Genomic DNA, 72,089 nt, shown 5'->3' with positions numbered 1-72,089 from the left:
GTGTTGGCCATAATGACAGGCAGGAGGGAGTTGCGCCTATTGCCAAAACGGTGCACCATTGACAGTCCAATGAAAGGCACATAGAATATGAAAACAGCACACACATGAGAGACGCAAGTGCCAAACGCTTTTGCCTGGGCTTCACGTGTCAAGCCCAACACAGTCTTAAGGATGAGCAAATATGAGAAAGAGATGAGAAGTGAGTCCAAACCAATGGCAGAGATGATGACGATGAGTCCGTAGATGACGTTCACACGGATGTCAGCACATGCCAGCTTCATGACATCTTGGTGAAGACAGTAGGAATGAGAAAGGATATTGGAATCACAGAAAGGCAACCTTTTGATGAAGACAGGTAAGGGTGCCATTAGTGCGGCACCCCTGACCACAGCAGCCATGCCAATTTTGGCAACCCGAGGCAATGTAAGTACAGTGGCATGGCGTAGAGGATGGCAGATGGCCACATAACGATCAAAAGCCATGGCCAGCAGCACTGTGGACTCCATGCCAGATAAGGAGTGGATGGCAAACATCTGTACCAGACAAGCATCAAACTGAATGGTAGTGGAATTGAACCAGAAAATGGCCATCATTTTTGGCATGGATGAGGTGGAAATGAGGATGTCTAGGCCAGAAAGCATGCAAAGAAAGATGTACATCGGCTCATGTAGGCTGTGCTCTGTCCTTACAATGTAGATAATTGTCAAGTTACCTAGCACAGCGATAAGGTAGAGGGAGCACAGTGGAAAAGCCAACCAAAACTGAGCTTCTTCTAAACCTGGGAGGCCTATTAAGATGAAATATGTGGCGCTAGATTCACTGCTATTGATGCTCACCATACTGAAGGAACTGAGATGTAGCCAACACCAGGCAGGTTGAAGCTGAAATACAAAGAGAAGTCATCGTCAGGTCCTCTAGAATCTCAATGTCATAGCACCCTTGATCCTAGTGTCCTCTTCCCTAATCCTATTACTCTGGACCTACCCTAGGTTTCATCTAACTGTAAATCAAGCGCCAGATGAAATTTCACTTAGTTCTACTTGTGAATCTTACCTGTATATTAAGTGAAATAATGGGATGACATTCTGATGATATTAATCATTTGGTCTCTCAAACTAAAAATAATTATGTCCTCTGTGGAGTCTTATACTCCTTACATTTAATATTGATCATATTAATCATCTAAGCCATTGTCAGATGCTAGAAAATGAAACTATGGGTGGAGGAACAGTCAAGGGAAACTTTGTAATATTACTGTAATTATGAGCATTTCATCAGTCCATTCTAGGATGATTATCATGCAAATGCATCAGTGGTAGTAGTAACATAAGTTGACCTTGAAACCTAACTTTATCACTAATCTAATGCTCTAACTTTGACCTTAATCCAAACTCTAACGTTACTCAGGACAGAGAAGCAATTTCAAAAATAATTTAATAGCTCCTACTTTATTGTTATAAAAACCTATTCCAATGAACACATGACAGTAATTTTATCCTGAACTCTAAGTCTGAATTTGCATTTTTGTCCAGATATCTAATCAAGAGCTCACACTTGCCCTACATGAGTTATGGAAAGAGAGAGGGGGAAGGGAGAGAGAGAAAGCGTAACAGCATCAGTGGATCTATTCCTGTCCCACCTAGATTCCATTTACAACACCAAGAACCTAAGCACTTGCTAAACAATGTAGCCCTACAGTCAGCACACCAGTGCTGTGACACAGCATCAGAATTTAAGGATGCTATGTTGGTCTCCATCTGAGTATACAGCCTTAGTCTCCCTCAGCTGTCCCATACTGCACTGCTCATCATGGGAGCACTCTTTCAGTGAAGACATCTCCCTACAGCCACACTTTTGCTTGCAGTTATTTTATTTCAATCAACTTTATTTACCTGACTTCTGAAAATATTAAATGAAAATTCAAAAAATAAGCAGTTCACATGCTTTTTAATTTGTATGTCATTCTGGGTAAGTTCATAAAATGTTGTGGCCTCTGTCCCTGAACTACTTGGCATGTAAATTATCCTTATACTTAGTCTAGCCACACTGATAGCCCCCTGTAGCCACACAATAGCCTCTTTAGTTAGCAGATCTACTGTCAAAGTATTGCAGTTCAAGGAATCCTTATTTTATTCAATAATCCCCTCCAATGCACAATAATTTTTCAATTAATTTCAATCTATGGTTGGTTGAATATATAGGCATAGAATCTACAAATACTGAGAGCTGATTCAATGTATATGTGGACGTATGAATTCATAAACATACATAAAAACATATATTTGGCCCATGAGAACTGGAATGGGGGCTTTTATAGGTTACCTGAAAGAAGCTGAGTGTAAGGCAGAGCTCATTGCTAGGTTCTAAACATATTTACATCCCTCATTAGTCTCAGGATGTGGCAATAGCTTTGCTCCACCACTGACCTTTCATCTGAGGTGGCCTTGAGCAGACAAAGAGAACAATGTGTGGAAGAACATATATTTTACAAGATAATAGAGTTTAATTCAATCTGACAAAAGGAAAGAGTTAAATCAGAGAATCATATTTAATCTACAACTTCAGGCAAAGTCATCAATACTTCTCACTCTCCTGAGTTTTATTTGTGGTGGAGCCCCTCCCTGCCTCTTAAATGCCCCCCCTTCTGTCTCATGAGCCTCATCTCTCACCAATCACCTGTTTCTCTTATCCTGTCTCCATCCTCAGCCTCCGCTACTTGAATCTTAAAGATACCCTTAAGTGACAATGCCATGCAAAATTTTATCTTTGGTGCATTTTGTCTATACTTTCTTTCCAGACTATCTCAACCTTTTTAATAGTAAATCTATTTTTCTACCTATAAACTCTTGACCACCAAATATCCTTACTGATGTCAGAGTTCTCTTTTGAAGCCCATATGTATACTTCTGAAAGAGACTACATGGTTGTCTGTCAAGAATATGAATTATTTTGTCCAAAGACTAAAAATCTCACAGAATCATTATCAAAGCACTGGGCTTTAGAATCAGCGCTGTATTCAGATCCCAGTTGTGAACAGTGTTAACCAGGACCTCATTTACTATTTCTAGGCTTCAGTCTCCTCAACTCTGAAATGAAATTAATACCTCTCCTGCCAATGAGACCACCATAAGGACCAAATGAGATGATGAATACGAAGTGTTTAAACAATACCTCACATGCACTGAGCACAAAATTATAATGTTTCTTTTTCCCCTGATGTTGGTCATCAGTCACAGGCTACGTACCATGATGCTGACCATCATGCTCCAGTGTAAGCTTCCTTATCTACACAACACCAAAACTGACCAGATGAAATGAGGCCATTGCCTGGTGTAAAATACCCAGGTAAGGGCTGGAGGTGTGGCGCGGCTGGTAAAGTGTTTACCTAGCATGCAGGAAACCATCAATTTGATCCCACCTGTAGTCTTCATGCCCTTGTTTATCTTATCTCTCTTATGTTACTCTCTTATGTAATGGGTATAATTAGCTGTTTCCTGTTCTGCATCCCCTAATAACTTTGCTTGTGTCCCTTTTCATGTACTTACTCTCCTGATGATAAGAACCACTTAACCTCCAAATCATAAATTCCTTAATCCCAAGGACCCCACTCCATTTATTAATTAGCATCAAATTATTCTCATTCATAAGCAAATGAGTTTTACTAATAGAAGAATCCCTCGGTGAGCACTTGAGGCAGATAACACAGGCAAAGGCTAGATAGGACTACCACAACCACAGAGCTGAACCTCAGAGACAGAAGTGACAAGAAAAAGTTAGTCCAGGGTAGTCCTAAAGGGAAGAACGGAAATCTCAAGGAACCAGCAGGCACCCAAAGGGTGTATGAGAAAATACAAAAAAATAAAAATAAAATAAATAATGAAACTGAGGCACAAAGCAGCTGCAATAAATGCAAAGAGGATGAGGAACACCGTCTGTGCCCAAAGGCAGCCATCACCTTGGATTTCCTTACCTGGAAGCCTTAGCAGAAAGAGACTCTGCAGTGAATGGAAACATGTTTCTGTTGTGACCCCAAGTGAACCAGACCTGTGTGAGTGTGTGTGGTGTTTGCCTGTTGGAAACAGATTTGTGAGAGAACATGTGATGTTCGTCCACTAGAGGAGGAACTGCCTCTTGAGGGGACATGGTCTCTGCCAACTGTTGACATCCTAGTACAGACTCTGAGAGGAGATATTTTTTTAAGAGCCCAAAACACGAAGTTTGGCTTTTTGGTCTTAACATCCTTTCCTATTGTTGGCTGTTCATTGCTCTACTTCAAGATGCTACTAAAAAGAAACACTCCAGAGAATGCTTCGAGTTTCCAGCTGCTGCTCTGGATTCTAGCTGCTGCAGTTGCAGTCACCTTTGCTCAGTTGCTGGTTTGCTATTTAATGGGTCTGCTGAAATCTTGACTACAATCACTCCAAGGCACTGAGCCTAAAAAGGTCTACTTCTCTTGTTCCCATTAACCCCTTTTCCCTCCTATCTAGGGTAGGTGGGTTGGAGGGGAAAAATAAGCATTAAAGAACCCCAAGTAAAGTAGGTTTGAAAAAGTTCAAAGCCTGCAAGACTGCAGTCCTCCAGAGAGCCAGGTATCCATGCCACTCAGTAGTTCACATAGCAGACTCGGGAGAGATGGCAGATTCCCGAGATTAAAATATGCGACATTAGGAAGCAAATTGGGGAAAAGTCACCGGTCAAAGTGTGAAACTTTATGGTCTCTGTGAGCCAACTGATGCTGTCAACAGAATCCTAGGGGTAGAAACATGAACCATGGCCTCAACCCCGCAGTAGTAAATTATTAAACTATCTCAGATAACAACAACTTCATCATGCTACTGTGAATTTGTGTGAAATCAGTTCTGTAAAAGGGCATTATAAAACATTCAAAGAGCATATAACATTTTAAAATGACTGAATATATATATATATATATAAATTTCTCTTTTCCAGTTCACCTTAATCTTCACTCAGCATCTTTACACACTCATTCTGTACACACACCCATACATAATTTCCTCACCGTGGCAAGAATGTACACTGGTGTAGAGGTGCCAGAAATCAAAGCAGGAAAGAGACGGCTGGCCTGGAAAAGGGCCCAGACAGCCCACATGTCACCCTTCAGACTGCACAGCCCTGACAAGAGCCATTCCCCTACAGCTCGCCAAAAGACGTCAGAGAGAAGGAGCAACTTCTTCCAGGAGCCCTTGTGAGCTGAGCACCAGTTCACAGAACCACTTGCCCTCACCCACGAGATGGTTGGGAGTGTCTGAGAAAGTTGGAACAAAATCGTTCTGTTTTTAAAATGAAACAAAACCAAGGAAAAATAAACAAAGAAACGTGTTTTTTCTCTTTCTTATTTACTTTTTTTTTTTAGAAAGCCCACACACTATCCTAATCCCAAAGGAGTAACTCTGTTGTTTATTTTTCCCTAAAATGTTAAATTAGCCCAGTGAGTCCTGAGGATGTTTCTCTGGGAACTCTCCAGGCATTTAGCCTTTTCTAAGGAATCAGAGCACCCAGACTGTACTTACGTAGAGCCTACATCCACTTTGGAGTCTCAGTCTCTCCCCTAGACTTTAAATCATGCCCTCTAACACTGGCTTAGCCCTTCTCACCGGCCCATCTCACCTTGTCAACAGATCTGCTGTCATTCTTCTAGATCCATGGAAAAGTTGACAGAAAGGAAAGCAGGCCTATGTGGTGCCCTCTCTTCTAATCCAAGAGCAATGAAGCAATCTCCCAGCCCTGACTTGTTGTTTTGTGATCTGAGTAGAGCTTATTGAATACCTACAAAATGCCAGACACTATGTTGCCCCCAGCATATATGTAGTATCTCTCCGCTGAGAACAACTCTGCGGGATAGATGGAGTTCTCTGCATCCTTTCTTCATGAACTGGCACTCCAAGAGGTTAAATGACATTTCTGGATCTTAACAATCAATGAGTACAGAAGAAACAGCCTAGTCTTCCTCCTACTTTCTTATCTTAGGCTGCCTTTGATTGCACCACATCTTCTAGAAACTGACAAAATCTGCCTAGAGGCAAGATGAGGGTCTGGTGAGTGGGACACTTGCCCAGGTATAATCTTAGAAGAGAGAGTAAGAGAATAGAATAACAAAGAGGGCCCTCCTAGATGGGGGTGTGGGTCACTCTTGCCTTCCAGGGTTGGTTCCCCCGGCTGTGGCATGGCCACGCCCCATGGTAAAGCAGAAGAGAATGGTTCTTTTCTCCACCAGCTACATCCTAGTCTGATCAGAGCTTTTGCCAAGGTATCAGGCAGGAAGTAATACCTTCTGACAGGTAGCAACGCAAAGACTAAAGCTATGGGTGACCAGTCTGTATGCTTCCAATATGCCAAGCCAGTCCTATCCTTCTCGCAGACCCTTTAATAATGGTGTTTTTGTAGGAAAAGTTTCTGTGTTACATCTAAGAAATGCAAAGTGAAGGACCTGAGTCCGGGAGCTTCTTTAGGGATCAGGACACCTACACAGCTCTGCATACTTAGGGAAGTGTGAAAGGGGGAGTAGGCAAGGGAAATGAGGATGGAGAAGTGAGGTATTTGTCCTTACCTTGGATTAAAAACAGTGTCTCACACCCAGGGCAAGCATGTGAGAGCCGCTGATGCTACCTCCAGCCTCTGTTGGACTATGTAGAAGAGAAAGTTCTCAGAGTGGAGCCCAGACATAGCTGGGAGCCTCTGGCTTCTACTTCCAAGGCCAGAGGGGAAAGGCAGGCCTCGTGGACAGTGCTAGGGCTACAGTCTACAGCCAGGAGGCGCGTGACACTTGGCTCTTGAGGAGGCTGACCCTTTTCTTAGCACTTTATATGAGTACTATCCCCAGAACCACATCTACCCAAATCATCGACACCCACTGTGCCGTAAAACCTGCGTGGATTTGGTGAAGCAGGTGAGCCTTGAAGAATGTGGATCATTCTAGCCGCAAATGGCCAAGATAGTACTCTAAAGATGGAATTTTCAAAAAGTAGAGTGAAATTTCGATTATATCCCTCTCACTCAAGATAGTCTGGTCCCCTAAAGTCACCCTAGAAAGAGTACCTAGGGCTCAGGTTCATCCCCTCCCCACCCTACAACGCACACACACACACACACACACACACACACACACACACACACACACACACACACACGTTCTGTGTAGGGCCAGGTTAGTGCTCTATAAATTGGCAACCCTGGAAGAGATTATTGGTAGGCTGTGATGCTGTCTGGTTTGTGACTGCTGCCTGCAAGTGTGTAGCACCATAAATGCCTGGTCGGGGACGTTGTTCAATGCACTCATTTTTATCCAGCAGTTACTGCCTGGCTGGCACTTGCCTGCCCAGCTCTGCAGTAAGCACCAGACATGCTGAGGTGCAGGGTAAACAAGGCACAGCTCAAGACCTCCCCAGGTGCCTAAAGACTGCTACAAGCATGCAAGCATCCTGTCCTATTGTAATGACTTTGAGGGCAAGCCTGTAAGCTGCAGCCTCTCTGAAGCAAAGGTACAGTGGCTCCCTCATGTCTTGAAGCTCAGAGGTTTCCCTGACATGCTGTTATCAAGGTAAGCTTTGCAGGATCCCTTGCAAGTTAGGCAGAATTAGGTGAAGTGAGGAGATAGCAACATCCAGTTAGACAGTTAGGATATGAACCAGTGGGTAAACAGACAATAGCACGGCTTTCTTGCAGCCTATACATTGGGTTGGCAATGACAGAAAGTAAAGGCATAGGTAAGAAAATTGCAACTAAAGATAAGTCAGAGTGATAGGACAGAGATCTGGTGCAGACAGGTATCAGAGGAGATGGCAGTTTAGGAGATGACATGCAAGCTAGCAGCCTGTGATAACAACAGGCCAGCCATTCTCAGACCTAGGGAAAGAGCATTTAAGGAAGGGGAGAGGACAGGACGAAACAATCTAAAGGAAAGAATGAGTATGTGTTCACGAGCAGAAAGCTTAAAGTACCAAAGCTCAGAGCAAGGGAGACTGAGAGAAATTCAGACAGAGCTAAGGGCCAGGTCATGGGTACCTGAGAGCTTTGTCATAACTGCGAGTAACTCAGAGAAACTTAGACAACAGATTTGTGTGTGTGTGTGTGTGTGTGTGTGTCTGTGTGTGTGTGTGTGTCTGTGTCTGTGTGTCTGTATCTGTGTGTCTGTGTGTTAAGTGCATTCTGGGAAAGGCAAAGACCTAAAGTGAAAGAGAATAGTCCTTATTTACAAAGTTACAAAGGCTTTGGTGCATCTAAAAGAGTACAGAGTAAGGGAGTTAGCAATATAGGCATTCAGCCACGTTTTAAATGAGCTAAAGACTGGACCTACGATTGAATCAAGATCTGAGTCAAAGTCAGAACTGGAGCCTTGGCACGGGGACAAATCTGACTCTTGGTAGAGTGTCCACTGGGCCTTGATGCCACCCAGAGCCTCCCACAGCAAAACCGAGGCTGTAGTCTGACCTCCCATCACAAACTGGACTTCAACCACAGTAGTGACCCATACACTGTCCATACACTGAAACACAGTTCAATCTCAATTGACCCAGTCCAATTCCAGCCCAATCTGTCTGTCCATTCACATCCCCTCAGATCCCCTGCCAGCCTCTCCATAGTCCCCAGTAAACCAGCTACGGGGCTGGGGACAAGATACCTTAAAACTGCTTTGAGGCAACATTTAACATCCTCACTCCTTTCACCATATTTCCAAGCTTGCCTGTCATTTGGGAGAGAGGCTTCCTCCACACCCCCAATCTCATCCAGTACATCTGGTTCTTTACAGGCAGGTTTTTCATCCTCTCGAGAGGTGTCATAAAAGGTCCTCAGCTACAAGTAACCCTAACCCAATGCATGCCTCCTCTTGTACTCACCTCGCCTGTAAGAGCCCAAGTCCTCTTTCCCCCAGGACTCTTTCTGAAGGAGGTTTGGCAGGCTGTAAAAAAATAGAAGCCCAGCCCCTTCAATCTCTGCCTCCTTCTATGGTCTGCTCAAGGCTTTTTATTCTCTGTCTTTCTTCCTGCCTCTCTCTTTCTGCTCCTCCTTTTTGGGAGTGCAGGCTGTGTCCGGGGGGTCCATCTGCTGATATGCCCTACCAGCCTACTGCGGTTCTGGTTCCATTCTACGTTTCCACATCTTAAAAGGATGAGCCTAGGCTGTGGAGGAGGAGGGGGAGCATTGGGTAGATGCTCTCTAGAGTCCTTTGAAAATGGACTTTTTGTCAGCTGAGATATTCAGACCAATCCCAAATGTGAGGTTAGAGTAAGAAAAGGTCAGAAGACACCCGTTTCTCTGTCTCTGGTGTATCAGTTTCTTCACCAAGCTGTCAAACAGCCAGAGGAAAGACCAAGGAAATCTTCAGAGCCCCCGCGATGGATAGTCTGTCTCCATCCTGAAACACTCTCTATCCCCCACCTTTCCTTCTGTGGATGCTGATTAGGTCCTCACTGAGCCTGGGACCCAGTGGTCCCATCCTCTAAAGCCCTGAGGGCCTCATTCTCTCTCAGCTTCTGGCTCTTATGGCTACTTGACATTAAACATAGCTCCCCAGGGATAACGCCTCTGCCTTCTACTCCATGACATATTGAAATTCAGACAAAAAAAAATGTGATTTGCTTTCTTTAACCTTCTCTATGCTACTAACCAGCCGCAGAAGATTTGGTTTCTCTCTCTAAATGATTTGGATCATCTGGTTTCTCTTAAGGGTAAAAATAGTAAGAGAGCATTTACAAAGTTAGAAAATAATTCCCATGTGAAATCAAGTGACTTATGAAATAAGTTAAAGCTGCATTTGTATTTAAACAAGTGTGATTTTTTAGTGAGGTTTTTTAAAAACTTTGTTTCACTACTCTATTACAATTAGATGTGTTATGTCAAAACACAAGACGCAAAATTGCCCAAACTATGAAAAATAGACAATGCCAAGCCTGGATTATAACTCACATCCAAACTACTAAATATAAGAACTTCGGACACCTACAGAACTTTCAGCTGACATTCTGCCACTACCCTAGACCCATTGCTACTGCCTAGAGCCATTTGCCCATAGGCACAGGTGACACAAAGACTTTGTCAACCAAAAATAAATTCCATCTAAGATGAGGTATCATGAAGCAATAACCATGTGAAACTATGAGAACATGAGCAATGCACATAAAACAATGGTTTGTGGGACACTGAACATGAGACAAAGAAAGGCAGAACAGCATGAGTCAAGATAAACAGCCGAGATGATATCCATAGGCTTCCAGCTCCTTGTCTTGTTTCCATGCCGCAGCATAGGAAAGGGAATCTAGGCAGGGTCTAGAGGCTTCCCTCAGTTGGGGAGTTAGACTGAGGGTTCAGGATGACCAAGTCAGTCAAACTGCAAAGGCAAAGTATTGGAGATGACAGATCTGCATAAAGACACTTGAAGGTCAAGAGTCTTCTTCAAGAATTTGATATAGGACTAATTATGTGAACAACCTAACTAAAACTGAAGGGAAAGTCATTTAAAATATTTAGAAGTAACACTGTGCAGTGATCGCACAGGACAAAGACTGGTGGCTTCTTGTCAATCAGATTGGAAGGCTTCATAGTTCACCTCTTTACTGCAGACACAGAAGACCACACCTGAATATTAGCAAGCTCTGACTGACAAACCTTCAGAGCATATCCAAAATAGGTGATCAAACTAGTTCCAAGTTACTGAGATGCCTTCTGGGAACAAAGTATAAGAATATCTCTGGTGAGGGAGGAGCCATCATGGAAGAGGAGGTAGAAAGACTGTGAGAGCCAGAGGATGAGGAGGAGTGCTGTGAACAGCTGTCTTCTGGCTGTTATAGTCAAGAACATGCAGCAGCTATGGCTATTTACAAAAGCTTTGCACAAATAAAAAGTAAAACATGAAAGTAGGAAGAGTACAATTTGGGAGGAAAGGAACCCATAGGAGTGGGAGGGAGATAAGAGAGGATAAGGGAGAATGATGGGGATGAACACCATGACAACAGATTGTACTCACATATGAAACTAACAAAAGGGAAAGCTAATCAAACAGAGAAAGATGTAGGGTGACTACAGTAATCACAAGAAATCAATGGTGGCTTTCCTCATATTAAGCGACAAACATTTCATAGCAAAACAAATTCCCATTAACATGGAAAAGTGATTAAAATTACAGAGAGAAATAAGGCCAGAATTGTAGTCAAATATTTCACGTTCCACTCAAGAATTGATTAAAAAGCTTCCGCAGTGGCAGTTGTAGTGGCAGCTACAATGGCAGAATGACACAGCACACAACACAGCAAGAAAAAGTGAGCTACTAATCCAAAACACAATATTGAGGGCTTCTCAGACTGAATAATTGGGAAGGTTCAGAAGAAGCCGCCCCCCACCCTGCCCCATTGTGGCTGCATATCCCCCAGGTTTGGGAGTCACAAACCGAAGCATGAGTATTGGAGGGAATGCAAACCCCTGGGGAACAAAAGTTCAGAGGCTCAACACTACCCATAACTCAAAAGGCTGCCAATCCAAATCACAGCCTTGGGGTCTTCGCAGACTGCACAATTGGGGAGGATAAGAAGAAGCCCCCACACCCACCCTACCCTCCCTGCGGCTGGACTTCCTCCAGAGTTGGGAATCAGAAGCTCCAAGCACTCTGTACTCTTCTGAGTACTGGAACATGGTAGGACCCTGCAGAACAAAGGATCAATGCAGTGGAAACAACACATTATTTTGGCCTCCAGCCCCTGTTCTACTCGGTGGCTGATTCCTCTGTGGAGAACAAATAGTCAGAGGAACCTTACTAAAATAAATCCTAGATCCTAGGTGGCAAAGCTTTGATGAATCTAGCTCCAGGAGGACAGTGTCTGCCTTCCAATAAATAAAGCATCTGTCTTCCAAAGGTGTTCACCCCCATAACTGCCAGCTTAGAAATTCTAAGCCCCCTAGGCAGATGCCTAAAGGAAGATGTAAGAAGACAAACAAGAAAAGCCAGGACAACATGGCTCCACCAGAAAGCCCAGACAACAACAGATATTCTCATGCAGCTGAATCTCAGGAAAATGACCTAAAAGCTATGCTTATAGAGTTATTTGAGAATTATAAAGAAGAAGTGAATAGACCCTTCCAAGAATTACAGGAAGATACAAACAAATAAATTGAGGCCATTGAGGAGAAACAGAAAACCACAATCAAACAGGAGAAGGAAATGAGTAGAGCTGTTCAATACATGAAATCAGAATTAGAAACAATTAATAAACACAAATCAAGAAAACTCTTGAAATGGAACAATTATAGAAGAAATCAGGAATTGAACATACAAGCATAACCAACAGAATTTAAAAGGTAGAGAAGAGACTCTCAAGGCCTGAAGATACAATAGAGGAAACTGATACATCTTTCAAAGAAACTATTAAAACAGAAAAATTTATGACCAAGAGCACCCAAGAAATTAAGAACACCATGAGAAGGTACAACCTCAGGATTAGAGGAGTAGATGAAAAAGAGGATGCAAAGTCCCAAGGACCAGAAAATGTTTTCAGGAAAATCATAAAAGAAAATTTCCCCAACCTAAAGAAAGAGATACCCATGAACATACAAGAGGCCTACAAAACACCAAGTAGGCTAGACTGGAAAAGAAATTCCTCCCACGACATAATAACCAAAACACTAAATCTGCAAAACAAAGAAAAGATATTAAAAGCAGCAAGGGAAAAGGGCCATGAAACATATAAAGGCAGACCTATCAGAATTACTGCTGATTTCTCAACAGAGACCATGAAAGCCAGAAGAGCTTGGACTGAGGTCATCCAGACACTAAAAGATCACAGATGCTAACCCAGACTACTATATCCAGCAAAACTTTCAATCATCATAGATGGAGAAAACAAGATATTCCATGACAAACCCAAATTTAAACAATATCCAAACACCAACCCAGTTCTACAGAATATACTAGAAGGAAAACTTCAACACAATGAGGTCAGCTATACCCAAGAAAACACACTATATAGATAATCTCCCAACAGCAAAACCAAAACAGGCACAGCCACACACAATCACTACCAACTCCACAATAAATGGATCAAACAATCATTGGTCACTAATATCTCTCCACATCAATGACCTCAACTCCCCAGTACAAAGACACAGACTAACAAAATGGATACAGAAGATCCAACATTGTGCAGCACACCTCAGCAACAAAGATAGACATTACCTGAGAGTAAGGGCTGGAAAAAGATTTTCCAAGGAAACAGACTCAGGAAGCAAGTGGGAGTAGCCATTCTAATATCTGATAAATAGACTTTCAACTAAAACTGATCAATAAAGATGGAGAAGGGCACTTCATACTCATCAAAGGAAAAAAATCCACCAAGAGGACATTACAATCTAAATATCTATGTACCAAGTACTAGGGCATCTGCATTCATAAAAGAAACACTTTCAAAATTTAAATCACGAGCCGGGTGTAGTGGTGCACACCTTTAATGCCAGCACTCAGAAGGCAGAGGCAGGCAGATTGCTGTGAGTTCGAGGCCAGCCTGGTCTACAAAGTGAGTCTAGGACAGCCAAGGCTACACAGAGAAACCCTGTCTCAAAAAAAACAAACTTAAATCACACATCAATCCTAACACAATAATAGTGGGAGACCTTAACACCCCATTCTCACTAGTGGGCAGATCGTCAAGGCAGAAACTAAATAGAGAAATAATCAAGCTAACAGAGGTCATGAATCAAATGGACCAAACAGACATCCATAGAACTTTTCATCTGAACACAATAGAACATACCTTCTTTTCCACACCACATGTACCCTTCTCCAAAACTGACCATATAATTGGTCACAAAGCAATGCTCAACAGATACAAAAATATTGAAATAATCCCCTTTATATTATCAGAATACCATAATCTAAAGCTGAACTTCCACAACAATAGAATTAACAAAAAACTTACAAACACATGGAAACTGAACAATGTTTTACTCAATGAAAACTGAGTCAGGGATGAAAGAAAGAAAGAAATTAGACTCCTTAGAATCAAGTGAAAATGAAGGCACATGGTCAAATATGGGGCACCAGAGTACGTGTGAAAGTCATACTCCACTCTCCACTCAACTGTGGAGAATGTCCTATCCATTGGCTAGATCTGGGTAGGGGTTTAAAGTTTACGGTCTGTATTGTCCTTGGCTGGTGCCATAGTTTGAGCGGGACCCCTGGGCCCAAATCTGCCTATTGTAATGTTCTTCTTGTAGGTTTCTAGGACCCTCTGGATCCTTCTACTTTGCTATTCTCCCATGCTTCTCTCATCTAGAGTCCCAATAGGATGTCCTCCCCTCTGTCCCGGTTTCCTGGTAAGTGAAGGCTTTCATGGGGCATGCCCCTTGGGCTAGTGTGCAGATATAAGTGAGTATATACCATTTGAGTCTTTCTGCTTCTGGGTTAACTCACTCATTATGTTCATTTCTAGCTCAATCCATTTGTCCACAAATTTCGGGAATTCCTTGTTTTTAATAGCTGAGTAGTATTCCATAGTGTATATGTACCACAGTTTCTTTATCCATTCTTCTATTGAGGGACACTTAAGCTGTTTCCATGTTCTGGCTATTATGAATAAGGCTGCTATGAACATGGTTGAGCAAAGTTTCTTGTCCCTGGAGGGGGAGACCTGGTGGCACTCAGAGGAAGGATAGCAGGCTACCAAGAAGAGACTTGATACCCTATGAGCATATAAAGGGGGAAGAAGTCCCCCTCAGGCACAGTCATAGGGGAGGGGAGTAAGGGGAAAATGAAAGCAAGGGAAGAATGGGAGGATACAAGGGATGGGATAACCACTGAGATGTAACAAGAATAAATTAATAAAAAAAGAAAAAAAACTAAAAATATACAAAAAAAGAAAGAAAATGAAGGCATAACATATCCAAACTTTTGGAACACAATGAAAGCAGTGCTAAGAGGAAAGTTCATAGCACTAGGTGCCTTCATAAAAAAAATTGGAGACATCGCATACAAGAAACTTAATGGAACACCTGAATACCCTAGCAAAAAATCAAGTATACACATCCAAGAGGAGTAGATGGCTGGAAATAATCAAACTCAGGGCTGAAATCAATAAATTAGATACAAAGAAAATACTTCAAAGAATCAATGAAACCAAGAGCTTGTTCTTTGAAAAAATCAAGAAGATAGACAAACTCTTAGCCAAACTAACTAAAAGGCAAAGAGTGCCCAAATGAACAAAATCAGAAATATAAAAGGAGTCATAACAATGGACACTGAGGAAATCCAAAGAATCATTAGGCCTTACTTCAAAAGCCTATATGCCACAAATTTGAAAATCTAAATGATATGGACAATTTCCTTGATGAATTCCATTTACCAAAATTGAATCAAAATCAAGATCAGGCAAACAAATTAAATGGTCCTATATTCCCTAAGGAAATAGAAGCAGTCATCAAAAGCCTCCCAACCAAAAAGAGCTCAAGACCAGATGGATTCAGTGCAGAATTCTATCAGACCTTCAAAGAAAAACTAATACCAATACTCCTCACACTATTCCACAAAATGGAAACAGAAGGATCACTACCAAACTCATTCTATGAAGCCACAGTCACCTTATTATTAAGCCACACAAAGACCCAACAAAGAAAGAGAATTTCAGACCAATTTCCCTTATGAAAATAAATGCAAAAATACTCAATAAAATACTGGCAAACAGAATCTAAGAACACATCAAAACTCTCATCCACCATGACCAAGTAGGCTTCATTCCAGGCATGCAGGGCTGGTTCAATATATGAAAATCCATCAATGTAATCAACCATATAAATAAACTGAAGGAAAAAAAAGCACATGATCATGTCTTTAGATGCTGAAAAAGCATTTGACAAAATCTAACACCCTTTCATGCTAAAAGTCTTAGAGAGATTGGGGACACAAGGCACATACCTAAACATAGTAAAAGCAATATACAACAAGCCTACAGCCAACACCAAACTAAATGGAGAGAAACTTATATCAATTCCACTGAAATCAGAGACATGATAAACCTGTCCACTCTTTCCATTTCTCTTCAATATAGTACTTAAAGTCCTAGCTAGAGCAATAAGACAGCTAAAGGAGATCAAGGGGATACAAATAGGAAAGGAAGAAGTTAAAGTTTCATTATTCAAAAATGATATGATAGTATACATCAATTACTCCAAAAAAAATCTAGCAAAGAACTCCTACAGCTGACATATACCTTCAGCAAAGTGGCTGGATACAAAATGAACTCTAAAAAGTCAGGAGCCCTCCTGTATACTAATAAAAAATGACCTGAGAAAGAAATTAGGGAAACCATACCCTTCACAATAGCCACAAATAATATAAGTATCTTGGTGTAACTATAACCAAGCAAGTGAAAGACTTACATGAAAAAACTTCAAGTCTCTGCATAAGGAAATTGAAGAAGATATCTGAAAATAGAAAGATCTCCTATGCTCATGCATTGAGAGAATCAACATAGTAAAAATGGCCATCTTACCAAAGACAATCTATAGACTCAATGCAATCTCTATCAAAATACCTACACAATATTTTTCAGAACTGGAAAGACCAATTCTCAAAACAAAAAACTCAGAATAGCTATGACAGTCTTGTACAATAAAAGATCTTCCAGAGGAATCTCCATGCCTGATCTCAAAAATGTACTATAGAGCAACAGTAGTAAAAATAGAATGATACTGGCACAGAAATAGGCCAGCTGGCCAAAGGAATCACTAGAAATAGGTCAGTTGACCAATAGAATCAAACTGAAGACCCAGCAATAAATCCATACACCTATTGATTTTTGACAAAGAAGCCAAAACCATACAATGGAAAAAAAGACAATATCTTCAACAAATGGTGCTGGTCTAACTGGATATCTACTTGAAAAAATGCAGATAGATCTATATTTATGACCATGTACAAAACTAAAGTCCAAGTGGATTAAAGACCTCAACATAAAACCAGATACACTAAATCTGTTAGAAGAAAAGTGGGGAAGAGCCTTGAACTCATTTGGACAGGAGACAACTTCCTGAACAGAATACCAACAGCTCAGGCTCTAAGATCAACAATTAATAAATGGGACTTCATGAAACTGAAAAGCTTCTGTAAGGCAAAGGACACTATCAACAGAACAAAGCAACACCCTACAGATTAGGAAAAGATCTTTACCAAGCATACACCCAACAAAGAGCTAATATCTAAAACATATAAAGAACTCAAAAATTTAAACACCTCCAAACCAAATCATTCAATTAAAAAATGGGGTGCAGAACTAAACAGAATTCTCAACAGAGGAATATAGAATGGTTGAGAAACACTGAAAAAAATATTCAACATCTCTAGTCATCTGGGAAATACAGATCAAAATGGCTCTGAGATTCCATCTTACACCTATCCAAATGGTTAAGATAAAAAATTCAGAGGTCCCCCTCAGTCACAGACATAGAGGAGGGGAGTAGGGGGGAAGCAGGAGGGAGGGAGGAATGGGAGGATACAAGGGATGGGCTAACAATTGAGATGTAATATGAATAAATTAATAAAATAAAATTTTTTAAAAATTCAAGTGATAACACATGCTGGCGAGGATGTGGAGAAAGGGGAACACTCCTCCACTGCTGGGAGTGCAAATTTGTACAACCACTTTGGAAATCAATCTAGTGCTTTCTCAGGAAATTGGGAATAATTAATTCTACCTCAAGACCCTGCCATACCACTCCTGGGCATATACCCGAAAGATGCTCCACCATACAACAAGGACATTTTCACAACTATGTTCGTGGCAAATTTATTTGTAATAGTCAGAATCTGGAAACAACCTAGATGTTCCTCAACCAAAAAAATGGTCAAAGAAACTGTGGTTCATTTACACAATAGAATAATATTCAGCTATTTAAGACAAGGAATGCTTGAAATTTGTAGGCAGATGGATGGAACTAGAAATGATCTTCCTAAGTGAGGTAACCAATCCAGACCCAGAAAGACACACATGATATAGCCTCACTTATAAGTGGATATTATCCCAACATATATGTCGTCTGAGAAACTCCATCCAGTGGCAGATTGAACAGGACAGAAACTTGGTCTAGAAGCTGGACTCTGGCCAGAATGCTGAGAGTTGTAGGAAAGAGTGGGGGGATAGAAGGTCTGGGAGGGAGCAGGAGCCCCACAGGGCATGGGGATCAGGGAACAGGGGGTCTACACAAACTGATGCACCAGCCAAGGACAGTACATGCAGAGAACCAAAACCTCTTTTTCAGATGTAGCCAATGAACTGCTGATTCTCTGAGTTGAGGTAAGGGGGCACTGCTGATGTACCTGTGACATACACTTGGGTGCTCACTCTTTGGTCACTGCCCCTTGGCAAGACAACCTAATGGGCACACAGTGGAAGGGGACGCAGACTATCCTGACGATATGTAATAAGCTATTGCCGGAAGTCTATTGGAGGGGGGGGAATAAGCAGAAGAGGGAGGGAGGGTGGCAATGGGAAGATAAGAGGGAGAGGATAACAATCACGAGGTAATATGAATAAATTATAATGAATAAAATATATGTTTAAAAAGTTGGGGCACAGGAGGTAGTTGCTGCAGAGAATGATGCACCAGCCAAGGACCATGAGGGGCAGGGACCTAGACACTCTGCTCAAGGGCAGTACATAGCACAGTCTCCTTGTCAGTCCCACAATACGGGGAGTACAGACTACTTCTGACATGGCCTCTGGTCCCCCAATGTGGATCACTTCTCCTTGCATGGGCAGCCTGGCCAGGCCACAGAGGACAAGAATACAGGTAGTACATATAAGACTTGATGAGCTGAGGTCAGATATTAGGGGAGGAGGGCACCCTTTCTGAGGCCTAGGAGAGGGAGGGAGTGGAGATGAGGGAGGGAGGGTGCGATGGAAGGGAGGAGGTGACAGAGGAAGGGACTACAATCAGGATGTAAAGAATTAAAACTGCAGAACAAGCAGTAACTTACATTCCTAATCCTACTACATGGGAATAGCTCTGAGACTGGCAGAGACATGAATGTCTATGCATAGACAATGCTTCTTGTTGGTTACAGATTCACTGTGACTTAGGATTAGATGCCATTCTTTGTATGGCATGAATGCAGATTTACAGATGTCTTCCTTCTGTTCATGCAAAGAGCAGAAAACTACCCTGAATTGTTATGTGTACCCTGCACACCTCATACATTTATAATCTTAGGATTGTATAATGTGTGTGAGAAATTATGTTTTCAGAACAAAAAGACCAGACTTTGAAGCTGGATCAGACCTGACAGGATTCATTCCTCTAAGATTGCTGGACACTGACATCCTGCATCCTTCTTGTTCCAGCCCCAAGTGCTTCAGTTGCTCTTCTCCATCAGAACAGGACAGCTCCCAAGACAGCTTTGAAGATAGTTTCCACTCCCAATTGGTCCAGCATTTCAGACTGTCATACATAGGACTTCTATTAAGCCTGGAATGTCTCAACAATTAGAAACAGGACCACAAATGCTATTCCTAGCTTGTTTAACCATTTTCCCCAATTTTTTTGGGCCCCTACAAAGGTATTATTCATCCCAAATCATCCTGAAGAAATCTTAAGAGAGTGATGCCCAATTTCTCTTAAGGGAATTGGGTAGGTTTTTGGTTGTTCTCTTGGGCTATAGATGTTTATTTTCATTGGGAGTTGCTTGTAAGTTACTAATGGTCTTATCCAGAGAGAAAAAGAGATTGGACACAGAGATGTCTCTCTTTTCCTTTATCTTTCTTTCTTAGGTTTGGAGATAGGGGCTGAAAAGGAAGAAGGAGGAATATAGAAATATATAGGGATAATAGGTCAAAAAGTAGATTATTGAGTCAACTTAAGGCCTTAATTGTGCTTACAAGACTATTTTTAATTCATTGGTATAGAAATTTCTATTTTGATACAAAATAAGTTTAATTTTGATACATTGGTATAGAATACAAATTTAAGATTATTCTTCACATGCTATATATAAGGTATTGTATCCATACCACTGAAGTAAAATACAGGGTTTACCTGCAATATCTTGGAAGTGCTATTGCAGGCTGTTTAGAATAAGTAAGTTAGACAAGTTAATTGTTAGTTGACTAAATCATGGTCATGTCAATTACTAGTCTATTTTTATCACAAGATTATACATCCTAGGTTTAACAGATAGGTATGATTCTATAGATAGATAAGGTAAAATAGTTAGATAAGGTCTTCAAAAACCTTAGAGTACTACAAAATATCACATTTAAAGATGTTTTTATTAGTTTAAAGATTCACTGACAATGAGTCAGGTTAACTCCTGGTAACACCCAGCCTACCTCAAAGAAGATGATGAACATCAAAGAACCTTCTTATGGAGATGGCTTCAAACCTGGCAAACAAACCACTGGGCAAAATGTTTTGGGCAAAAAATTTCTACCACTGACAGAATTCTGCCTTAAAAAGGGCAAGCTTGGATGCAGGTAGAGAACAAACTCCACCAAGACAGAGTAAGCAAGTCCTCAATAGTTCCTCACAAGTATGTCTGTCAGATATAGTGGGACAGAACACTGAAGATGGTGTTAGAGAGAGTTATGCGTGACTATTCAGCCAGAAAACCGTCTCCATCATTTTTGGTATTTTTTTGTTTTGTTTTGATTTGTTTTGTTTTGTTTTCAGTTTGGAAGCTGCTAGCCTACACTTCAGGTGATTAATTTTATTCCTTCTCCAAGTCTCTGATGGGGTTGAAGACCAAATAGTTTAGTTTCTTAATTAAGCTTAGTTATTTAGAGACTAAGATGTTTTTAGGTCTAGATAGGTATTTTAAGCTGATAGAAATGAGATATGATAGATATTTGATTTACATTCAGAATTTTAGACTCACCAAGATGTTTTCTCCCAGGTTGCCAAATACAAATAGCCAAAATACTATGAATGTGGCATTAATGTAATTCCTGATTGTTTCATGGTTCTTCTTGCTCTATGTAATTTATTTTATATATGTATAATGATACAAATATATACATGAGAAAATAGAAATATTAATAAAAAATAATTAATTAAAGAGTATTTAATAATAAAACACTAATTTGCCCCTAAGGTATTACAGGAGATTCATACTGTTCTTTTGGATTTACTCAAATGACTCATACTGGAAAAAAAAAACAAGTAAAAATGTCTTCATTCACAAACAGTATTATCATCCATGAAATTCTAGAAATAAAACTTGAGTATAGTGACTTTTAAGGTTCAAGATTAATACAGAGAAATCATAGTTCTCTGCACTAACAATATTTTCATTTTAATTGAATGTATAATACAATTTATGCTAACATTAAAACTTTAAAGTATTGAGAGAAAACTCTGGTAGAATACCTTAATCACTGAATGGAGTGTAGGACTTTTTCTGATAGATATCAATATTTTGAAAAAGAGGAAAACATCCTATTCATAAGCTGGAAGATGCAATCATAGTAATTCTCTTAATTGGACCAATACAGGTTCTTTATAGCCCAAACAAAATTTCAAAAGAGCTTTGTTCTATTTTTTAATTATGTTGCTATAAATTTTAAAATGAAAAAATTTGCATGGAAATATAAACAGATCAACTTTCAAAAGAAGAAACAAAGTTTGTGTTCAAAATATTTAAATTTCATAGACTTCTTACAGTGCTACTCTAATCAAAGCAATGTGACCTTGGTATAAAGACAGACAAATGGGCCGTGAGGCATACTCATTTAGAATTAGACACACACATGTGCAGAAAGCCAATTCTTTACAAAGGCAGCGCAGTTGTATATAATAACACAGTGTTATAGAGTAATAGGATTCTTATATGTAGTTATGCACAGATAACGCACCGTTGCTTAGATGTGCAGATTTCATAAATGGAATAAATTAACTTTGCTCTGTACTTCACACTACCCAGTCAAACAACTCAAAATGGATCAAAGAATGGCATGTAAAACCTAAAACTGTAAAGTTTGTTTTGTGTGACTTCTGGTTTGTAAGTGAGTTTTTAGATGCAACCATCAAATTATGGAACTCAATAAATCAAACCTCATCAAAATAAAAACTTTTAATTTTTAAAACTTATTAAAGCAATCAGAAGATAAATCACACAGTGGGAGAGGATGCAAAGTGCATATCTGACAGAAGATTTGTATGCAAAGCACGTTTCCACTCTTGAGTGCTGAGATGGTTCAGTAGATAAAGGAGTTCTCAGGGGATATGTTGCTTGTCTCCCAAACAAGAGATCATTTATGTAGGATGACTAGCCAATGGTTCTCCCAGCATGCAGCGACTGCTGCAGATCATTCCTCAATCCTACCATTTACTCCTCTTTTAGACTATGACTTAATCTACCAATCAGAACTAAAGTCCCAGAGTATAACCTTGGAAAGAGGGGTGTAGAATTAAGCCACAGCTGTGCCTCTGCTGTGTGACCTTAGAACAGCCATAAACTTGTCAGAGCCTTGATTCTCTTGTCTATGAAATGGGAAAAAATCAATACATAAAATATAATTCCGTTATATTATAGCTCATAGCTGACCATTAATAGTTGGAAAAACCAGTTTGGAGACTTCATAGGATAATGCAAGAGCAGGCACAGAATACAGTTTAGGGAAGGAAGTAAGGTGTGAGGTTGGGTAAGGCAACAGAGTAGTAGCCTCATCTCACCAAGCAGCTGAGCCATATAACCACAGAGCTCTTCATTGCCAGTTCTAGAAGTATGGAGGTAGACAAGGTCTGAGTCCTGACGTCCCAAGGGACAGGAAGGTGTCACAGGGGTATTTAAATTCTATGGTAGAGAATAAGTTGCTACCTAACTCCTTGAGATTTGTAACAGAGAAATAAGCATCCAGGTGGGTTGTAGGAGGTGGCATTCCATGATGGAGGAAGCGCAGAACCCAGGAGCCTAGTGGGAGGACCCTGCCTATCCAATCTCCCAGCAGAGCCACAGTGACTCTAGTCATCACCAGTCATACAATCAAGGAGATTCAGAGAATTCAGAGATATCCAAACACTCCTCAGAGGAAAACCAAGCAGTAACATTTCAGTCTTGACAACGGAGCAGCTTTCAGGCCTGGCATGAAACTTGGTTGTGAAACTGGCAACAGATGTGCTTAGAAAGCGATCTTCTAGGAAGAGGGTGACTTACATCATTGTCATTTCTATTATTAAACCATTATCATCTCAGCATTTATTGATTATTTTTCATTTTTCCTGCATTCATATTTAGTATCTCACTTTATCCCCCACAATCATCCAACAAGGCCTATGTTGCATTTCTATTTCATAGTGTTAATAATTTCCAAAATTGCTAAGTTTCAATAAGTTAAATAACTAGTCTCCAATTAAAAGCCATTAATATTAATCTGAATCCCATATGATTCCAACCCCACACTGCCTCCTTTTCTGATAATGAGAGACGTCACTTCTGAAGGAAGTTCTGGTAGGGTTGTTCATTTTTAAATTTCATTTCTAAGTCAGATAAACACAAGGAGATAAATTTCAATTTCTCTGAAGGTTCATTAAAAAAAATCTATTAAGAGATAAAGGTTTGCTTGTCTATTTTTAAAATAGCATAACAATATATCAAAATAGTACACGTAGACAAAATTCCAGGGGGCTGTTCACATAGATTATAACATGAATGGTGCTCCCCAAACTTGTATAATAACACAGGATACATATGATCACCTACTGCATGCTGATAACACTTAATCAACATTTTTAAAGGATGTAAAAATATCTGTTCCATTGCTGCCATCGTAGCTGGACATCATACACATGAGGAAATGAGGTTGTAAAATATTTCACGTTATGATAGTTCCGCAGTGTCTAAGTTGTAGTTTAGTAATATTTCCTCTGCCATAGTTTACATTCACTTCTATCTATACTTCCTCAATGTGAATTTTTTTTTTTTACCTAATGCCAAAATCTATAAACAGACTCAATGTGCCTTCAGTAAGATATACCATAGCCTAAGAAACATCAGAACTTTCAAGGACTCATATGTTCTTCTGCTCCCCCAATGAGATTCACAGATCTCCAGTCAAGGGCTTTTAAACATGCTTAGCAAACCATCAAGAAATGAGGGGAGAAGTGAGGAAACTATGACCTGCCACTGAGGAAGGAAGACTGGCACAGAGACTTGAGGAAGCCAATGCCCAAATGAGAGGCGGGAAGATAGGAAGAAGCTGTAAGATGAAAAAGTATGGACTGGCTCTTAAAAAAGAAGGGGGAAGCAGCATGACTGTGTTCCCAGAGTCATAACCAAAGCCTGAGCCAGGTCTCTCGGAGATTTGTGTCTCAATATTGGAAACTGTTCCTGCTTCTTGATTTCTTCGATCTTTTACCTCAACCCACAGCTTCACACTGAAACCACTTATCAATCCAGAAACACCAAGTCTATCTCAGTCTTGAGCCGCATAATCTACACTCAATAAAAAGGAGAAATGTGTCTAAGACATATGTGCCAAGAATATGCCCCAAAATTAATTATCACAGGAAAGCAAAGATTCATACAAATACACACAAACACACACACATGCTGCAATAATAACATTCATATAAAAATCCTATGCACTATAAACATAAACATAGCATAGGCATATGCTAAAAGACAAAGAGCACACATGGGAAAGGGCCAGCCACCCCAGTACTACACACCCACAGATGGGTGCATCGTGTTCTACAGATATGAGCAAAAGAAAAAAGGTACCTGGCATCCATAAATATACTTCCCATCACAAAGATGCACAAACCCTCAGTTTTACACAGATGTATATCAACAAACCAACTGACATACATCCCATGACAAAGTAAAGGTACAATCAATGACAGTATTCATAGCACATACACACATCAGGACATGACTAACATAGCTAGCACACAGTCATGTTTCTCTCTCCTTCTTCCACCCTCTCACCTTTTCTATATAAATATACCCACACATATCCAAAACCAAAATTGAAAACATTGTTATCAAAGTAACAGTCTCCCTGAAGCCACACAGATGAACAATGACATATTCCACATAAATGCATGCAAATGTATAAAGAAACTTCAATACTTCATATTAACTGCCTCCACTCCAGTTACGTCTCCTGCAAATGCCTTCATTAACCCTCAATTACAATTATGTAACTACTTTAATAACCAACACAGAGTCCCTGATGTGTACATATGGGAGAAAGCACCATCAAATTTATACATCAAAAGTAAAGAATCATGATATATGGCATTTATAGCTTTCCCATTTTGAAACTATGTATATTTTCTAGTTAGTAATAAGGAAGATGGCACAGCTATTACACCAGGCATCACAGGACAAGTGTTCTCCATAATGGTCTGTCCAGACTGGTCATAAGTTCTGTATTGACATATTCCCAGAAGCAGAAATGCAAAGTTTATCTCTTTTTATAATCAGAAGCAGATAGCCCAGTATGTTGTGATCTTTGATATTATTGAGGACACCAGGCTGAGTGGCCTTCTCACCTGCCATCTTGTGAGAACACACGGACAACCCTTAAACGAATCTCTTTGGTCTTCGCTCCATAGACAATGGGGTTCACTACAGGCGGTAGGAGGAGATAGATATTGGCCATAACTACATGCACTAAAGATGTGGGACCGCCCAGCCTGTGCACCACTGATAGCCCAATGAGCGGCACGTAGAAGACCAGGACAGCGCAGAGGTGGGAGATGCAGGTGTTGAAAGCCTTGAGTGCCGCCCCTTGAGTTGACAGCTCCAACACGGCCCTCAGGATGAGGATATAGGAGAAGCCAATGAAGAGGGAGTCCACTCCCATGACTGAGAGGATGATGAAGAGGCCGTAAACTACATTGACTTTGGTATCAGTACAGGAAAGCTTCATAATGTCTTGATGAAGACAGAAGGAGTGTGTGACAGTATGTGTCCGGCAATATGACAATCGCTTCAAAAGGAAGGGCAGCGGGAAGAAGAATACAAATCCCCTGGCCAGGGAAGCTAGGCCAATCTTGGCCACGGTAGGCCCTGTGAGCACAGAGGCATGGCGTAGTGGGTAGCAGATAGCCACAAAGCGGTCAAAAGCCATGGCCAGCAGGACAGCAGACTCCATGGCTGACAGAGCATGGATAAGGAACATCTGGGCCAAGCAAATGTTGAACTCGATCTCCTGAATGCCAGTTAGGAACAAGCTGGCCATTTTGGGCATGGTGACAGAGGAGAGGACCAGGTCAATCGTAGAAAGCATGGCCAGGAAGAGGTACATAGGCTCATGCAAGCGCCTCTCCACACGGATGATGAGGATGATGGCCAGGTTGCCCAGTGTGGCCACTGCATACATAAAACATAAGGGGAAAGCCAGCCAAAAGTGGATATTGGGTCCCAGGCCAGGGATGCCTACCAGGAGAAAATGGGCTGGATGGACCAAACTTCCATTTGGAGCAGTAATGAGAGGGAACAAGGGCTTTGGCTTCTGCATTCCAGATTCAGAGACTGAGAAAAGAGAAAAGGAGAAACAGCTCAGAGAAGAGAAAGAAAGAATGAGAAAAAAGACACTGAAGTAGTGATAGTTAATAAAAAAAAACTATTTAATTTACAAAATACCCAAATATTCTGAACCTCCCACCTCTTTCTGTTCTCATTGTTTCTATTTTTAATTTTACAAACTTTGGTATTTAAAAAAATCTTTTCAAATAAAAGCACCACAACCAAAATTAGCCAGATTCAAAGTTGTCCTTTTTATACACATCTCTCTGAACATCCCAAACTTCATCCTGACCCTCCAAGGTCCCAGCACTACATAAGAAAATTTTGATACCATTCTATTAATCTTGCTGAGTGAATGCCTACTCCCCAAACATTGAGAATAATCTTTCTTTTACAAGCTGATGTTGCTGATCTGGCCAGGACTCTTGGCTACATCCCACCCAGTTTTCACAGACCTTCCATTTTGATGATATCATTTCTGATACAATCAGGGCTGGGGGAAGGGTTAGTCTAGAACCAGAGGTTTGGTATCTGATTGTCTCTTGCCTATCATAATCTGATTTATGGCAGGAAATGGGAACTCATCCTAGAACCTGTTTTAAAGACAGATTTTTTTGTGTGTAGTCTGTGTAGCATTTCTTAAATTACCCTAATAATATTATCTGATATGAAGTTGGGAATGAGGCACAGAAAGAGAGTCAGTGATTGCAGCTGCTGCCACAATCAGGTGGCCATGGAAACAGCTCTCCTACCTTTTCTCCCTGGTAAGCTCACACCATTCCAGGCTGAACTCTCCCCTCTGTGTACCCACCACTCTGCTACATATGTCTGGCCTGAGGCCCAAGGATAGAACCTCCCAGTTGAATGATACATCTATCTTGATAGCCATTGGCCTCATATTGCCCCAAATAAAACTCCTCCAAAATCTATGTCCCTACCCCAATCCACCTTCCACACCACTGCCTCTGAAGAGCATGGCTTGAAGTGTCAGGCTTCTGATTATAGAGTTATAGGTGATCTCCTCCCCGTCCCCTCACTCCCAAAGTCAGACAGCCGCCTCCCCTACTACCCCCCCCTTCACGTCTGTTAACAAAGCATTTCGTGATGAAGCTCAAAGTTTACTTTCTAGCCCAGCTTCCAACTTCTTTGTTTCCTTCTCATAACCAGGTACTATCTGTACCACTAACACACACACACATACACACACACACACACACACACACACACACACACACACACACTGTACATTTCACATTTTTCCTGGTAAATTAAGTTCCCTTGCCTTGCTTCTTAAGAGTAGGAGGCTGGAACTGCAGAGTCCTCTCTAAGAGGTAGAAAATAATTACCACTGGCCTCCCAGAGGCTTGAGGAAATTCCTTTCTGAGCCAGTCCCTGAACACTGTCTCCGGTCCAGGCTACTGTAATTTAAAAGGGCTGCTTAATGACAGACTTCTCAGAGCAGCCGGGCTGTCCAAATGCACCCTCCATGCCCTAAACAATCTCTGTGGACTTTCCAAAGCCAAGACAAACCTCCCTTTGCTGCCTCTCTCAGGTCTGAGCCAGGGCATGTCCATCATCAGTTATGCTACCTAAATATAGATTGTCTGGCGGTCTTTGGGAGTGCTAACAGAGATGAGTGATCTGGGACCCAAGGTCCACTCAAATCCCCAAGGATTCAAATCCCCAATTCTTCTGAGATTTTATAGGAGAGTGGTGTGGGGCAGTTCTTGCCGTGGAAGACAGAAAATAAATGCCTGGGATGGAAAAAGAGTAAATACTGGACCGGAGGGATAGCCAGCTCCAGAAAACACAAAGGAAGGAAGGATACTTGTACTGATGCTCAAGGAGCTTTCTGACTTTTTGATACTGCCCTCTTGTGGTCATATGGAGGAGTTGCAATGTAGAAGCTTTGAGACAGGTGTCTCAAGGACCAAATTGCTTCTGACCCCTTTCCAATGCATTACATACACTTCTGGCCAATTCCTTTTCTCTGTCATTCAAACCTCCACTCTAGACTGTGTGAGAGCTATGACTGACCATACAGGCTACGTCAGCATGGAGTTAAAAATAAACACAAAGACTCTTTTGTGTTACTCTAAACAACTGAAAGAGACAAATAAGCAAGAGGAAACCCTGCTGAAATAGTGTTGCAACTTTCAGAAGAAGATCGTAAATCGAAAAGGAAAAGTGTAAAGACTAAAAGTACAAGAGCACGGGTTATTCTGAGAGCTGTTATGATGGGCTGGTGGAACTTTGTAAGCAGCGGAGAGGAAACTGGAAAGTGGGTGTGGGTGGCTCTTAAAAGGCTTACTTGTTAACAGGAATGGACCGGACAACACTCAAGGAATTGGTAGCTCCTGGCTGTGTTTATTTAATATGTATTTCAGAGCAAGCAGAGATTAGACATAAATGTTAACAGAAAAGAGAGGCTGCTGTCCTTGATTTCCCATGTTGTTGGTGAGTTTCTTCAAAGCTTTTGGAAGACCATACTGTTTGAGGTTGTAGTCCACCACCATGTCCCAGCAGCTCTCCCAAGCTGGCAAAGAATGGAAGACTCTCTTTCACAGCAGAGGGATTCTTTCTCTCTGCCTGAATTCATCTGGAGAGTGTCTCTAAGTATGATGCCCCGGACCCCTGAGGGAAGCCACTGTAACTCATGGCCAAAATCCAGGTTCAACTTCCTTTCTCCTGATAAGAAACTGCCCAATAAGTACTTGGAATTCTTGAAATGTAAAGGATTCCTGGCACCTCAGGCCCCAGCCAGTAGTATGTACCTACCCTGGAAACACCTCGCCCACACCCTAAGAACTAAATATAACCTTTGTTCACAAGAAATAAAGTTGAGCAGTCTCGCCATGTCCTATTTCCAAGAGGTAGGGAAGAATTAGGTGGGTGTTTTTTGGTTTTTGTTTTGGTTTGGTTTTGAGGTGTTTTGTTGTTGCTGCTGCTGCTGTTGTTGTTGTTGTTGTTGTTGTTGTTGTTGTTATTTGATTAATGATGGATATTTGTCATTTTCTAGTGGTTGTTTGCATTTTTAATGGTCTTGGTCAGAGAGGAGACAAAATATAAGATGTTCAACTCAGGCGGGGTGGGGCCTCTTTTTCTTTTCACTATCCTTCTTTCTTTCTTATGTAGGGAGTGAAGGGTTAAAAAGAAAAAGTTGGATATAGAAATACCATAAAAGTAATAGGAAAAAGGGTAGATTTTTGAATCTACTCTTATAGATCTTTATGTATTTACACAAAATTAATATTATATCTGCTTAGGATAATTAAGAAATGCAAAGTAATAAACTTATGGTTTTGTTTGGTGCTAGTTTAGTTAATCACTGGTGTTTTCTAAGTTAATCAGACAATATATAGCTAGAAAACAAGCAATTCAGGTATACCAGAGATGGATAGTCTTCAAAAACCTCAGAGATCTACTGAATATGCTATTTAAAGATATTTTATTAATTTAAGACTTTTTGACCATGAGACATGTCAGCTCCTAGCAGAAACCCCATTACACTTCAAAGAACATCCATGTGGGGTTTGCTTCATATGTGACAAGCAAGCCACTGGGCAAGAAAATGTCCTTGTTTCAATAGCAAACACAGAATACGGGGAAAACTGGTTGCAGGAAAGTCAACTGCTGAGCTTTGCAAAGCCAAGGTAGGCAAGTTCTTCATATGCCTGCTTCATAGGAAAGTATGTCAGATGTTCTGGGCCAGTCAGCCAAAGAGATGTGTGCTCCAACATTGCGACAGTCAGCCAAAGAGATGCGTGCTCCACCATTGCAGAAGAATTTTGGGTGACTGTCCACGCAACCAACTATCTCTGTCATTTTTGTAGTTTGGAAGCTGCTTACTCTGAACTACATGTTTATTCAGATATTATTTATCCTTCTCATGTCTCTGATGGGTTTGAAGATGGGATAGTTATAGGTTACAATTAAACTTAGTTGTTTAGGATTTTTGAAGATATTTTATGTCTAAAAAGATGGATTTTTATTGGTATTGCAAGTCATGATAAAAATTAAGTTAGGTACAGAATTTTGAACACACCAAGATGAGATAGGTAGTGGAGTTCTTTCTTCAAGTTCACTAAATACATTGGACTGAACACTGTGAATGTAATTTTTACCCAATAGTATATAGCTTATTGATGTTAAAGAAAGTATTTTATTTAGACAAAAAAGGAGAAACGTGCAGGATATTTGGTCCCATTGTGAACCCAAGATTGTCAATTGTGAAAAACCTATTTCTTGTTTGGTGTGGCTCAGCCTTAACACACACCTCTAACCCAAGAACTTTCTGTTTACTGTCAGCAGGTGGCTATGGTGTAGCTTCGCCCTAGCACACACCTTTAATTCAAGAGATTTCTGTACACAGGATTAAATAAAATTAACCCTAACTCAGAGGTAAAACAAGAAACAAGCTGACAGTAAGGAGGGGCATTGAGGGAAGCGTATTTAAGACAGCGTGGAGAAGAAAAGTGGGCTCAGCTGACTCAAATGTCAGCTGAGTAAGAAGGTCAGCTGGGTGCTTTCTCTGCCTCTCTGTGCTAGCAGGTTTTCACCCCAGTATCTGGTTCTCTAGTTTTCATTGGTAAAAATAAATGATTGGGATTTATTGCTTTAAAACAACAAATAGTTTTGTCCTATTTTGTTAAGGATATATTTGAACATGTATACATATGACATATCTGTGTGTGTGTGAGACATTCATGGTTTTTTTCCTCTCTTATTCTTTTATCATGTAATAGAGCATTGAGTTGATACCAGGATTTAGGTCTTAAATCTGTATTAGCATACTTAAATTGTGAATATTCCACAAGGGACTTCACTATCTAGTCTTGGAAAATATGATTACGTTTGAAGTTGTATGGAAACAGTTCTATCATGATCGGTGAAATTATGACGTCATTGTCTTTTGTTTTAAGACAGGTTCTCATGGATATCTAGTTTGTTTTATTTAAGATAGAATCAACGGCTCTGTAGCTCAGGATGACCTTGAATTTCTGAATTTCTTACTGAGCATCCCAACTTCAAGGATTACATCTGTGTACCACCATCCCCAACTTATGTGGGACTAAGACCCAAACCCAGGGCTTCATAATACTGGGCAAGCGCCCTACCAACTAAGCTGCATTCCAACACCTTTTATTGAAATCTAAGTGTTATAATATGGGATTTGGAATGACATTTAAAATGTACTTCTGGTTGTGAGAATGCTTCCAGAGAAGATTAGCTAAACGCCTGCCCTCAAATTGGGTAGCATCTTCTAACAGGTGGCCTATAAATAAAGAGGTTAAGGGGAAATGCAGCGTGTGTCTGCCCACCTTCCCTTCCTCCTGAGTGCACCTACCGTTCCCTTTGCCACGCTCCGCCAACATTAGACAACAGGTTCTTCAGCCTTCCAACTTCATCTTAATACAAAGAACCAGAGACTCTTGGGGGAGCAGGAGGAGTCCCTGTCTCCTGTGCCTTCAATGCTGAGACACCCATCTTCATGGACTGAGTAGGCACTGAATTCTTTGTCTCTAGAGCAGTGGTTCTCAACTTTCCTAATGTTAAAACGCTTTAATACAGTTTCTCACATTGAGGCGACACCCAACATCAAATTATCTTCATTATTACTTCATAACTGTAATTTTGCTACTCTTATGAATTATAATGTATATAACTTTGGAGAAAGAGGATTCCCAAAGGGGTCACGACCCACAGATTGAGAACCACTACTCTAAAGGCTGTTGACGATTGTTCTTTAATACCCAGTGTCTATCATGCAAGTCTCTATCTATCTATCTATCTATCTACCTATCTATCTATCTATCGCTATGTGTGTGTGTGTGTGTGTGTGTGTATACTTTTTTTTCATTCTGTTCTTCTAGAGAACCCTACCTAAAACATTCTGTAACTGTACGTTTTACAGAAAAACCTTTATACAGTCTGGTTCTTTTCGGATCCATAAACAGACGCGCACTGGAGAAAAACCCTATAAATGTAAATAATATAGGAAACTCTTTGCTCCTTTTGTTTGTTTGTTTGTTTGTTTTGGTTTTGGAGACAGGGTTTCTCCGTGTAGCCCTAGTTGTCCTGGACTCACTTTGTAGACCAGGCTGGCCTCAAGCTCACAGAGATCCGCCTGCCTCTCCTCCTGAGTGCTGGGATCACAGGCGTGCGCCACCACGCCCAGCTGCTCATTTTTATTCTGTACAAGTTCACCAGCCAATGAGGTGACTTGATCTTGTCTTCAGAAGCTCCGGGTCCAACCCTGCCCCTTGTAACACAAGCTTCTTCCCAGCATCCCTATGGTATCCTGTTCTCAGGGCCTTTGAGCGTCATAATTGCAAACACATTCAAAGGATGTCTCTGATAGGTTATCACGGAATGAGCTCATGCAAGACAAAGTTATACATATATATGGTTTATTGGGAGCAGCGAGGGAGGAGGAGGGAGAGAGAGAAAGAAAGAGGCCCGCAGAGAGAGAGGAGGGGTCAGAGAGAGAGAGGAGTCTCCGGGAAAGAGGAAGCCCCGACTCTGGCCCAGGCCATCAGGGAAGAGGATAGGGTATGCCAGCTAAGATCTCAGATCCTACTTCTCTTCATACTTTGCCGAGGTCTCATTTATTTTCAGGGGATTTTTGGGCCTCACACCGAACTTCAAACATGGCCTGCGCTTTGACATTGGCGTGGGATTCAAAGAGGATGGGTCCTAATAATAACCACATAACCGGAACTTGGATTCATTGGGGAGTCTCTGGTTACTTCCTACATAGTCAATTTGCTCACTCAGTAAAAGTCCAAGTTTAAAAAAAAAAAAAAAAAAAAAGACCCGAAAAGTACAGAGAGAAACCCAGGTCACTGATTCACTAGCCTGTTTCTGTGTTTCTGTGTTTTTCTGTCTTCGTGATTGGATGAGGGTATGGTTTTGTTTAAATGTCTGAAACCTGGGGGCATGACCGGCTGCTCGTCTTCCAGGGAGCCGCGGATTCCATTGCGTTAATGTGCTACCATACACTCAGCTTGGTCACAGATCCAAACCTAGCTGAGCTCCCAGGATGCCGAATTCAAGAGGAAAAGTGGCCAAGTGAGCAGCCAATCAGGCCTCTCTTAGTGCAAAAATTGGACCGACTAGGCCTGTGATTCGTCGCTTCCAGTGCTATAGGCGGGTGCTGTGGGCGGGTCATGGGGCTGTGCGGAAGCCTCAGGGCGCCGCCTTTGCTTAGGCTCCGGCGTTCCGGCTTCCGCTGCAGTCCGCGGCTTCCGGCGGGCGAGCACCTGCTGTGTCCTACGCTGCGGTGGCTGGAGCTTTGCGGGTTAAGCTGAGCAAAGCGAAGGGAGGCGACACCTGGCCTCTTTGGAAGACACTGGTCCTGCACTCCTTACCCAGCCCCCATCCCACTGCCCTGGGGACCTGCCCAGCGATCTAAGGTCAGGAAGGCTCCGACCACCGCTCCCAAGACATAGATTCCCCTAGTCCGTGCCCTCTGCCTCTCAGCCCCAACTTGAGATATTTTTCCAGCCTCTGCCCCCTACCGTTCTTGGCACTAGGCACTAAGGAATCCCAGGGTGGGTGCAACCTTTTGACAGTCTAAGACAACATGCCATCTACACAGTTCATGCTGGAGAACCGTGCAATCCAGAAAAAAAAAAATCGCAAAAAAAGAAAGACGTTTACAGTTTTGTGTTTGGACTGTATTCTTAGCTGTCCTCGGCTGCAGGTTGAACATGACTGAGCAGTTAATAATTTTAAGCCCTGACCAAGTAATTTATGTGTGATAAAAGAGCGTTAAAGCAGATCTGGTTGGAGAACTATATTTATATCCAGATCTTTGAGACCTTTACCACGTTTACATCTTTTGGGGGCCAGGTAGAGAACTAACATGCTTCCACCACATTGTGTGACTTGTCATTTCTGTCTCACCTTCTTTGCCTCACTTTCCTAGTGACAGTATCTTCTAATTTTTCAACTGCTCTTTTTGGATCTTCTCTTGCTCTTTGTAGTTTTAAATAGTGCTCTTGGAATCAAAGAATATATATATATCAGTCTTAGATGATGATATTAATGCCTCTATTATTAGCTGTACCTCAACATTTTCATTTAATTCTTATGCATTTAACAAATATTGAGACACTGTATATTGTTGGCTTCAAGAACACAATGAACAAAACTGAAAATATCTCTATGTGTATCTAATTTATCATGGCATTAGGGATGTTGTGAGAATAACAAAATATGCATAGTACATTTCTAGTGTTAGATTTAAGAAGGCAAGCAGACTAGAAGCGATGATGTCAGCAGTGGGACCATGGACACAGTTTCAGATAGACCAGCATGACCCCAAATAGGGCAAAACGAGTAGACATGGGGTCCGTGTCTGGCACGTAGCACTCGAGCGTATTTGGCTGGCACAAGGCGCAGTAAGGGAGGACTGGGGATTTGAATCAGCAGTAGAGCATCTGCCTAGCATCCTTGAGACTCTCGTTAAGTCCCCAACATTTCAGAAAAGTGGAGTGGGGTGGGGGAGGGGGAGCAGTGAAAGAAGAATGCTTACTTACTACAAGATCCCTCCTGTAGAGCTTATATAGGGCTTGCAGTGAGCCACAGTCAAACTCTGAGTTCAGAATTAGTATTGCACAACTGGGTCTTAGGACTCTGGATCTCATCGTTTGGTGGAGACAGAGAGCAGGGAGACTGGTGAGAAGGAATGACCTGCTGACAGCCCGGGTCTCAGTCCTAGAGACTCTGCACTGGTTCCTAGAACATCCCCCTCTGGGCGACTAAACACAGTGATTTCCTCCTCTCCGCCTTATACCCTGAAGCAGGAGAAGGCAGGTGCTTTTCCCAAAGTAGAACAGCGGAAACCTGGGTCAACCAACGTTATCCATGTAACACGCCCAGAGCCATGCCTGGCACATAGTAGGTACTCAAGGGGGGGGAGGTGCGTTCTATTATTTTGCTTTATATTTTCAGTTGCCTAATAAGCCATAAAAGCATTTGGGGGTTATGAAACTATTCCCTAACCCTGATGTCTTCATTTTGGCAGGTACATATTCAGCAGTTAGTTGCCTGGTAGGCACCGTTTAGGTCCTGAAGATACAGCGTGGTTAAAGCCAGTGTGGCCCTTCTTTTCACACTCTAGAAACACTTATAAAGTGTGACTTCATATGTGTTGTCAAGTGTGCCAAGAGACCTGCCACTGTCCATTCAAGCTCCACACCCACATGCGGCTTGGACAAAGTGACCCCAGTTTTTAGCCTCCAAGGGACATTATTTGCCCTCTATTTCTAACCCGCAGCACGCTCAGGAGCATGTCTTGGTACGTTAGTGACTGATGGAAACGTGACTCAGGAGAGGCAGGTAGCGACGTACAGGACACAGCGGAAGGGCTGCTACTGCATCTTCATCTTACTTTTCAGTGTACAACGTAAGGAAAGCTGAGCAGATAAGCACTGAGCTTCTGGCATTTGTGTGTTTGCACTTTGAAGGATATGAAGGTATCTCTGGGGAAGGCCGACAGCATCCTGTGGCCTCTTGCTGGATGTTGGAGCATCCCATTTTATATTAACTTGCTCTAGCCCAAGAGAGACTGTGTTGATTTCTGCGGCATGGTTAGAATAGGGAATGATGGGATAAAGCAAACTGAGAGAAGAATCAGAATTGAACAAATAAATAAAAGAGAATTTTCCAAAGGCACTTTCTTAACCACCCCGCTTGTCCCTCTGTGCTGTGAACAGTGCTGTTCATAATAGCTTCCGTTGAGGCCAGTGCTTATACATGGCCAATAATGGCTCTAAAATAAGTTCATTTTCTCACTCACAAAGTATAAGTTTGCTAAGAACTTATTTTTTTTTTCTTTTATTTTTTGCAGCTTTCATTCGTGTTCTGAGACAATTACTGCTTGGAACCATGGATCCTGCAGTGTTAGCGGAAGCCATTGTGGAAGAAGTAAACTGTCCTATCTGTATGACCTTCCTCAGGGAGCCTGTGAGCGTTGACTGTGGCCATACTTTCTGCCATAGCTGCCTCTCTGGACTCTGGAAGCTCCCAGGAGAATCCCAGAATTTGGGCTACACCTGTCCCCTCTGTCGAGCTCCTGTGCAGCCAAGGAAACTACGTCCCAATTGGCAGCTGGCCGGCGTGGTAGATAAGGTCCGTCTGCTAGGACTCTGTGTGGAAATAGGACTAAAGACTGACGTGTGTGATCTCCACAAGGAACAGCTGACGATGTTCTGCAGAGAGGATGATTTGGTAACCTGCGAGGCCTGTAACCAGTCCCCAGAGCATAAAGCACACAGCGTTGTACCCATAAAGGATGTTGCCTGGGCATATAAGGTACACACACGACAGACAGAACCTGGCATGCCAGCCTTTCCTCTGCCTCTCATCTGGCTATCTCTATGTTCGAAGCCTGTCTTTGATAGCTGATCCCATTGGCCTGTGATAGCTACAGATCCTCGCATCTAATATTCTAAGCTATTTCTTTTTCCTTTATGCATGGCCATCTTTGACTTTCTTCTCTCCGATTTCCTCAGCATCCTCTCTCAAGTCCCTGGTCCCTGTACCCCCTAGTGAAGCCATGTATAGTTATTTGGCGTTAGATGAACCAGTCTAACCTCCTCATTTTATCAACCCAACTCAGGCTTAGTAATTTTTGGATCATGTTACATTATTTTGGAGCTGGAACAGACCATAGATGAGTCACGTAATACTGATTCACCAACCGCCAGTCATGCTTATGTACTAAACATGCATTAATGCAGTATCCATAGCATCAGGTCCTTTCTGAGTTTAAGTCGAATCAGTTAAGGAGAGATGTCTTAGGTGGGATCTCTATTGCCGTGAAGAGACACCGTGACCACAGCAAGTCTTACAAAGGAGACTATTTCACTGGGACTGGCTTAGCCCGTTGTCATTGTGACAGGAAGCATGGCAGCATACAGGCAGGCACACACACAGGCTCTCTCTTCCCCACATGTTGGGACAGGTCATCTCTGTTGTATTCACTGCTTATTTGCTTTAACGGCTGTGATCGGCTTCCAGACCCCACCTTGCTCTTTCCCCAGGTATACATGAGTGACCTTGTTCTGTCTTCCTTCTCTTTCATCGAGTTAGGATTAAAATGTAAGTATACGTGGCAGATCCCCTGAATCAGCATTCTTCTCTCCGGGGGGAAAAAACAGCTAAAACATTCAAAGCGGGAAAACTTCATTCTGTTTTGAGAGTTTTAGAACACAGAGGTGATTTGGCATTCTGACATAGAGGTTAAGAGCTTGGTTAAATCCCAGGCCTGTCATTTATTATCTGGGTGACGCTCGAAGGCTCAGTTTTTCCTATCTGTAGAATGGTGATGACATCAACATCTAGGGACTGTATTTATACAGTTATTTTTCTTGTCGCTGCCATACATCCCTGACAAGACCTGTGGCAGCCACATACTAGAGAAGACATTTGTTTTGGCTCACAGTTCAAAAGAATCCAGGGCGTCATGGTGGGGAAATCACAGTGACAGACGCAGTTGGAAACTGTGGCATGATGTCTGTAGTTAGGAAGAATGAAGAGGAAGTGAGGCCAAGCCATAAAACCACCGAGGCCGGTCCCACCATGATCTCCTTTCAACAGTCAGGCCCCACCTCCGAAAGTTTCCTATGACACCAACACCAGTTGAGGATCAGGTCTTCAGACACATGAAACTATGGAGGACGTTTTACTTTCAGACCCCAGCAGTGTTAGTGCCGGTGCAATGCTTGGACCATATCTGGTACTTTATAATTCTTTAGCAGAAAAAAAAGGGGGGGGGACTGTTATCAGAATGAAAGGTGAGAACTGAATACTTTTGGCTTTGCAGAAGGAATCTTCTGCATTACTTTCCTAGGAGAGCATCTTACCTTTAGCGTGTAGCTGAACTACCCAAGGAGCTGGCTGGATTCCATTTTCATTTCATATGTCTAGGGTAAGACTCGAGCCTCTGCCCTGGTGATGCTCCTGAACTTAGACCACACTTTCAGCAGCAAGGTTCCGGGAAATAACAGGAAGCAAAACTAGTGAGAATGAAAATAGTCCTGGGTAGGAAAGTCCAAAGTCGTCTTCTCCTAGAAAGTCCAGCTGTCGATCTTTACAGATCCCTGGAGTCTGTGGAACTAAGATGATTCTCCACCCAAAGAGCCTCGCTGGGCATCACATGGGCAGAGCCTGTGCCTTCTGTGGTATTCCTTTTCCTCTTAGCATTTACTCCAACCTGTTGCCTGAGGAACATTGGTCTTCCCATCACCTACCAACATAAGCAAGCTTCTCAGTCAGCCTAGAATGCCTGTGGTGGCTTCATGATGATGGGCCATACTCATGAGCTCTTTGTCTCTTGCAGTGGCAACTCCAGAAGGCTCTGGAACACCTAAGAAAAGAACAAGAAGAAGCCTGGAAGCTGGAAACCAGGGAGAAGGAGCAAGCCAAGAGCTGGAAGGCAGGTTACACTTGAGAAAGGGGCTCATGGCATCCCTTCCTCTAGAGCTGACTGTGGAGGCGTCCTCATATCTGGGCTGCAGAAATGGCTCCTTCAGCTTTCCCTTTACTTAAGGCCACATGACTTTTCAGGTCCACCTTATAGGGTTTGAGGTAGCCGTGGCCTCCAATCTCACAGCTTGGTGTATGAGGAAGGAACGGTGCCTCACACCCATGAGCTCATGGGACTGTAGCTTGTAGAGTGAGTGGCAGCCAAGCACGGTTTCTGCTTCACTTTCCTGGTGACAGCATAGCTGCTAAGGCTTTGGTCACCTAAATAATTTAAAAAACCACCTCTGAAATAGGTTAGAAGCCAGTAGGCATGAACTCTCTGAACTTTTGATCAAGAGACTATGATCATCAAAGTGATCTAAAATGGTACAATAAACATAAAAACAAAGAAGAAAAACTATTCCACAGTGTAGTTACTGCTCTTGGTAAGAGTCAATGGCTGTTATTCAGAAAATGGAAGGTAGTCTGCATCCTTTTTTGTTTTTGTTTTTTGTTCTCTCTGTGTAGCCCTGGCTGTCCTGGAACTCACTCTGTAGACCAGGCTGGCCTCGAACTCATAGAGATCCAGCTGCCTCTGCCTCCTGAGTGCTGGGATTAAAGGCGTGAGTCACCATCATCTGCTGGTCTGCATCTTATCATACCAAGATCATCAATCCCCTGTACCAGGGTGGTGGTGCATGGCCATAGACCAGCCCTGGGGAAGCAAAGGCAGGGAATTGCTACAGTTTCAAGTCCAGCCCAGTCTACATGGTGAATAATAGTCCAGACTGGCACCCTGTCTCAAGAAAAAAAAGGGGGGGACTATCCTACGTCTTACTGGGGTTGATAAACTCAGTACAGATTAATGTCACTTGTCCAGAAATGTGAAATCTAAAATGCTCCTATATCCAGAAGTGTCTCATAACCAAAAGCAGAAGGAACTTTCACTTCATGGCAGGTTGCATTCAGAATGTGCGTGCGTCGAGCACACTAAAACTATTTTATAAAATGACCTTCAAGTTATATGTGCAAGATATATGTGAAACATAAATGAATTTCATGTTCAGGCTTAGATCTCATTGCCAGAATGTCTTTTTATATGCAAATAATCTAAAGCCGAGAAAAATTCCAAGTCTGAAATACTCTGATCCCATCCATTAAGAAAATACACTGAAAAGGACCATGATTCCACGGGGCTGTAGGGAGTCAGGAAGGTAGGGAAGTTGGATCCTTTATTTTTCCTCCATAGCACCCAGTTCGTGGTCTTGCCAAATCAGTTCCATCGTGTGTGTGTTTGCGCATGTCAGTGTCCTCCACCCCACGTGACGCTCGCACTAAAAAGGACAGTGCTAACTCCAGCCTTGACCCCACAGACACAGATGGAAACCCGAAAGCAGATCATCCTGTGGGAGTTTGAAAAATATCGGCAGTTATTAAAGGAAAAGGGGCTGCCTTGCCATCAGATGGAAGAAGAGGCGGCTGCAGCTCAGGCTAGCCTGGAGCAGGAGAAGGGAGAAACGGCAAGCAAACTGGAGTTCAGGCACGAGAAGATCACCCAGCAGAGCCAGGGCCTGTGGAGGATGATCGTGGAGCTGGAGGAAAGATCCCAGAGACCTGTGCGCTGGATGTTACAGGTGAGCAGCAGCCTTTCCTGGGACACGAGCGAAGGCTAAAGATGACCGAGACTCCGGGAGAAAGTACTAGCGAGGTCTTCGCTGACCAGCTGAGGACTCTGTCTGCCTCCAGCGGGTACCTGCTCTTCACTTCCTGGTTGAGTAGATGATCTGACCCTTAATATTCTCGTAGGACAGATCATCTACCCGGCCAGGGGTTCGAGGACACCAGGTGCTTACTCTAATACTAACCAGCATTCTAGCCCCTTTCACCCTGGCCATCTTGAGATTGAGCCTGAAGGCGTTCAGCTTAGCCAGGTCTGCTCTTCTGTCCTCCCGCGAGCTCCTCCCCAGCCCTAAAGTCTGTGTGTCCCCTTAAGAAAGCCCCTCCCAGAGTCGATGTCTGTCTAGTGTCTCTGAGGCACAGCACACTTACATGCTACACGTGTTTGTCTTTCTAGGGTATCCAGGAAGCCTTAAACAGGTATGTTCCTGTCCTCAGAGCCTCTGCAAAGCCCTGCAGGAGATAGAGGGGCCTGGCCAGAGCTAAAGATGGAGAAAAAATATGGACTGAGTACCTATAGGAGGCAGATGCTCACTCACTGTCTTACACTATATTGGCTAAAGAAGATTTGTTGGCCTCTTTTTTACATATGTTTATTTATTTATTTTTGCACATAATCAAATTCACTTCAGGTGTTACCAATAAGAATTGTAAGTCAAACTGGCATACTTTATTTCGTGTAAAATGGCTTCCAGCTCAGAATATCACCCTTTGCCCTCTGCATCCCATCTCTTCCTCCTCTTCTGTCCCAGTAGTCAACTGTTCCCACAAGAGGAAGCTGTGAGTATTCTTAGGTCCCTGTCACAGTTGGAAGCTCAACAAGCCAGCAATACCACCTCAGCTTCGCTGGAGAGGGCCATCTAAGTGACTGGCTCCGGCCAAGCGCCTCTTCCCTGGACTAAGTGGGGAGGAGGCTCTAGGGACCGAGCTAAGACTCCGGGATCCAAAACACACCCTCTTTTACAGGAGCAGATCCTGGAGCCTGCAACAGCCAGAGCCAATCTCCTTGGAGCTGAAGACAGATTGCCGTGCTCTGGGACTAAGAGAGATCCTGAAGACATACGCAGGTATGAGACATACGCACTTGGGGATTGTGATGGGTGGGGGAGGGGTGGGGGAGTGGCAGGCTCCGCCCATAGAGAAAAGTGGCTCAGTGCAGTCTGGATGCCTCATCATCGTGCCCCGCCCCAGCCGCTGCTGAGAACTGTCTTCATCAGGGACTTCCTGCGCTCCCCCTTGCTTGGCATCAATGTTACCAACAGGCTTTTTCCCTAGTTGATGTGCGCCTGGATCCAGACACAGCTTACTCCCGTCTTGTGGTGTCCGAGGACAGAAAAAGCGTGCACTATGGGGCTGCCCACCAGAACCTGCCTGACAATCCTGAGAGATTTTACCGCTATAACATTGTCTTGGGCAGCCAATGCATCTCCTCGGGCCGCCACTACTGGGAGGTAGAGGTTGGAGACAGGTCTGAATGGGGCCTAGGAGTGTGTATGGAAAGTGTAGACCGGAAGGAGGTGGTCTATTTATCCCCTCAGTATGGCTTCTGGGTGATCCGGCTGAGGAAGGGAACAGAGTACCGGGCAGGAACAGATGAGTACCCCCTCCTGCCGTTATCAGTCCCTCCGCTCCGCGTGGGAATCTTCCTAGATTATGAAGCCCATGATATCTCCTTCTACAACGTGACTGATGGTGGCTCCCACATTTTCACTTTCCCCCATCATCCCTTCCCAGGCCGCCTCCTGCCCTATTTCAGTCCTTGCTACAGTATCGGCACTAATAACACCACTCCCCTCACCATTTGTACCCTGGGTGGGGAAGGCTAGGAGAGCTACCGTCCTGACCTAATGTTGGAATTTGGCCTGATACACAGGTCTTTGGAGGATACTTCCACGGACAAGCACACCTCTCAACCCATCTTAGAACCCCAGGGCCCCTAGGGGGCCCTCTATCCAACCACACAGTATCTTGCTGTTAGACCAAACCGTCAGTGCCTCTCACAGAGAAACAGTCCCAGCCAGATAAGCATTGTGATCATGATGGAACTACAACACGGATAATGGACTTCTGTCCATTCTAGAGATCACAGCCCTCCTCCCTGGTTCCATGACTTAAGTGAATGCCAATGATTAAGTGACTGAAGACTGCAGAAAAGCTTTTTCAATAAGGTTTTCCGATGAGGCAGTGACATATGTGTCTAGAGCAGTTGTAATGGTGAAACCAGGTACTTCACATGAGGCTTGCTGCTACCAAATAAACCCTAATCTCCACGCTAGAGAAACTCTACCCTTCCCCAGCACCCGAGGTACCCATCACACCCCCTCTCTGAGATGAGGGTGGGTCTGTGTCCTGGGCCTGGCTCTTCTCTTATGGACAGGATCCGAAAATTTAGGGACCTTAGTTTATATTTTTATGTATTATATGAAGAAACTAAAAAAGCCTTAAGTTGTTGCATACAGCGCTTTCGGGGGGGGGTAAGATTTTAAAGATTGTAAAATGATTTTCACATTAAAATGAAACAAAGTTGACAAATTCAACTTACCGATCACAACTCTGTGTGTCCATTTATTACATGTGGGGTCTGAGACATGTGTTTGAGAGGATTTGCCTGCCCTCTTCAGGAAAGTGGCTCTAATCTGGCATAAAATAACATTCTTCTACCTCACCTGTTTATTGTAAAGATTCCAAAATCCATCCAGTACTTTTGGTCTCTGTAGAGATGGGAGGGCAAACAATGCAGTCTGTGTGTGGCCGCCATCCTGCTTTGCTACAGGCAGCCAGACCCTTATAGCGGCACCTTCGTTCCTTAGGGCCCCTCCCAACAGTCCAGAGCCCTTTAAACCAAAAGGTACCCATGCCACCCTGCGTCACAAGGGCATACTGACACTAGGCCACAGAGGTGTATTGTATATCTGGTGGCATGCATTTGTCCCTGGGTTAGAGTGAGGACTGTGACCACAAAAGAGAGAACGAGATAATAGCAGGGAAGAAGAAATCGAATCATCATGTAGGAAGGAAAGGCCATGCAACAGCTGCTTGGAGTTAAATTAGGCTCTTCCTCTGCCATGGGGGAATTTAAGTGGGCCTTGTAACTAACTGTGTAACAGTCTCCTTGAAGATGTAGGGGAGCAAAATGTGGGGAGAGAATCATCCTAAACAAAAGCCAATTTAGGAGTCATACAATAACAAAAGGGAATTAAGATTTTTATATTGAGCTGTTGCCTTAGAGTGATTGTTATGTCAGGGAAAGTTGCATAAAAATAGCCCGCAAGTAACAAAATTGGGATGTGAGAGAATTTTTGGCGCTGCCTTGCAGGAAGGGACCAGTCGTGTGGGTGCCTCCATGCTCCCAACTCTGTATTCGATTGCGTAGACAAGTTAGATGAAATTATTAAATGTCAGAATATTGCAGTCATTGTCATAATGTTCTCACTGAAAATTAAAATTTTATTCAAGCGTAGTCTTTCCAGCTTCATCTTGGACTCTGCACAGACAGGTGAAACAGTCTAGCTCCATACGCCTTCAAAACACCTGTGCACTTGTTGAGAAAACTAAATGGAGGTAGAGTTTTCTGTTCACGAACCTTATCTTAAAAAACACATCAGCAACATCCACGCTCTCTCCTGTATTTGCTTGGTCCTAATACCGTAAATGACAGGGTTTAACGTGGGTGGAATGATCAGGTACAGGTCAGCTAACAGCACTTGGGTGTGCAGGGGAACTTTGTCCTGCCATAACCAAGCTATATAAATGGAAGCAACCCCAGGGAAGTAGAAAAGACACATGACTCCCACATGAGATCCACATGTACTCAATGCCTTCCGCTGGGCGTTCTTTGAGGACAGACTAAATACTGCCCTAAGAATCAAGATATAGGAGGCAGCGATGAAGGCCACATCTGATCCCACAATGATGGAGGAAAAAATCAGACTATAGAGACTGCTGGGCATGGGGTCAGCACATGACAACTTGGCCACAGCCATGTGTTCACAGTAGGAATGAAGAACTACATTGGAGCCACAGAATGGCAAATGACTCAACATCCAACTCAACGGAGTCATGGAAATGACAGCTCTGATGATGATAGTCACACTCATTCCCAGCATCAATTTAGGTGTGAGGATTCTCTTGTAGTGTAGGGGCTTGCAGATGGCCACATAGCGATCAAAAGCCATGGCCAGTAGCAGCCCTGTCTCCACAGCTGTGGCTGCATGGACAAAGTACATCTGAGTGAAACAGGCATTAAAGCCGATGGAGCCGTCTCCTGAACTAAAGATGCTCACCATCTTAGGTACCACAGAAGAAGCCATCACAATGTCCACAGCAGCCAGAACACATAGGAAGAAGTACATGGGCTCTTGTAGAGTAGAATCCATGCAGATGACAGTAATGATGAGGGTGTTTCCTAAGAGGGCTGTGCTGTACATGGCGCTCAGAGAGATGGCCAGCCAAAGATAGGAAGACTGCAAACCTGGAATGCCCACGAGGAGGAAGGTGGCAGGGAGTTCCACTGTGTGGTTGTGGGATGTTCTTGACATCATAGTTGAGATGGCTTTTCTATTGCAACGTAAAGTGATGAGAGAAGAGCATAGAATGCTGTCAGATGTCTTCCTGTCTTGGGTGTAGACAAATCCTGAGTGTCAGGATAGTATTTTCAGAATCGGAAGGCACAGATTAAGCCATCTTGCCCCATTTCCCATGTTCATCAAGGTTCTATGTGTTAACAGATTCTATTCTTTGCTCAGAGTCACCAGTTGAGTTTCCTTCTGTAGGAAGTCTCTTCTCATGTTACACGAAGAGGTGAAATTAGAAACCCTTCCGAGCTTTTCATACAAATCTCTCGGGATGACCTAGAAAAAGACAGGACCCAGGAGTCGTAATGCTCCACCTGGGTCTTTCTTGCATTTTCTAGTGGGTGATTCTTGTTCAGGTGGAATCACTGTGGAGAATAGGAAACAAAGCTCCATGTGCTTCTTTGGCCCTGCTACAGATGCTGGTCCTACGTCACCATGAATCAGGAGAGCAGAGGAGCTAATTATATTGCTACTAGAGTCACACTCCCATGACTACAAACATTACGTATCACTCACTACTGTTTTTGCCTTACTCAGATTATATACACTTTCCATGCCTTCATTTTATCATTGGTGTTTTGAATTTTAAATGGGAGACTATATAAAGTACTTGGCTTAAAAAAAAAAAAAAAGTAGTGCAGAATTTAAAATGATTCTGGCTTTCTCTGCTTAACCTTTTAACTCCAAAGCATGAGAGCGTGGATAAGTGCAACAGAGACTAAAATTAAAAATAGCTAACTCCACCAGGTTGTGTTAGCACTCGCCTTTAACGCCAGCACTCAGGAGGCAGACAGGCAGATCTCTCAATTTGAGACCATCCTGATTTACAAAGTAAGTTTCAAGATGGCCAGGCTACACAGAGAAACCTTGTCTTGAAAAATAAAGGAAGAAATCTACCAACACAACTCCTATTCTCTTAAGGCTTTTAGTTGTCCTACCATGATTAGCCCTTGAGGCATCTTTTAGAGTTGGCATGAATGCCACAGTAAATCTAAATAAAATGCAATGAGGAGCTCAATCTGTTGTTTTACAGAGTGATTCCAAAACTAATATTTTCCTATTATCAATTCTGCAGATAAAAATCTTTCTTACATTTATGTACAATTCTACCTCTAACTCTAAAGCCTAAGAGTGTGTATATGGCTCTGGTGTCATACAAAACACTCATACCAACTGGAACTGGATTAGGGATAGGAATGGGTATATGGCAAGCATACTTCATGTAGAGTACATTGCTGCCTCAGCATCTTTTCTGACTACTCCGAGATTATGTCTCCCTTCGGCCATGCACAGATAGTTTGATTTAAGGAATTGACTGGAGACTCAGACTGCAATTTTCACCACATTAAGCCCCTCCAGTCTCTTTCCTTAGGCCCACACAGCCTGAGCATCACATCTCCTGCGGCCTTGGCTTAACAGTATTCGGATACAGCCCGAGAAGTGTTTCTTAGATTTCCATTCAGCCTTTGATAACTAGAGCTTGTTTTGCAAGCCTCAAGACTAGTTTGAGTAGCTATCAAATCCCACAATCCTTTCATTAATAGGGTTTGCAGACTAAGTTGCCGCGTCCTTACTCTTGAGTCCTGACTCTACTTACCTCATTTTTAATTCTCTCCCCCATGTGCATAAGATGTTACCCAAACATAATACAGCCATTTACCTGGCTCTCCATCCTCACCACATGGTGTCCGTTTGCCCTCAGCATGACTCCTGGAGAGCTAACTGACTCCACACTGATGCAGAATCTTCATGAGCTTTCTCAAGAGCCAGATTTCTGAGACTTGATATTCACATATGGTCCTTTTTTAAAATAAACCATGAAACCATGTATAGGGAGACTGAACTAGAAAACAAGTTTGCTTTCATAGTCAGTAAAAAAAATCTGTTGTATACAGTCACAGACTGAGACGTCACTGACAGATGAGAGCAGCACTGAGAAGAATTTCAAAGCAGAATTGAGAAAAGCAGTGCAAAGTAAGCCTGAGCATCCCTAAGGCCACGGTTTGTGTTTAGGATGCTACAGGTCAGGGTTTGCGCTTTGGTGCCTATAGGTTTGAAGAAAAGTGAAGGATCCCGAATGCCCACAGCCATTCACCTCTGACCCAGAAGCTACTCTGTATGAACTCACCTTTCATATGAGGGCATTCTCACCTTATGTCCTGCTCCATCTTCCTGTCTCCCGCCCTGGAGACCTCACTTCATAACTTTCCATGTCCTCACAGTGGTTTCGAGTTAATGATCTTCTTCTTCCTCCTCCTCCACCTCTTCCACCTCCTCCTCTTCCTCCTCCTCCTCCTCTTCCTCCTCCTCCTCCTTCTCCTTACTTCATTTTATTTACTTTTCTCCTTGATCAGCATTGCTAGAGGTGTATATGTGTTCTTAGTCTTTTCAAAATAAGGAACATTTGTTTTGATCAATTTTCTTCTTTAAAATATTTAATTCTTTTTTTCTTGTGAACCTCAGTCGTGACCTCCACTAAATATCTGCTGTGAATCCAGTAACATTTTAAGCCTCGTTTCCTGTGCACTTACTTTTCGATTAGCCCTTTGGGTCCTTCAAAACACCTGCTATAAGATAACTACATCCAAGGTGCAGCCACACGTGCAACCACAGCTGCTTCCTGCTCGTTGAGGTGAATTCTTTTCGGAAAGCCTAGGCTCAAATCTCCTGAGACACCCTTTTCATCCATGTACTGGTTGCCTTGAACCCTGAAGATGTGCACAATGTCCAGAGAATCCATCATTGAAAAGTGGCCTAGGCAAATCATTTAAAATCAATAAGTAAATCCTAGGATGTGAGATGATACTTTATTCCGAGGATGGAGGGATTGATAATTAACATGCTTTCCAGAGGAAAGCTTTACTGCACCCCTCATTTGAATACAGCCTTGCTGCCTGTATTGATAGCCTCCCTGTACTCCCAGACACAGTCTCACTGAGCCCTGTAGCATGGATTTTTCTCACAGTGAGTCTTGGGCCCTAAGAATAGGTATCTACCATTCCGGTGTTGCACTCACCTTTTCATTTCTCTGCTTTGAACACGAATAACCTTATATCCCGAGTTCTTCTCCCATATCTGCCATCCCTCGCATCGTTCCCAGAGGAAGCTGTAGACATCCCTAATGCCTGCAGAGCCGACCAGCCACTTTCTAATGTATACTTGGTATAGAACTTGAATCCTCACTTCTGAGGTGACCCTAGCCTAAAGACTTCTTAACCAATCTCTGTTTCCCAATTCAGTTATCCACATAACAGATTTCCTCTCACAGCATTTATTGCCTGATTAACTATGTCTACTAATCCACATTTAATTCATAGACCACCCTCTTGAGAAGCAGTTACATCACAGCAACCACAGGAGATCAAAGACAATGGAGTTACTGTGGGTGCTGCCCTTTTCCAATGCCACCCCCTCCCCCACCCTGGGGAGATGCTCTGCACCCACTCTTTTCCCTGGACACTGCTTCTCTTCGCCTCTTCCCAGCAGCCGAACACTGAGACTCCTCCAGAGACTGGCTCCCTTCTGTGCTCAGTCTCTTGGGCATTCCAGACTCTGAGAAAAGTCAGGAGCCTGGAGAGTGATCCCCAGAGGATGCCTAAACATCAGGCTAATGAATGATACAGCATACGTCTAGAAAGAAAATCAAATGGTCCAAGTTTCATTTTTTTTCTCACTACATGTATTTTTTATTTGTTTGTTTATTATGTATATGGGCATGTGTGAAGGTTAGAGAGCGACTCGCAGGAGTCAGACCTCTTCTTCCATCATGTTGGTCCCACGGTTTTACCTGAGGTTGTCAGGCAGCAAGTGCCTTTACCCACTGAGCCGTCTCACCAGCCCTGATGTTTTTTTAATTTTTCAATACTCCAGAACCTCTAATGCAGTGGTTCTCAACCCTCCTAAGGCTGTGACCCTTTAATATAGTTCCTCATGTTATGAACCCCGACCATAAAATTATTTTCTTTGTCACCTTATAACTGTAATTTTACTCCTATTATGAATTGTGATGTAAATATCTCATATTTCCAATAGTCTTAGATAATCCCTGTTAAAGGGTCATGACCCACAGGTTAAGAACTGCTGCTTGCGCAGGGTGCTTTCCTAAGATTTCCACAATTAGTTACCACAGACCTGTAAGGTAGCTGCCATCACTATACCCACATTTCATAGATGACCATAAGATACAGTGACGTGCACAAAACTACTAAGTCCAAGAATGAAGCCTCGGAAACTACATCAGAACTCTTCTCGCTGGTTTCATGCAGTTATCACATCCCTGTGACACCATAAATGTGAGTGCCAATCACTGTGACTTGGAGACTTTGCTCTCCATTGTAAGTGTACCTGGAGAGGGATTGCTGCATCGTAGGTGGTCCCTGCTTTTCATATCTCATAGATGTCCTGTACTGCTGCCACGGGAATTGTACTCTCAAAATCTTCACTAGCAGTGCAGAGGGGTTCCAGGTTTTCCACATTTTCACCCAAAGTTGGTGCTTAATTTTTTTTTTCTTGGTTTGGGTTGGGTTGGGTTTTTGTGACCATACATATAGATCAAATGTATTATCTCACCATAGTTTTAGTTTTCATCTCTCTGATGACAAGTGACAGGTTAGCTGCTCATTTGCACATCACCTTTACAGAAGTATCTTTTCCAGTTCGAGTACCTATTTTTCTTGTTATTATTGTTGAATTATAGGGTTTCATTATTCTTATAAAATATATAAATATATGATTTAAATATATCTTTTCCCATCCTGGATGGTGTCTACTTTATTTTGTCTTTTGCTACACAAAATTATTTCTGTTCCTTGTGGTTCCATCTGGTTTTTTTTTTTTTTTCACTTTTGCTGCCTACTCATTTAGATATTATTCCAAGAAATCTTTGCAATGTTAAATATTTTCTCTAGTTTCATTATTTTCAATCTTCTAACTTGTTTTCTATATTTTTTCAGTTAATTTTTGCATATTGTGTAATATAAGGGTCTCACATAATAGTTTTGCATTTGAATGTCCAACTTTCACAACACCTTAACCAGCGTCTGAGCCATTAACCAAATATACTCTGAGCTGCCTATTCTGTTCCACTGGTTATCTTTCTGTCTGTATGTCAATTCTATACTGCTTTGTTTTTTGTTTTGTTTGTTTTGTTTTGTTTTGTTTTGTTTTTGATAGACTTAAAACTAAGGCAAATCAGAAGATATGGAGGACATTTCATGCTAATCGAGGAAACAGCCAACTTCTTATGGCAGTGTCTCCTAGCGCTTTGAATTTTAATAACAGAGAATTAGTCTTATTAAGATTTTCAGTTTCTCAAACTAAGGCACCAGCCAAGGACAATACAGGCGGTAAACTTTAAACCCCTACGCAGATCTAGCCAATGGTCAGAACATTCTCCACAATTGAGTGGAGAGTGGGGTATGACTTTCACACAAACTCTGGTGTCTCATATTTGACCATGTCCCCTGGATGGGGAGACCTGGTGGCACTCAGAGGAAGGATAGCAGGTTACCAAGAAGAGACTTGATACCCTATGAGCATATACAGGGGGAGGAAATCCCCCTCAGGAACAGTCATAGGGGAGGGGAAAATGGGAGGGAGGGAAGAATGGGAGGATACAAGGGATAGGATAACCATTGAGATGTAACAAGAATAAATTAATAAAAAAAAAGAAATTTAATTTAAAAAATAAAAAAAGATTTTCAGTTTCATTAAGAATCAAATATATGTGTCTCTCCTCCATAAAATTGTGTGGCTATCAGAAGGAAATTGGACGCAGAGCTTTATTCTTTTCATCCCGTGTTGTGAATTGGTGTTTTGCTTGCTTCTTACTGTGCTTCAGATTTTTTTTTCCCAATTCATTCATTAGAAAGGGGCTTTCATCACTGACCATGCATTTACATAAGATAAACTAAAATCTGTTTTAGATGGAAGAGGTTTCTGCTCCAGGAAAAAAAAAAAAAAACCACGGGAACCAAAAAAAAATGGATTCATCAGTGAGCAGAGACCAAGATCTAACAGGTTCTACCACAGTATAACACAAAGGGAGGAAGAAGTCTAAGAAAATACTAATAAGGGAACAGAGAACAAACAATAACTTTCATCAACACAAGCATTGATGCTGGATTGGAATAACAACTTGTATTGTAGAAACAAAACACCAAATTACATTCTTTGTCCAAACTTCAATCAGAAAGGCTTCTAAATAAATACATCAGCTCTGGTGCCTCATATTTGACCACGTCCCCTGAATGGGGAGACCTGGTGGCACTCAGAGGAAGGATAGCAGGCTACCAAGAAGAGACTTGATACCCTATGAGCATATATAGGGGGAAGAAGTCTCCCTCAGTCACAGTCATAGGGGAAGGGAGTAAGGGGAAAATGGGGGGGGGGGGAGGAATGAATGAAAGGATACAAGGGAGGGGATAACCATTGCGATGTAATATGAATAAATTAATAAAATAAAATTTAAAAAATAAATAAATAAGTAAAAACACCAGAAAATCTAGTCACTTCATCAAACGCTAGTGAGAAGTGGAAGTGTTATACAAGGACACACTATACACATGGAAACCAGTCCATGTCCATGGATCTCAAGGTCATCTGCAGTTGACTGGACACTCGAGCTCTCAGAGGCTCTGGGTTCATGAACCTTGAGTGGATTGGTGAAAGAAGCAATGCGTCAGCAGACTCCATGTCCGTTCCCGGATTTGCCTGGTCCTCATACCATAAATGACAGGGTTCAGGGTGGGCGGAATAATCAGGTACAGGTCAGCTAAGAGCACATGGACGTGCAGGGGAACTTTGTCCTGTCCTAGCCAGGCTACATAGACAGATGCCATCCCAGGGAGATAATACAGTGCCATGACCCCAACGTGAGAGCCACATGTACTCAATGCCTTCCGCTGGGCATTCTTTGAGGACAGACTAAATACTGCCCTAAGAATCAAGATATAGGAGGCAGCGATGAAGGCTACATCCAATCCCACAATTATGGAGGAGAAAATCAAACTGTAAAGACTACTGGGCATGGGGTCAGCACATGACACCTTGGCCACAGCCATGTGTTCACAGTAGGAATGAAGAACTACATTGGAGCCACAGAATGGCAAATGACTCAACATCCAACTCAGTGGAGTCATAAAAACAACAGCTCTAATGATGATAGTCACAGTCATTCCCAACATCACATGAGGGGTGAGAATTCTCATATAATGTAGGGGCTTGCAGATGGCCACGTAGCGATCAAAAGCCATGGCCAGTAGCAGCCCTGTCTCCACAGCTGTGGCTGCATGGACAAAGTACATCTGAGTGAAACAGGCATTAAAGCTAATGGAGCCGTCTCCTGAACTAAAGATGCTCACCATCTTAGGTACCACAGAAGAAGCCATCACAATGTCCACAGCAGCCAGAACACATAGGAAGAAGTACATGGGCTCTTGTAGAGTGGAATCCATGCAGATGACAGTAATGATGAGGGTGTTTCCTAAAAGGGCTGTGCTGTACATGGCGCTCAGAGAGATGGCCAGCCAAAGATAGGAAGACTGCAAACCTGGAATGCCCACGAGGAAGAAGGTGGCAGGGAGTTCCACTGTGTGGTTGTGGGATGGCGCCAGCATCACTGATCAGATTGCTGTTCTCTCCTGGTAACCAATAAGGTACTGTGGGAGAGGTGACATTCTTATTAAATCATTCTTGTGTGTGATGTTCACAAACTATTGAGGTATTTTCATCTTGGTAGTAGTTTTATGTCCTAAAATGTATCATATATTTAGAATAAACTTCAATCACTTCCCCCTAGTAGGTCAGCCTTGTCAGGCCACAGAGGAAGTGGATACAGGCAATGCAGATGAGACCTGATAGACTGAGGCCAGTTGGTAGGGTGAAGGGCTCCCTTTTCTGAGGACTAGGGGAGAGAGATGGAGGGGGGAGATAGAGGGAGGGTGGGAACAGGAGGAGATGAGGGAAGGGGCTAAGATCAGCATGGAAAGTCAATGGATTTTTAGAAATAAATTAAAAGATAACCCTCCATTCTGTAAAAGTTCTGTGCTTCACAAGTATCCATTCACATCTGAAAGAGCAACTCTTCAGTTTCTTCCTCCAAGCTTCCCCCGTGTGTGTGTGTGTGTGTGTGTGTGTGTGTGTGTGTGTATGTGTGTCTGTGTGTAGCTGTGGCTGTCTCTAGTTTTCTCCCTCCCTCTCCTCTCCCCCTCTCTTCCTCTGTCTTTCTCTGTCTCTCTGTCTTTCTCTGCCCCCTTCATCTATCTGTTTCTTTCTGTCTCTCTCTCTCTCCTTCTCTCTCTTTCTATTTCTCTCACTCTCTCTCCACCCTCTTTCCAGATATTCTGAGGCAAGTATTGCATGTTCAATTTTTCTTCACCCTTTCATGAAATCATGTGGGTCCATAATGATTTCAAATTTATGATTCCAATAATCTACCTATGGTTTATGGTATACACTCAAGCATGTATCTTTTATTTGTAACTTTGTGAGATCCTAGCTGGTGGAACATAATTAGAAGACACATTTCATGTATTCCTTATAGTCAGATACTTCAGCATAATGAATAATCAGAAGAATTTGCCTTTTTTCTCATTATTGCTGAATTAAGCAAACCTATTGAGGTTAGATGTCATATTATGTCTTCTTGTAATAATACCTAGAGAAATGATGAAAAAAACATTTCTGTTAGTCAGAAATGCATTATATGGAAAATACAGATTCAGGAAATAAGGCCATTAGAAAATTACATAACCACCTTCTATATAAGTCAATGCTTTTGAATTATTTATAATTTTCTAAATTTGAAGCTCGATTTCCTTGGAGTAGTTTCAGTTACTAGAGTAAATAATTATGCTTTAATCCTTCAAACACACATAGAAATGATGCTTTCCATAACTTTTCTGCTCTTCAATATGGTTTTCCCCTTTTTATGATAAAGTACCAAGGCATTCCATAGACACAGGAAACTTTATCCTTGTGAAAGTAAAACATGTTTTAAAGAAAACAGTATATGATCATACTAAGATGAAAACACCGTTTATGAGTTAATTTCTACATTGGTAATATACAACAAATATCCATATAAAACAATTGACTTAAATACTTAGATGAGAAAATTCTTCATGTAAAATCATACAACATCGTAAAGTCAACTTAAGGTTCCCATATAGGTGTTTCCAGCACTAACTCCTAGCAGTATATTTAACATAGCATTAAAGTCAAGAAAACGCTATGGATACTTATCCAAAAAGTATTACAGATTTAGCTGCATAGTTTTGGTTGAGAAAAAACAACTGCGAGTCCAGGAGCTGAGCAGTGTTTGCCTTTGCCCTGCATTTTCTTCCTTCAGGTACTGCCAGGTCACAAGATACATAAAGCCTTTCCCAGATGTCCTAAAACAAAGAATCTGCACTTCCGTCACATTCCTGTATTATAACCCTTTGCTTGCTTTCCCTTTAAGTTGCTCATTTTCTGTGATTTTATGTGGTACTTGCATGTGTGTACAGACCCACAGTATTCTGAGAACACATCACACAAGGCCCCTTTGATCTCGTGGTATCATTCAGACCTGGAAATTTTGCTGGGTCATCTAGAAATCCTGAATTTCTCCTAGAGCACAGCACCAAAAAAAAAACAAAACAAAACAAAAAAACCTTCTATTGTCTCATGCGAAGTATGTTATTAGAGATATGCCATTTAGAGACAGAAAAAAACAAGTGGCTAATAGCAGTGGCTTAAAATCTAATTGTTCAGAGTGAAAAACCTAGTTTGTCACTTGCTAGCTATTTGCCTTGATCAAATCACGTAAACCTTCCAACCCTTAATTTGCACATTGGAGGGATAGAAATGATCACCCCCATATCAAAGAGGTATTTGAACTTAAATGAAAGGCTAGGCAAAGTACTTATGCTGGTTTAAGCAATAGGTGTCCAATAAAGTATAGAAAGTAAGAAACAACATTGCTTATCCTGCGTGAGCCAACATGTCCAGATTACTCTCACTATAATCCTTAAATGAGTACACCTGAAGATTCCCTCCTTGGCCTCCAATGGGCTACCACTGGGGATGTCTCTATATTCAAAGATGTTCAGTGTTTAGAGGCATGCTCAGTGCATTGGTGCTCAATAAAGTATAACTAATTTTAATTACTTTGCATGGGTTAAAGCTATAAATTTCTCTAAATAACAAACTCAAATGGTGTGACTCAGAGACCTTTTTTTTTTTTTTTTAAGTATGCACCTGCCTGAAAGTTTTCTCCTGTCACCTTTTGATCTGCCACTGGAAGATATCTCTCCCAGGGACACACACACACACACACACACACACACACACACACACACACACACACAGAGGGTTTAATCTGTAATTTGCTCTCTGTTTGGGAAACGCTGTTTGAGTGTTTTCACTATCACTTCAGTGGAAAGGGTACTTGTCCATGTACTTAACAACTCATCTATGATAGCAAAGTATAAGAAGTTGTATAAAAATTCTTCCAAATATAAGAGGATGGTTAGGAAGTGGGTTTGATAAGAATCTTCCTGGTGATTAAATTGATACTTTTCACTATTCAGTCTATTACTCTCAACAGTATTACACACCCAAGGGAAATTGACAGTCAGCTTAGCCCAGAACTAGACTTGAGATCCCAAATATGGACAAGACTATATTAAGTCTACTGAACTCCCTCTGTCAAATCTCTTATCTAAATATTGCATCGCTAAAGCCTCAGCCTAGTAGGTGACGGCCTCAGTTGCGTGCCTTTGTGTTCACTTAATAATAGACAACTAAAATCTAGGAACTCACAAGGTATGAGACTAAGCTGACTAGCCACTAATTCCCATGACCTCTAATCAAGGAAGGGTTTCAAGATAAAGTTCTACATTCTTACTCAGTTATCCCCTCTTTAATTTCTCTTCTGCGTGTCTGGTTCCTCCCTGAATAACTATATAGATCAGACCAGTGGGCATCTGTACTCGGAATTCCATACCACTACAGAAGACATTTTCTCCTTTATCTAAACATTAGAAAAACACTTACCTGGTTCTCCATCCTAACTGTATGACAGACACTTGCCACTTCAGTGTCAGTCCTAGACAGTTAAACACTAACTGGCCTGACACCCACGTGCCTGCAGCCACTTTGAACAAAATCTTCAGGGATTATCTGCAAAACCAAATGTGTGAGATCTCAATGAAAATTATGAAACTTTGAAACAGACAAACCACGAAGTCAGGGAAAAGCCATTTAACAACAGAGACTGAAGGATATGATAGGCCCATAGGAACCTTGCTGTGTGTATAGCCACAGGAGTGAGACAACCTCAGTAAAAGAACAGATGAGAGCAGACGAAAGCAGTCAAAACAGAACAGTGGCTGAAAAGTGGAAATGACACTAAGCTGCTGTGTCTGCCTCAGGTGCCACAAATGCGAGGTCCAGCATCACTACCTATAGTTTTGAGGAGAACCCCAGAAGTCCACAGTTCCCACTGCACCATTCATCCTTGACCCCAAGACCTTCCTACCTGGCTGGCTGGTAGAAATCTACCTTTTTGCCAATGGCCTGGTCTGAATATGCACTGCCAAGTTCCTCTCTCCAGCCCAGACAACCTCACCTCATCACATTTTTCTATGATCTTCTAAAATTATTTCCATTTCCTAATATTCATGACTTGAAGAGAGTTGCATGTGTAAACGCCTTTTCCAAGAATGAAAGTTTGACTTGGTCATTTTTCTCTAAAATTTTTATCTCACTCAAACTACTATAAAGTATACTATTCTTGTAAAGATCAACATTGGCCTCAATCCAAAATCTGCTGCCACCCTTGTGGCCCTTTCAGCATCAGTAACTGTCTCCTTAATTTTTTAGTTTTTATATTGCATTGAAGGTGAAAGTGCTGATAATCTTGTGTGCCTGCCCCAGTGCTTCTCCCCACAACCCAAACCCACTGATGCTCAGTCTATATTGCATAGTCTTTTCTCATAGCTCCTCTCTGTCTTAAAAACTGTCTGCCCATTTCTTCAAAGTTGAGCTTCTTTCTGCTTTAAACACAAGTAGTTTTCTATTCTTGTTCACTCTCTCACCTCCTCCAATCATTCATCACCCCCAGTAGAAGCATTTCGTGTTGGCAGTAACTTCCAAACCTGGACAACCTGTACAGTATTGCAGAGAATGGTGATTTTTCTTTCCAGGGTGCATCAGCCCAACTTCCTGTTTCAGTTACCTACATGCCAGAGTTTTGTTTACTTAACTTTCTCTAATTATCTATGCATGATGATACATATTTCTTTTGCCCAAAAGAAATGAGATTTATTCAAGGCCCTTCTCAGAAGCAGAGTATCACAGGAGACCGAAGAAAACAATGGAGAATAGAGATCAGAATTGTCCTTTTCAAAGACCTCCCACTGGGATCCCTCCTCTCACTAGTCTATCACCTAGCCTTTTCCCTGGGCACCTAGGTTCCCTTGGGCTCTGCCCAGGACTAAACATTATAAATCCTCTGGAGTACTAGCTTTTCTTTAGGTTTCATCTGGATCTTCCCAGACTGCAGGATAGGTCAGATTCCTAGTGAATTAGCAGGCTTTGTTTCTTCAGGTCTCAGAAGGTACCTATACACCAGTCTGATAAAATAGAGTTCATCTTCAAAGAAAACAAAGGGTTTGACGGAAAGCCTGTATGTGCCAGGCACCCAGAGAGGTTTTTTTTTTTCGCAGTGTTTTCTCATTCCATTCTCAACCCTTTCGTTTTGTTACCATCGTGATGTCTATATGTTATAGATAATATGCAACAGAAGTCGTAGAGCTAGGAAATCAGAGACTCCAAAGTTAGAGTCTAGTCATCAGTGCATCTCACTGTTCAGACTAACAGTATAACTGATCTCAAAAATTCACTTCAGTGTTACTCAGTTTCTTCTGGAGATTCATGATGGCCTCTACCCATTAAGTATTTCACATGACATTCTGTTCTAAATTTCTCTTTGAGTAGACAAGGATCTCTGAGTTCAAGACTAGTCTTGTCTATCTACTGGGTTTCAAGCTATCCAGAGCTACACAGTGAGATCCTACTTCAAAAACAAAGTATTATGTGAGGGTCTGTGCACATAGCTCAGTGGTAGAGCACTTGCCTAGCATGGACAGTTGGGTAAATGTGTGAAAAATAAGATAGTGGCTGATGGTTTTGATATCAGAAGATGGAGAGTCGTCCAATGCTTATAGATTCTTAGGATTAGTACTGTTGATACAGCCTGGGATTTTGATTGGGTTCATTTCCCCCACCAATTAAAGATTTAAAAGGTAGAAAAACCTTGAGCGCAACAGGCAGCAATGAAGAAATCATAAACACCATAAACAGGAGCAGATAGAATCAGCAAGTGAAGGTGTTTATTGAGGTTGAGGAAACACACATCCAGCCGACACACCGAGATGAAGACTCTTCACATAGCGGATTTGGAAAGCCAAACTCCAGTCTCTTTTCAAGAGCTCTGTTTGTTTTCTTGATTGTTTTGTTGTTGTTGTTGTTGTTGTTTGTTTGTTTGTTTGTTTGGTAAGTCTTTGAAGAGTTTTACTCTCCTAATTTCTGGTTGGTTAATTAGAAGAAAATTAGGATGGTTGATTGGCCCACAGCTGTTGTGTAACATGCCTTGACCCTGCCTTGAACTTACTAACCCAGTCCACCAGCAGGGGTCTTGCTGTTCAGAGACAAGAGCCTACCAGGCCTTTATTTTAAACTGCCAGGCTTTTGTCTCAGGTCTAGAGGGTAAGGAAGAAGATGGCCACGTTGGAAGTTCACTGCCTTTATTACCTAGTCACGCTCCCTCTCCCAATCTGTCTGCCTACCACAGCAGCTTCCTAACTCCTTGTCCCTCTGTGTGAAGACAGCCAGCCTATCAAAAGCAATCTATATATTCAATGACATTCCAATGCTATTATTCACAAAAAGTGAAAACATAACCTTAAAATTCATCTGGAAACACAAAACGAACAAGACAGCCAAAACAATCCTAAACACTAAAAGCACTGCTGGAAGCATCTCTGTCCCTGATTTCCAGTTACACAAGTCGTGGTGATCAAACATAGCGTGGCACTGGCACAAAAACAGACACATTGATCAGTGGGATAGAACTGAGGATCCAGACATGAGCCCACAGTCCTACACCCACCTGGTTGTTGTTGGTAGTGGCTGTTGTTGTTGTTGTTGTGGTGGTGGTGGTGGTGGTGGTGGTGGTGATGGTGGTGGTGGTTTGACAAAGAGGCCCAAAGTATATATAGGAGAAAAGATTAATGATGTCAATCCAACTTGATAGCAGCATATAAAGGAATGAAGCTATCTCTCACTTTGTATAAAACTCAATTCCACTATGAGCATATACAGGGGGAGGAGGTCCCCCTCAGTCACAGTCATAGGGGAGGGGAGTAAGGGGAAAATGGGAGGAATGGAGGAATGGGAGGATACAAGGGATGGGGTAACAACTGAGATGTAATATAAATAAATTAATAAAATATATTTTTAAAAACTCAATTCCAATGGATCAAGGACTCCAGTATAAATCCTGATGCCCTGAATCCATTAGAGGACAAGGTAAGGTAGAGAACACATATATTTTTTAAAACATGAGCGCATGTAATAATTTCCTGAATAGGGCTCCAGTAGTGCAGAAATTAAGACCAACAACAATTGACAAATGGAACATCACAAAACTAAAAACTTCAGTACTTCAAGGACACCATCAGTTGAGTGAAGAAGCAGTCTACAGAACCACAAAGAAAACAAACAGCTCAAACAAAAGATGAAGCATGGAAGAAAACAATTCTCAAAAGAAGATATAGAAATGGCTAAGTTGTTTGTTAGCTTATGTTCAAATGCTTCTTCCTCCTCCCCACCAATGGTTGCTTTGCATTTCCTGAGTTCTACAAGTACAATGTCCTTAGTCATCAGAGAACTGCAGAATAAAACTACTTTGAAACGGGCAATGGTGACACACACATTTAATCCCAGAAATTGGGAGGCAGAGGCAGGCGAATCTTTATGAGTTCAGGCTCGCCTGACCTGCAGAGCAATTTCAAGGTGAAGCCCTTTCTCAAAAAACTGAGGGTGGGGGTTGAGGGGAGTGTGGGAGACTGCTTTGAATTTTTATCATACTCTAATGGAAATGGCTAAGAATTTTTTTAAATGATCTCTTGGATATGAGGAAAATAGAATTACAGACTGGAAGCACTACTATGGATATTAGTCTGGAGGATCCTCAAAAAAGCTATACATAGATCTTCTGTATGATAAGCTATACATATGCCCAAATAACTCTAACTCATACTGTTGAGATATTTGCTTAGTATCTCTGTTCACTGCTGCTCTATTCACAGTAACCAGGAAGTTGAACAGCCTTGATATCCACCAATTGATGAATGGCTAACAAAAATGTGATACATATAGGTTATGGAAATTCATTCAGCTATGAAGAAAAATAAATTATGAAATTTGCATGTAAATAGATGGAACTGGAAAGCATTATACTGACTGAGGTAACACAGACTCAGAAATATAAATGCCACATGTTCTCTTTCATGTATTTCATAAACAATAACTTAGTGTTGAACTTTTGAATTTGTGTGTTTCAAACTGGAATGCCCACAGCTGTCAGAGAACAAGTAATGGGCTATGAAAATGATTTCAAAGGGTGGAGGGATACGTCACAAATTCTATTAAAGGAGAAAAAGTAATAATTGAGTAGGATACGTTAAGAGGGTGAGGGATGAGAAAGCAAAATAGAAGAAGGGGCTAAGAAACAACAACTAACACTAAAGACTCCTGAAAAAAAGCCAGAGTCACCTACTAATTTAGAAACTTGACAAAATATATACCCATACACATATAAAAATATTTTGAATGGAGTTACCTCACAATAACTTGAAGGAGCAATGCCATTAGCAGATACCATAGGCTATCAAACTAAAAGCTTAGCACCAACTAGTGCTTACCTCTTTTTGAGTTGTTGGAGTTCCACAAATATCCAAAACATTACAAAGTATTGCCACTATTCTTGATTACCCTCCAGAGCTTGATAGTAAGACCTTATTGATGAAGAGTCGACATATTTGAATTATAGGACCCAGAGAATTCAGGCTGGTACTGATCCAAAAGCTTTGTCCATAGAAGCCAGCTTTCATGGATTGTAAGGTGCTGTGCATACTGTTCTTGGGGAACAGTAATCAGATGTGACTCAGATATGAACACTGCAAGCTGCAATAATGATTGATCTGGCAAGATAGATCCACTGGTGCAATAGTGGCACAAATGTTAGAGGAGTAACAAATGACTTTCTAGCTGGATTTAAAGCCTGCCTCACACACACACACACACAAAAAAAAAATATTTCTAGTATTATTAAATAGATTAAGAGCCACTGGTTGAATAGTTCATAATTCTAAGGGACAACCTAATATTATTCTGCTAAATAGAAATAGTGTTAAATTGCTTCCTACGTGTTTATTTTTATAATAGATTGGTGCATCTCTCGGCCTTCATCAAAGAAGCTTCTTTTTGCAGTAGATGGTGGTCAATGGAGAGTCTCACAACTGGTCAATGTGCAGAGAACAAGAGATTATGGAGTGTTTGGCCCTAAATGGGACATATATACCATTCCTCTTCCCCTCAAGACTTATGGATCACCTCAGAAGCAGCAGAAAACCTAAAAGATCACAAAGTAGTGAGTGACTACTTCAAAACAATGTTTTCCAGACATGACAAGGCCATTGCACACAACTGAGTGACAGTTGCTATGGCTGCATGAACAAGATCTACACAAGACCAAGCTTGCCAATATCCAACCATATATGGAAGAGGGAGTCGTGAACTCCCTCTCTCCCCAGCTGAGGAACTCTGCCAATCTGATGGGTCAGTTTTCTTAGGGCTGCAGCCTCAGATAGGATACACATGCTCCAGTATATATCCCTACACCAATTTACATACTAGCAGTACTAAATGGATCCAGTGGTTGTTTTTTTTTTTTTTAATGAGCACATGAAATTGGGAGGGGAATTGATAATTGGTGTAGGGAAGGTTTTTAATAAGAGACTGAAGTGTATATTTCCTCTAAAACATATTATATGCACGTATGAAATTCTCAGACAATAAAAGAAACACGTCTAATAAGAATTTTTGCTGCCTTATACAAGGACCAAGAATCATCCAGTATGCATGAAAAATTGTCCATTTTCATTGGGTCAAGAGAGAAAAGGCAGGATATTATTACTTCCCTAAGTGTGTGAAAGAAAATATGTTAAATATAAAAAGAAGTGATGCCACTAAAAGAAGGCATATATTAAGAACTGAACATGTATCTGATTTAGTTGCATCGTAGACACATCTCATTCAATGGACACCTGGATATAGAGAAATGTAATTTGATTCTATAACAGTTTTTTTCTCTACTTAAAAATAAAAATATCTTTAATTTTATCTATTTTGGAAGAGTTGTATATATGAGTATTTTATTTACATCAATCGCCTTCTCCTTTTCCTTCCTCTTGTTCCTCCTGTGTTCCTCCCACTTCTTTCAAAATTCATAGCCTGTTATTCTTTAATTATAATCATTACATATATGTATATAATTTTATTACTTTGAGGTCATTTGCTCATAGGTGTTTGGGCTGACCTCTTGAAATTGGCTAGCTTTTTCTATGAGGCTAGTTCCAGGATAAAAGTGTATTTTACATGCCTATTTCTTCAGAATTACTATAGGACTTATTGGATCTTTCTTGGTATGATTATTCCTTAATTGATAAGTAAATAAAACAATTTTAATTGATAAGTAAATAAAACAAATTTAATAGAGGTTACTTTTACGAATACAGTCAACTGAATGAAAACTACACAATTAAAATAATTCTTAACAATATAGGAATGGATGCTTATATTATCTATCTAATCAATTTGTCTAGGTTACATTCAAGGAATAAAAAGGATGTTACTCAATTAAATTGGACTTTATGATACCACATATCAAATGCATGCATTGCAAAATGTAAAGCAGAACAAGAATTACCTGTGTTTTGTCTGTAAAATCCTTTCTTGACCTTGTATTTTACTGTATGTGCAAAATCTGATTTCATCATAGCTGCTAAATGTGAACTGTTGGTTTTTCCACTGTCTACATACATGACTCCACCCACTAGGCCATGTTCTTTTTCCCTTGGAACACTTGGATGATCCGTCTACGTATCTGCTTGGTCTTCACACTGTAGACAATGGGGTTCAGCACAGGGGGAAGGAGAAGGTAGATATTGGCCATGAGCATATGCACAACTGGTGATAAATGTTTCCCAAATCTGTGGATCATGGTGGCACCGATAAGTGGGATATAAAAGAGAAGCACAGCACAGATGTGCGAGAGGCAGGTGTTGAGGGCTTTGAGCCTCTCAGCTCTGGAAGCAATGCCCAGCACTGTCTTCAGGATGAGCGCATAAGAGAAGAGAATGGTGAGAGCATCGAGCCCCAATGTGAGGATGACGACAATGAGGCCATAGAGGCTGTTGACACGGGTGCTGGCACAGGCTAACCTCATTGCATCTTGGTGAAGACAGTATGAATGAGATAAGACATTAGGATGACAGAAGGGCAGCCGCTTTATAAGAAAGGGCACAGGGAAGACCACACAGACTGCCCGGGCAAAGACAACTAGTCCAATCTTTCCGATAAGGCCATGAGTGAGGATGGAAGCATAACGCAGAGGGTCTCGGATCGCCACAAATCTGTCAAAGGCCATGGACATTAAGACTCCAGATTCTACTACTCCAAATCCATGAATAAAGAACATCTGGGTGATGCATGCATCAAAGGGAATCTCGAGGGCATTGAACCAGAAGACACTGAGCATAGTGGGCAAGGTGGACATGGAGAGACTGACATCGGTCAGAGCCAAGATGCAGAGGAAGTAGTACATAGGCTCATGGAGGCTCTGCTCTACCTTGACAACTGCTAGGATGGTGCCATTTCCCAGGAGGGTTAGTGTGTAGAGAAATCCCAGGGGAAAGGCCATCCATGGGTTCTTTTCTGGCATCCCTGGGATGCCTGTCAGAATGAAACTATGGTGATCGGTTTGGGAAGCATTTGAGTTCATCTTGGTGATCTGACCACTGGATGGAGCTGGTCTCTGTCACTTGGCTTGTAGCTCCTAAATTGAAAAGATAGTCTCATATGAGATAAGCAAATGGCTTTATGGACAGACAAATACAACAGAGAAAGTAATTGGGTTAACAAATAGTGCCTAGGTAACATCTGTTCCACTTTGTACTTCAGCTTCCTAGAGACATGGAATGACTTTCTTTCTCTTGGAGTGTGTTGCTTTACTGTGCCCTTAACCCACTGTGTTCATAATGGACTGTATTTCATGATAGATCTATTACTGGATACATAGATGTCAAAATATACAAAATATACCTAATTTTAAGGCAGCAAATAAAAGAGAATAAGATACATAAAAGTGTATACAAATTTTATTTTCTGATTCTCTTGGCACACCAGAATTCTGGGGGCCAATATGGGAAACTTTATTCAAGTAACGTTGAATTCACCTCCAAATTTACCTCTGAAACAGATGAAAAGTCTCCTCCCAACTTTTTTGGTGGAGGGGGAGGTTTGAAACAAAGTCTCAAAGATCAAAGGGATTCATCTTGAACTTGTAATACTCCTGTCTCCCCCTGATAAATGCTGGGATTACAGGCATAATTCCTTTCTTTCTATTCTTATAGCTAATAAATACTGTGGATCTCTTCTGTCAGACTCCCTATGCCATTTTCCCCTGCATCTAAACCTCTCTCGGTATATTTTTTTCGTTCTGAAGTTAAAAACTATTTTTCTAGAAATCTGATTTATTAATCATAAACAAGATTTCCTGTAAGAGTGGGTGATGTGGGTAGAAGAGAGTCCTGAGTTCCACTATCAAAGTCTCAATGTGCCTGCCTATGTAACCAGCTACCAACCAACCTCTGTCTCTCTAGCAATTTACACCAGTGTCTCTTTTGTTTGGTCCCTTCAATCCAGCCAAATTTTTAGTTCCTGGATCTTACTGAGATACTTCCTGATACAAAGTTTCTAGATAATGACTTTTCCAACTTCCTTGTGGTGTCTGTCCACATCTGTTTCTCTTTGCCTAGCCAATCTACCTGTACCAAGCAACCCTTTTCCAAGTGTTAGCAGGAGCTTAAAACTCGTTGGTATGCTGTTTTCACATGCTGGAATCCTGTTTTCTTATAAATGAATGTAACTAATTAAATATTGCATATACTTACACATTTCTGAACTACTAAATTAAACACAGTAGATGAAAAATATTTCATTATTCATCACTTCATAGAGCATAAGTGAAAAATATATAAGCATTTTCATATGTTTGGTGTGGTGAAGGAAAAAATAACAAATGGATTAAAATTATTAAATATCAGGCTTTTCCAATGATTCTTGAAAACCTTCAAATGCCTCCCCTATCTTCTTCCTATGGGTTGATAATTATCAACCAAGGGAAAATACCTTCTCAGGCCACAGAAAATAAATGGGACATTTATGAGGTTAGTAGTAATGGAGTTTGCTCACACATATATTTGAGAAAGAGAAAACGAGAGGGATACAATCTCAAGAGCTGTGAGCCAGTGCAGAAGGTGTCAGGGCCATAAACTTGCTCCGCCTGCTCCATTTCTATTGGGAGATGCCTAATTGCTACATGGGATTCATGATTACAAGCAAGATTTTTTTTTTCAGATTCTGATCTCTTGGGATCCTTGAAAGGTAGAATCCATGTCCCCTTGCAAAACCATTCTGCCTTGTAATCAGAATCCAGGCTTTTCTCCAAGTAAATGGTCGGCTCTAAGCAAGCACTTTATGGTGTCTGTCTAGTGCTCTGGCTGTGTTTTGAGCATGGAGCTTGGAGAGGCTTCACATGCTACATAACAGCCCTTCGCTTGAGAGGGCCTGTTGGTCCCTCCCTCTAGGCAATCACTCTCCATAATGATCAAGCCAGCATCCCCTGAGCCTGTTTGCTTGGGAAGTTCTTCAAGAGTCTTAAGTAACTTTGATGAAACCTTCAGGGTCAGCTGAATCACTTCTGTATGCAAATAGCTGGTTCTTCTTTTCCCCTCTCTTTTATTGCCTTTACCCTGTCCTGTCCTGTGTCGGTCCTGTCCTCATTCTGCATCTTTCCCTTTTCACAATTTTACTTAAGAATTCTTATCCCTCTTTATCCCATCTCTCTATTTAAATCTGTCTATTCCTCGATCTTATCTTTATTTCAACGTCCCCATGCTCTATATTCTCTCCTTCTGTATGCGTCTTTTATTCCTAGTGAAAGCAGGTATGTTTTACTTCCTATTTCCCCCTTAGCGTTCCATCATAGCATACGCCATAGCATTTCATGTAGCATGACTTTCTACACTCTTCTCTCTGTCCTAATCGTAATCCCTCTTAGAATTCTCTGAGGATTTGATGTTCAAAATACACATAAAGTATCTTGTATACAATTTGCCTACATAAAAGACATAACAAAACATGCCTTTCCCTACCTGTGTCGATCCTGGTGCTCCAGTTATGAATTATTTTGGCTTCTGTCTTCCCTGAGACTAGCTTGCAACGTATTTATGAAGATGACTTAGATCTCTGTGGGTGTCTATACCCAATGTGAATCTATAGGGATTTTTGCAAGTGCTCTGGAAAACATCCCTTGAGGAGTGGTGTGCAGCCATTTCGCCTGTTCTACCATCATTTTATCAATAACTAATCCCCTTCTAGACAACAGAAACCAAAGTTTTCACTTTATTTTTATTTGCGTTCTAGCTCTGTTACACACACATGCACACACACACACACACACACACACACACGCACACACACGCATGCACGCACCTCTTTGAGTGCAAGTATTCTGCCTTCAAAGCCATTCTCAGTCTCAGTGATGATATCATACCACAATTTGCCCTGAAACTGGACTGGGGTTCACTTAATTTTGAATGGGTGGAAAAATTGCCTAGATTCAGTTCATCAGAAACACAAAGCTCTTTGGATTTGTGGAAGGCTGCTGGATTTTCTGGCTAATAGTTTCTACCTATTTTGTCTAAGTTCTTTTGTACTTTGTGTGATGAACCTTTTTGTCAATGAAGTTAGTTCTTTTTTCCCTTTTTTTTTTTTTTTTCCTTTGATTGTTAGTTTGACTTTTTTTTTTACTTACTTTTCTCTTGTATAACATATCCCAGCTAGTTATCCCTCCCTCTGTTTCTTCCAGTCTTCTCTGCATCCCCTGCCCCTACCCCTGCCCCTGCCCCGACCCCTACCCCTGCCCCTACCCCGACCCCTACCCCTCTCCCTACCCCTACCCTGACCCCTACCCCAACCCCTATCCCAATCTACTTCTCCTCAGTTTCCTTCAGAAAAGAACAGGCCTCCCAGGGATATCAGCCAAACACGGCATAACACAATAAAATAAGACTAGACACAAACTCTCATATCAAAGTTGAGCAAGGCAACCCAGTGGGAGGAGAAGAGTCCCAAGAACAGGCAAAAAAGCAATCCCACTGTTAGGAGTCCTGCAGAAAAAAAAAAAAAAAAAAAGCTAACAACCATTACATATACGCAGAAGACCTAGAGCAGACACATGACTTCCCCTCCAGTCTCTGTGAGCCCCTGATTCTGTGGTCTGAGTTCTCCTGGTGTCCTTCACCTCTCTAGCTCCCAGAATCCTCCATTTCCCTCTTCCACAGGTTTTCTGAGAACCAAGAAGAGGGATCCAGTGAGGATCTTCAATCTGGGCTCTCTCCACCTAATGTTAAAGTGTGGGTCTCTGCATCTGCTTCCCATCAGCTGCTGGAGGAAGCCTCCTTGGTGACAACTGGGCTAGGCACCAACCTATGACTATAGTAGAATATCATTAGGAATCATTTTGTTGATTTTTCCTCCTATCCTAGGTCTCTGGGCAATTTAGCTTCTAGTTCCTAGTCACCAAGGCAGTGTTTGGCAGAGGCTCCCTTTCCTGGCATGGGCCTGAAATTAGACCAGAGTTATGCATCTCCGTTGACACACCACATCTTGCAAGAAGATGACCTTTTCAGGTTCCAAATCCTAAATTATTAACAGTCCTCACTAGGGTCATCCTCATAAAGTCCTGGAATTTTCTACTCCACTAGGTTTCCACATTATCCCCCAAATGTCCTCCAATTCCAGTCATAGTTCCTCTACTCTCTCCCTCCATCCGTACCCACCCACCTGATCCCTCCTGTTCCCTTTCCCACCCTTGTCCAGTCCACAAACAGAATCTATTCTCTTTTCTCTTTCTAGGGAGATCCATGGGCCTCCCTCATTGCCCTCCTTGTCATTTAGCCTCTCTGGGTCTGTGGATTGCATCACAATTACCATTTACTTAACAGCTAATTTCTGCTTAGGAGTGAGTACATACCATGTTTGTCTTTCTGGATCTGGGTTGCCTCACTAAGGATGATTTTTTTCTGATTCCATCATAATGTCATTTTTAACTACTAAGTAATACTCCATTGTGTAGAAGTATCACATTCTCTTTATCCATTGTTTGAGGGGCTTCTAGATTGTTTCCAGTTTCTGGCTATTATGAATAAAGCTCCTATGAACATAGGTGAGCAAGTGTCTTTGTTGTGGGAGAGAGCATCCTTTGGGTATATGACCAAAAGTGATACAGCTGAGTCTTGGGGTATATAAGTTCTCAAGTTTTGAGGAATCTCCATATTGATTTGCATAGTGGTTGTACAAGTTTGCACTACCCCCAGCAATGAAGGAGTGTCCCCCTTGCACCACACTCTCACTAGCATGTGCTGTTCCTTATGTTCTTGATCCTAGTCATTCTGACAATTGAAAGATGGAATTTCAAAGTAGTTTTTATTTTTTAATTTTATTTGAAATTCAAATTTGATTTAAATTAATGGCTAAGGGTATTTAACACTTCTTTTAAGTGTTCCTCAGCCATCTGAGATTCCTCTATTAAGAATTTTCTGTTTAGATCAGTTTGGGTTTTAAGTTATTTTGTTGGTGGTGGTTTCTTGGATTTTATTGGTTTTTTTTTTTTTCAAGATAAAGTGTCTCTGTGTAATCCAGGCTGTCCAAGTACTCACTCTGTCAACTAGGCTGGTCTCAAACTCACAGAGATCCACCTGCCTCTGCCTCTGAGTGCTAGGATTAAAGATGTGCTCCACCACCACCTGGCAGCTCTCCATTTTTAAATTTGATTATTTGGTTTGTCGATGTCTAATTTGTTGAGCTCTTTATTTTGAAAATTATAGCAGATGTGGAGTTGGTGGAAAATATTTTCCCATTCTGTAGGCTGCAGTTTTGTCATATTGGTAGGGTACTTTGCCTTACAGAAACTCTTCAGTTTCATGATGTCCCATTTATTAATTGTTGATCTTAGTGCTCACACTATTGGTGTTCAGTTCAGAAAGTTGTCTCCTGTTCTATCATGTTCAGTGTGTCTGGTTTTATGTTAAGATCTTTGATCTGCTTGGGCTTGAGTTTTGTGCAGGGTGATAAATATAAATCTATTTGCATTCTTCTATATGCAGACATCCAGTTAAACTAGCACCGTTTGTTGAAGATGCTATCTTATACCCAGTGTGTATTTCTGGCTTCTTTATCAAAAATCAGGTGTCCATAAGTGTGTGGACTTATGTCTGAGTCTTTGATTCAATTCCATTGAACATATATCTGTTTTTATATCAATACCATGTATTTTTACTACTATTGCTCTGTAGTACAGCTTGAAACCAGTGTGATGATTTTGTTAATTTGGATATTCTTGCTCTGCTTTTTGGTTAGCTTGGATAAGGGTTTATCTGTCTAACTTGTTGATTTTTTCAAAGAACCAACTCTTTGTTTCATTGATTCTTTGTATTGTTCTCTTTGTTCCTATTTTCTTTATTTCAGTGCTCAGTTTGATTATTTCTTGCCATTCTAGACCTCTTAGATGTATTTGCTTCTTTTTGATCTAGAGCTTTTAAGTGTGCAGTTAAGCCACTAGTACAAGATCTCATTACTTTCTTCATGAAGGCTCTTATTGCTATGGACTTTCCTCTTGCCAACACTTTCCTTGTTGCCATGGACCACCCCAGTCAGGTATGGAGGTCCTCGGGATAAGGGTTATGGAGGTCCTCGGGATAAGGGTCCTCAAAGACTTGGTAGGCAAGGATTCGGCAGTGACAAACAGAGACAAACACAGACGCAGTTTGAATCTGAGTGTATTTTGCAAGCAAGCAGTCTAGATTTTTATACACATTTTGAAACAAGGTATGTTTTGTGGTTACATTTTTCCATGGAGTAGATTCAAGGGGGTCAGTGAAGCAATTAGGCATGTAGAATACACAGTACACAGTACATAGTAATAACGTCATTGTTTCTAAGTCATTAACTTGGCACAGGCAGATATTACATTCTCAGGGTGAGCCAGGGGCCGGAGACAGTCCTCAGTAAAATTAACTTTTTGCTGTTAGTCAATGTCTGACATCTTTTTCCCATTAATGACTATCCATCTATCCCCTCCCTCACATACTCCTGTATAGGGGAGAGGTGGATGAGGTGTAGTAGCCAATCTATAGGGTCTTCTATATCTAGGAGGACACCAGAGACTGCCCTTCAATACATATGCCACGCCACATGGAGTTTTGTATTGTAGGAATTAAAATTCTGCTTTTACTTTCATTCTTGTCCAAGTCACCTTTTCCTTGAATTGGCTCCGCCTTTGGTAAAAGACCTTCATTTAATTGAGGGGATTTTTCAATCGCCTCTTTTTGCTGTAAAAAGTTCTCCATTGTTTTCTTATTCTTAAGAACTTTCAGGATGTCTAACAATAAATTAGGCGCATTTGGAGGAAGTGTCTCATTCCGTGGTTCCTAGGCTGGCACTTTGTCCAATTCACCTCCTGGCACCGTGTCCCTGGTCACCTTGTTGCCTTGACTATGAGTGAGAAAAATAATAGAACAAATAAGAATAAATACCAAGAAGCAGATTGCTATCAACACTCCAAGGGAAAGAACACCATGGCCTTTTCCAGGGGACTCTCCCTTTTGGGGTCGTCACCTCAGGTCCATGGAACAGCATTGTCACATGGACCCTACTGGAGGTGGCGTGGTACCTTGTGTCCCATAAGTTTGGGTATGTTGTGCCTTTATTTTCATTAAGTTCTAGGAAGTCTATAACTTCCTGTTTATTTCTGCCTTGACCCTGAAGTCATTGAGTAAAGAGTTGTTCAGTTTCCATGAATTTGTAGGCTTTCTGTTGTTTACGCTGTTGAAATCCAGCTTTAATCTGTGGTGGTCTGACAGGATACAAGCAGTTATTTCAATTTTCTTGTATCTGTTGAGGCTTGCCTTGTCTCAGTATGTGGTCAGATTTGGAGGAGGTTCTGTGAGGTGCTGAGAAAAAGATACATTCTTTTGTGTTTCGGTGAAATGTTCTGTAGATATCTGTTAGGTTCATTTGGTTTATAACATCTGCTAGCTCCATTGCTTTCTGTTTAGTTTTGGCTGGATGATATGTCTGTTGGTGAGAGGGAATGGTGAAGTCTCTTACTATTAATGTGTAAAGGTCAATATGTGATTTAAGCTATAATAGTGTTTCTTTTACAAACATGGGTACCATTGCATTTGAGGCATCTACATGTTAAGAATTGAAAGATCATCTTGGTGGATTTTTCCTTCCCCAATCTTTTGACTAATTTTGGTTTGAAGTCTGTTTTGTGTTGGGGACAATAAGCCATATGGCCCATGTTCAGCCATCTTGTCAGAGTCTGCACCTTTAAGTCTCTGTTTTTCCCAGAGCTTGTCTTTCACCAGAAACTAGCTGACCCTGCTGTGGGTCGGCAGTTTGACTAAAGACAGATAGTGATGGAGCAACCCTGCTGTGGTTTAGCA

General features: G+C 41.7%; 6 protein-coding genes across 6 annotated transcripts in view; 1 reads left to right on the top strand and 5 right to left on the bottom strand.

Annotated features, from left to right (window-relative positions):
* LOC127192160 (olfactory receptor 51E1) overlaps nt 1-928 on the bottom strand; it is a 1,056-nt gene extending 128 nt beyond the window's left edge. Inside the window, exon 1 of the mRNA XM_051149481.1 lies at nt 1-928. This exon is cut by the window's left edge and continues 128 nt beyond it. Within this exon, the coding sequence (XP_051005438.1) occupies nt 1-839 (839 nt within the window). The 5' untranslated portion in view covers nt 840-928.
* Nucleotides 929-25,478: 24,550 nt separating this feature from the next.
* On the bottom strand, nt 25,479-26,453 carry LOC127192159 (olfactory receptor 51D1). The gene has a single exon (XM_051149480.1). It carries the CDS (start codon nt 26,451-26,453, stop codon nt 25,479-25,481), a length of 975 nt encoding a protein of 324 aa, XP_051005437.1.
* A 7,289-nt stretch (nt 26,454-33,742) lies between these two features.
* On the top strand, nt 33,743-42,483 carry Trim68 (tripartite motif containing 68). The gene is made up of 7 exons (XM_051149118.1): nt 33,743-33,876; nt 36,318-36,781; nt 38,811-38,906; nt 40,309-40,569; nt 41,010-41,032; nt 41,579-41,679; nt 41,888-42,483. The coding sequence occupies exons 2-7, from the start codon at nt 36,356-36,358 to the stop codon at nt 42,436-42,438; spliced, it is 1,458 nt and encodes a 485-aa protein (XP_051005075.1). The 5' UTR covers nt 33,743-33,876; nt 36,318-36,355; the 3' UTR covers nt 42,439-42,483.
* Nucleotides 42,484-44,196: 1,713 nt separating this feature from the next.
* LOC127191979 (olfactory receptor 52I1-like) lies at nt 44,197-45,150 on the bottom strand. The gene has a single exon (XM_051149332.1). The coding sequence runs from the start codon at nt 45,148-45,150 to the stop codon at nt 44,197-44,199; it is 954 nt and encodes a 317-aa protein (XP_051005289.1).
* Nucleotides 45,151-51,827: 6,677 nt separating this feature from the next.
* On the bottom strand, nt 51,828-52,802 carry LOC127191798 (olfactory receptor 52I1-like). Its single transcript, XM_051149117.1, has one exon. It carries the CDS (start codon nt 52,800-52,802, stop codon nt 51,828-51,830), a length of 975 nt encoding a protein of 324 aa, XP_051005074.1.
* Nucleotides 52,803-63,349: 10,547 nt separating this feature from the next.
* On the bottom strand, nt 63,350-64,347 carry LOC127192158 (olfactory receptor 51H1-like). The gene has a single exon (XM_051149479.1). It carries the CDS (start codon nt 64,295-64,297, stop codon nt 63,350-63,352), a length of 948 nt encoding a protein of 315 aa, XP_051005436.1. The 5' UTR covers nt 64,298-64,347.
* Between the last annotated feature and the right edge of the window lie 7,742 nt (nt 64,348-72,089).

This window comes from Acomys russatus, chromosome 7 (assembly GCF_903995435.1).
Source record: "Acomys russatus chromosome 7, mAcoRus1.1, whole genome shotgun sequence".
Taxonomy (NCBI): Eukaryota; Metazoa; Chordata; class Mammalia; order Rodentia; family Muridae; genus Acomys; species Acomys russatus.
The sequence above is the reverse complement of the archived record's forward strand: the minus strand, read 5'-3'. Positions and strand labels throughout refer to the sequence as shown.

Bases quoted from the DNA above. Each gene is read 5' to 3' on its own strand.
- LOC127192159 (XM_051149480.1), bottom strand. From the start codon at position 26,453: ATGCAGAAGCCAAAGCCCTTGTTCCCTCTCATTACTGCTCCAAATGGA.
- Trim68 (XM_051149118.1), top strand. From the start codon at position 36,356: ATGGATCCTGCAGTGTTAGCGGAAGCCATTGTGGAAGAAGTAAACTGT. The intron at 36,782-38,810 runs GTACACACACGA...TGTCTCTTGCAG, and splicing joins ATGTTGCCTGGGCATATAAG to TGGCAACTCCAGAAGGCTCT. The intron at 40,570-41,009 runs GTGAGCAGCAGC...TTGTCTTTCTAG, and splicing joins CTGTGCGCTGGATGTTACAG to GGTATCCAGGAAGCCTTAAA.
- LOC127191979 (XM_051149332.1), bottom strand. From the start codon at position 45,150: ATGTCAAGAACATCCCACAACCACACAGTGGAACTCCCTGCCACCTTC.
- LOC127192158 (XM_051149479.1), bottom strand. From the start codon at position 64,297: ATGAACTCAAATGCTTCCCAAACCGATCACCATAGTTTCATTCTGACA.
- LOC127191798 (XM_051149117.1), bottom strand. From the start codon at position 52,802: ATGCTGGCGCCATCCCACAACCACACAGTGGAACTCCCTGCCACCTTC.